General features: G+C 54.6%; 3 protein-coding genes and 1 long non-coding RNA gene across 9 annotated transcripts; 2 read left to right on the top strand and 2 right to left on the bottom strand.

Annotated features, from left to right (window-relative positions):
• Positions 1–3,083: 3,083 nt before the first annotated feature.
• Positions 3,084–12,817, bottom strand: LOC133629569 (acrosin-like). Its single transcript, XM_062020212.1, has 10 exons — positions 12,744–12,817; positions 11,179–11,373; positions 10,718–10,986; positions 10,287–10,438; positions 9,856–10,016; positions 8,669–8,768; positions 4,695–4,720; positions 4,125–4,390; positions 3,693–3,835; positions 3,084–3,588 (listed from the first exon to the last, which is right to left on the bottom strand). The coding sequence occupies exons 1-10, from the start codon at positions 12,815–12,817 to the stop codon at positions 3,223–3,225; spliced, it is 1,752 nt and encodes a 583-aa protein (XP_061876196.1). The 3' UTR covers positions 3,084–3,222.
• A 17,674-nt stretch (positions 12,818–30,491) lies between these two features.
• Positions 30,492–41,538, bottom strand: LOC104555281 (guanylate-binding protein 1-like). 6 transcript variants are annotated; one of them, XR_009821079.1, is made up of 13 exons: positions 38,376–38,489; positions 37,070–37,168; positions 35,564–35,775; positions 35,346–35,473; positions 34,849–34,958; positions 34,338–34,540; positions 33,978–34,220; positions 33,400–33,680; positions 32,581–32,793; positions 32,361–32,463; positions 32,037–32,230; positions 31,199–31,888; positions 30,492–30,664 (listed from the first exon to the last, which is right to left on the bottom strand). XR_009821079.1 is itself a non-coding variant. In XM_062020207.1 (12 exons), the coding sequence occupies exons 3-12, from the start codon at positions 35,754–35,756 to the stop codon at positions 31,739–31,741; spliced, it is 1,818 nt and encodes a 605-aa protein (XP_061876191.1). In that variant the 5' UTR covers positions 35,757–35,775; positions 37,070–37,168; positions 41,164–41,538; the 3' UTR covers positions 30,492–31,738. The 6 variants fall into 6 exon arrangements, 5 of the variants coding, with proteins under 5 accessions (XP_061876191.1, XP_061876194.1, XP_061876190.1 ...); XM_062020207.1 differs by lacking the exon at positions 38,376–38,489 and adding an exon at positions 41,164–41,538 and having other exon boundaries at positions 30,492–31,888; XM_062020210.1 differs by lacking the exon at positions 38,376–38,489 and adding an exon at positions 39,804–39,930 and having other exon boundaries at positions 30,492–31,888.
• A 615-nt stretch (positions 41,539–42,153) lies between these two features.
• Positions 42,154–50,099, top strand: LOC104552889 (guanylate-binding protein 1-like). The gene is made up of 12 exons (XM_062020211.1): positions 42,154–42,297; positions 42,649–42,747; positions 44,033–44,244; positions 44,335–44,459; positions 44,856–44,965; positions 45,274–45,476; positions 45,594–45,836; positions 46,134–46,414; positions 47,559–47,771; positions 47,883–47,985; positions 48,116–48,309; positions 48,458–50,099. The coding sequence occupies exons 3-12, from the start codon at positions 44,052–44,054 to the stop codon at positions 48,632–48,634; spliced, it is 1,842 nt and encodes a 613-aa protein (XP_061876195.1). The 5' UTR covers positions 42,154–42,297; positions 42,649–42,747; positions 44,033–44,051; the 3' UTR covers positions 48,635–50,099.
• Positions 50,100–56,965: 6,866 nt separating this feature from the next.
• LOC133629574 (uncharacterized) lies at positions 56,966–66,560 on the top strand. Its single transcript, XR_009821081.1, has 3 exons — positions 56,966–57,074; positions 61,400–61,617; positions 63,432–66,560. It is a non-coding gene; the product is annotated as an uncharacterized LOC133629574 (long non-coding RNA).
• Positions 66,561–68,638: the final 2,078 nt, after the last annotated feature.

Raw genomic sequence — 68,638 nt, 5'->3', positions numbered from 1 at the left:
GGTGTTTCAACTCCCAGTTTTAGCGTCTGGACCCTTGTTTTTAGGACTAACCCCCTGGGTTTAGGGTCTAAATCCTTGTTTTTGGGGTCTAAAGAACCAGTTTTAGGGTCTTAATCCTAGTTGTCAGTCTATATCCCCTCTTTTAGGGTCCAAATCCCCATTTTTGGGTCTAAAGCCTCAGTTTTAGGGTCTAAATCCCCCTTTTTGGTGTCTAAACCCCCTGTTTTAGGGTCTAAATCTTTGATTTTAGTACTAAACCCCTCGTTTTAGGGTCTAAATCCTTGTTTTGGGGATCGAAACACTCAGTTTTAGGGCCTAAATACTCACTTTCGATCTTAACTCCCTGTTTTAGGGTCTAAATGTCCATTTTTGGGTCTAAACCCAAAGTTTTAGGGTGTTAATCCTCATGTTTTGGGCCTAAAGTCTAGTTTTTAGGGTCTAAATCCTTGTTTTGAGGTCTATACCACCTGGTTTTGGGTCTTAATCCCCTTTTTGGTATGTAAACCCTCAGTTTTAGGGTCTAAATCCTAATTTTGGGGTCTAAACCCACACGTTTAGGGTCTAAATCCCCTTTTTTGGTGTCTAAACCCCCAGTTTTAGGGTCTAGATCCTTGATCTTAGTACTAAACCCCTGGTTTTAGGGTCTAAGTCCGTGTAGTTGAGGTCTGAACACCCAGTTTAAGGGTCTAAATCCTCGTTTTTTGCTCTAAATCCACAGTTTTAGGGTCTTAATCCTCATTGTTTTGGGCCTAAAGTCTAGTTTTCAGGGTCTAAATCCTTGTTTTGAGGTCTATACCACCTGGTTTTGGGTCCTATTCCTCGTTTTTGGGGTCGAATTCCTCAGTTTTAGGGCCTAAATCCCCTTTTTTGGTGTTTCAACTCCCAGTTTTAGGGGCCGGATCCTTGTTTTTAGGACTAACCCCCTGGTTTTAGGGTCTAAATCCTTTGTTTTGGGGTCGAAACACTCAGTTTTACCAGCTAAATCCCCTTTTTATGGTGTCTAAACTCCCAGTTTTAGGGTCTAGATCCTCCTTTTAAGGACTAACCCCCTGGTTTTAGGGTCTAAATTCTTGGTTTTGGGGTCGAAACACCCATTTTTAGGGACTAAATCCTCGGTTTTGGTCTGAACTCCCTGTTTTAGGGTCTAAATCTCCGTTTTTGGGTCTAAACTCCCAGGTTTGGTGTCTAGAACCTCGTTTTTAGGAGTAAAACCCTGGTTTTAGGGTCTAAATCCTTGGTTTTGGGGTCGAAACACTCAGTTGTAGCATCTAAATCCCCTTTTTATGGTGTCTAAACTCCCAGTTTTAGGGTCTAGATCCTCCTTTTAAGGACTAACCCCCTGGTTTTAGGGTCTAAATCCTTGGTTTTGGGGTCGAAACACCCATTTTTAGGGACTAAATCCTCGTTTTCGGTCTAAACCCCCTCTTTCAGGGTCTAAATCTCTACTTTGGAGTCTAAACCCTCCGTTTTAGCATCTAAATCCCCTTTTTTGGTGTCGAAACTCCCACTTTTAGGGTCTAGGTCCTTGTTTTTAGGATTAATCCCCTGGTTTTAGGTTCTAAATCCTCATTTCAGGGTCTAAATCCCCAGTTTTAGGGTCTAAATCCCCTTTTGTTGGTGTCTAAATTCCCAGTTTTAGGGTCTAGATCCTCGTTTTTAAGGACTAAAGCCCAGGTTTTAGTGTACAAGTCTTTGTTTTTCAGATCTAAACACCCAGTTTTAGGGTCTAAATCCTCTTTTTTGGTCTAAATCCCCTGCTTTAGGATCTAAATCCTTGTGGGTTTTTTGGCCTAAAGTCGAGTTTTTAGGGTCTAATGCCTTTTTCTGAGGTCCATACCACCTGGTTTTGGGTCTAAATCCTTGTTTCTGGTGTCTAAACTCCCAGTTTAAGGATCTAGATCCTCGGTTTTATGACTAAACCCCTCATTTTTAGGTCTAAAACCTTGTTTTTGGGGTCTAAACAACCGGTTTTAGGATCTAAATCCTTGTTTTCAGTATAAACCCCCTGTTTTAAGATCTAGATCCTAATTTTAATGGCAAAACCCATACTTTTAGAATCTAAATTCTCTGTTTTGGTCTAAACCCCGTGTTTTAAGGTCTAAATCCTCGGTTTTGGGTCTACACCCTGGGTTTTAGGGTCTAAGTCCTCATTTTTTGGGCCTAAACTGTGGGTTGACGGTCTAAATCCTTGTTTTGGGGTACTAAGCATCTAGGTTTAAGGTCTAAATCATAATTTTCGGTCTAAACCCACTGTATTAGGGTCCAAATCTCATTTTTGTGTCTAAACCCCCAGTTTTAGGGTCTAAATCCTTGTTTTTAGGGTCTAAACCCACTGTTTTAGGGTCTATATCTTCGTTTTGGGGGTGTAAAGTCTAGATTTTAGGGTCTAAATAGTCCTTTTTAGGATCTATACCCCAGTTTTAGGGTCTAAAAGCTAACTTTTAGGTCTAACCCCACACTCTTAGGGTCTAAATCAATTTTTTGGGGGTCTAAGCTCCTGGTTTAAGGGTCTTAATCCTCATTTTTTGGTTCTAAAGTCTAGTTTTTAGGGTCTAAATCCTCCTTTTAGGTCTGTAACACCTGGCTTTGGGTCTAATTCCTCGGTTTTGTGCTCTAAACCCTCAGTTTTCCCGTCTAAATCCCCTTTTCTTGGTGTCTAAACTCCCGGTTTTAGGGTCTAGATCCTGGTTTTTAAGGACTAAACCCTTGGTTTTAGGGTCTAAATTCTTGTTTGTCAGATCTACATACCCAGTTTTAGGGTCTGGATCCTCGGTTCAAGGGTGTAATCCTAAAGCACCCTCCTCCACCCTCCTCCACCCAAGGGCTTCCCCAACCACAAGCCAGGATCCCCCTCCATGACCAGGGAGGCTGAGAGCCACCATGAAACCCACAGGCAGAACATTTGCTTTCAGCCCCCTGTGCAAGGCTGGGATGAGCATGGAGGGAGCTGAGAGCAGCCGTGTGCCAGGGCTGGCTGTCCAGCCAGGGCAGGGCGGCTGAGATGGCCCCTACCTGCAGGGCAGAGGGAGGGCAGCCAGGCCGTGCTGCAGGGACACAAGGAGGCAAAGGGGGCTCTTTCATGCTTTCAACCTTTTATTTTTACAACTCTCTGCAAACAGCTTTTCAGCTTCTACTTCCTCCTACCTAACGCCTACTGCTAAGGAGCTACAACGAAGGAGAGGGGCAGAGCCCAGCCCTGCACATCCAGCACAGTCCTGCTGCTCAAGCCACTTTTCCCCTCAGGCCCCGCAGCAGCTCCCCAAGACAACTGAAGAAATCAGCCAGTGAGCTGATGGGGAGTTGGCAGGGCCCAAAGCCGTCCGCTGGTTCTGGTGCCGGGACTAGTTCGGGGTTGGGCCGCGGAAAGGGCCCCGAGTCGGTGGGAAGACGTCTCCACGCCCGGGTGAGAGCAGCAGCCCTTCCTGCTGAGTGCATCTGCTGCAGCATCCAGTAGTAGAAGTGCTGGGTGGAGGTGTAGACCCCGGGCCTGTGCGCTCTGCCACAGCCTGCCCCCCAGCTGGTCACGCCCACCAGCCAGAAGAAGTTGGCGCCCGCAGCTCTGCAGACCAGCGGGCCCCCGCTGTCACCCTGCAGCACAGGACAGAGGCTCAGGGGGGTGTTGGGAAGCCCCAGCAGCCCCAGGTGGGACAGGGCTGCGGCTGCTGCCGCGCCTGACTCGCGGCTGCTCCTACCTGGCAGGCGTCGATGCCGCCCTGCGCGTAGCCGGCACACAGGTTGTAGCTGTGCAGTTTCCCCCTGTAATACTCGTAGCTGTTACACAGCCTGCCATCGATGAGGCGCACCTTGGCCTCCTGCAGCACGTCGGATCCGTGGGCTGTCAGCACAGCAAGGAATTAGCCCTCAGCAGCTGCGGGACACTTCCCCTCCCCCGGCTGGACACAGCCCTTCCCTGGGCCTTGGCTTTGCACCTTGCCAAAGAGGCAGCGCACCCATCTTTCCCTTGGGGCTGCCTTTGGGCCGTGGCCCACAAGCATAGAATCAACCATGGCTGGGGGTGGCAAGGGCCCTCGAGAGCTCATCCAAGCCCAGCTCAACTGCTCAAGCCAGTTCTCCTGGACCAGGCTTGCCCTGGGCACAGCAGCGCTTTCCCCAGGGGAACTCACTTCGTGCGGTGGTCTGGCCCCAGCCAGCGATGTAGCAGTCTCTCAGCTGGGACACCACCACATCGGCGGGGTGAGGCACACAGGCCACCTGCACGTACTGGTTGCACTCCACGGGCCGGTCCAGCTCCAGCAGGGCAATGTCGTAGTCGGTGACGTTGAAGTAGCTCTGGTGGAGCAGCGCCCGCGTGGTGTATCGCACCTGCACCTCGGGGCCCGTCAGAGTCAGCTGGTTGGCCCCGACCACCACCCGAAACCACGGCAGTCTCCTGGAAGGCAGATGGGGAGCAGAGGGCTCAGAGGGAGCGGAGCCGTGCGCTGCAGCCCGGCCCAGCCCAGCGGTGCCCTGCCTGCTGCTGGCCGAGGGAGAGAGGCGAGCCGCGCTGCGGAGGGCACGGCTGCCCCGGCGTGCCCTGGGCTCCAGGCAGCGCCAGCCCCAGGCTGCCGGGAAGCGGCGGCACCAGCCCGGCCCGTGCCCGGCACACGCCATCCCTGGCACGCCAGCGGCAGGCCGGGCCGCAGACAGGGCCCCTGCCAGTGCCGGGGGGACGGCCCTGCCCTGCTCCTACTCACCGGTAGAAGTCGACGCAGTGTCCTGCGGTCAGGACCCACTGGGAATGGATGAGGCTCCCTCCACAGAAATGCCCGGTGCCCTCTCCCCAGGGATTCTGGATGCTGACGGTCCAGGGCCAGGCCCCCACACGGGCATTCACGCCACCCACCACGCGCCACGGCTGCTCAGCCAGGGGCCGGGTGCCGCAGCTCCCCCTGCAAAGAGCAAGTCAGGAGTGTCCTGCTCCAGGGCTGGCTGCTGCTGGGGCTGCAGGGCAGCCGTCTGCCCTCCCCAGCGGGCGCCGCACGGGCAGCGGGGCCGCTGGGGAACCCTTGGCTCCCAGCTCCTGGCACCAGCGCACCCTGCAGGGAAGGGCTGCCCCAGCTCCCTCCCACAGCCACTTACCAACAGCTGTCCCCTGCCACGCTCGCAGGCCAGCAGCACAGGGCCAGCACGACAAACACCAGCACAAGCTTCATTGCTGCGGCAACACGCGGCAGCTGCCAGAGCCGAGGGAGGGCTCGTGCCCAGCAGCGCTGCGGCCCATGCAATGCCCGCAGTGCTGGCGCTGCCCGCGGCACCTCGGCCCCGGGGCTGATGTCACAGAGCCGCTGCCTGCGGGCGCTGGGGCGGGGGCCATTCTGTGTGGGGCACCACGCAGGGGGCCAGCAGGGGAGGGAGGCACAAGCAGGGATGGGACACCCCTCCCGCAACAAACTGCAGCACAGACTGTGCTCCGGGGGCCTGGCGACAACGTGCCCGTGCTGCCTCCGGCAGCTGGCGGCAGCAGCAGCTCACACAACTCAAAGACTGTCTCTCTGACTCAACCACAGTCCAGTTCTTGCCTCTTCCCAAGTAGGACTCTCTTGCCAGCTCCCATCAGCAGCCAGCTGCCTGGAGCCCTTTTGCCGCTCCTGCACGGCTTTGCAGCTCATCTCTGCACCTGCTTCCACTCCAAGTGCCTACATGAGAAGGCAAATCTCTTTGGCGTGTGTGAAAAAACAAAGGAGCTTTCATGCTTGGTGTTTCTCCTCAGTACTTTGCATCTCTCTGCGCTTCACCTCAGGCAGCTGTGTCCCTGCAGCCCAGACAGCTCTGTGCTGCAAGAGAAGCAGAATCGGAATCATTTCTTGGACAAGCATCCCCTCTACTTACACCCCCCTGTGCTGCTTTAGCCTGATGGCCACCCAGTCATTAAATCACTCCCCCTCCTCAACTGCACAGCAGAGAGAGACAAATAGAACAAACCGCTTGTGAGTTAAGGACAGAGAGCTCACTCAGCAATGAGCGTCACGGGCAAAACAGACTCAACTTGGGCAGAAAAAGCTTTGATTATTACAAAATTAGAGCAGGGAGATGAGAAATCAAAGCGCCTGGATAACCCCTCCCCCCACCCCTCCTCTGCCCACCACTCCCCTTCCTTCCCCCCAGCAGCGCAGACCATGGGGGTTGTGGGCAGTTCATCGCAGACGGACTTTGCTGCTGCTGCTGCTCAGGGGGAGGCCTCCTCACGCTTCCCACTGCTGCACTGTGGGCTCCCTCCCACGGGAGACACTCCCTCACCAACTGCTCCAGCGTGGCTCCTTCCCACGGGCTGCAGCTCCTCACCGACTGCTCCAGCCTGGGGCCTGCCATGGGGGCAGCTCCTCACACCCTGCCCCAGCGGGGGTCACCCACCGCCACAACAGTCCCACGGGGACACACTGCTCCAGCCCGGGGCCCTCCCAGGCTCACAAGCCCTGACACAAACCTGCTCTGCACGGCCACCTCCCCCACACACTCCCAGCTCCTGCCACCAACTCGCTCCACGATCAGCTTCCAGCACAGCCACAGCCTCCTGCGGCCCACGCCAGCAGGGCACGAGCAACGGCTCCGCGCGGGGCACGCTGGGAAGCCGAGGCCCCGCCCCCTCCGCCGCACGCCGCCTCCTGCCGCCCGCCGCCCCACAACTACAGCTCCCGGCACGCACCGCGGCTCCCGCCCGCTGCTTTGGGCCACAGCGACCCGCCGGGGGTCATGGGAAATGGAGGCTGCGGGGCGCCAACGAGCCTCCACACCTCCCGCTTTTAGGGGCTGCAGCCTAGTTTTTAAGATTCAACCCCTGCTTTTAGGCTCGAAATCCTTGGCTTTGGGGTCTAAACACCCACTTTGAGGGCCTAAATCCTCGTTTTTGGTGTCTAAACCCCCATTTTTAGGGTCTAGATCCTTGATTTTAATACTAAACTCATGGTTTTAGGGTCTAAATCCTTGTATTTCGGGTCTGAACACCCAGTTTAAGGGTCTAAATCCTTGTGTTTTGGTCTAACCCCACAGTTTTAGGGGCTTAATCCTCATTTTTTTGCACCTAAAGTCTATTTTTTAGGGTCTAAAACCTTGTTTTGAGGTCTATACCACCCGGTTTTGGGTCTAAACCCACGGTTTTTTGAGTCTAACCCATCAGTTTTAGGGCCTAAATCCCCTTTTTCTGGTGTCTTCAACTCCCAGTTTTAGCGTCTGGACGCTTGTTTTTAGGACTAACCCCCTGGGTTTAGGGTCTAAATCCTTGTTTTTGGGGTCTAAAGAACCAGTTTTAGGGTCTTAATCCTAGTTGTCAGTCTATATCCCCTCTTTTAGGGTCCAAATCCCCACTTTTGGGTCTAAAGCCTCAGTTTTAGGGTCTAAATCCCCCTTTTTGGTGTCTAAACCCCCTGTTTTAGGGTCTAAATCTTTGATTTTAGTACTAAACCCCTCGTTTTAGGGTCTAAATCCTTGTTTTGGGGATCGAAACACTCAGTTTTAGGGCCTAAATACTCACTTTCGATCTTAACTCCCTGTTTTAGGGTCTAAATGTCCATTTTTGGGTCTAAACCCAAAGTTTTAGGGTGTTAATCCTCATGTTTTGGGCCTAAAGTCTAGTTTTTAGGGTCTAAATCCTTGGTTTGAGGTCTATACCACCTGGTTTTGGGTCTTAATCCCCTTTTTGGTATGTAAACCCTCAGTTTTAGGGTCTAAATCCTAATTTTGGGGTCTAAACCCACATGTTTAGGGTCTAAATCCCCTTTTTTTGTGTCTAAAACCCCAGTTTTAGGGTCTAGATCCTTGATCTTAGTACTAAACCCCTGGTTTTAGGGTCTAAGTCCTCGTAGTTGAGGTTCTGAACACCCAGTTTAAGGGTCTAAATCCTCGTTTTTTGCTCTAAACCCACAGTTTTAGGGTCTTAATCCTCATTGTTTTGGGCCTAAAGTCTAGTTTTCAGGGTCTAAATCCTTGTTTTAAGGTCTATACCACCTGGTTTTAGGGTCTAAATCCTTGGTTTTGGGGTCGAAACACCCATTTTTAGGGCCTAAATCCCCGTTTTCGTTCTGAACTCCCTGTTTTAGGGTCTAAATCTCCATTTTTGGTTCTAAACTCCCAGTTTTAGGGTCTAGATCTTCGTTTTTAAGGACTAAATCCCTGGTTTTTGTTCTAAATCCTTGTTTTTGGGGTCTCAACAACCAGTTTTAGGATCTAAATCCCCTTTTTTTTGGTGCCTAAACTCCCAGTTTTAGGGTCTAAATCCTCGTTCTTAAGGACTAAACCCCTGGTTTTATGGTCTAAGTTTTTTGGTTTTGGCATCTAAACACCCAGTTTTAGGATCTGGATCCTCGTTTTTATAACTAAACCCATGGTTTTAGTATCTAAATCCTTGGTTTTGGGGTCTAAACAACCAGTTTTAGGGTCTAAATAACCAGTTTTAGGGTCTATATCTTCATTTTTGGTCAAAACCCACTTTTTTAGGGTCTAAATTCCCTTTTTTTTGGTCTATAGCCATAGTTTTAGGGTCCAAATCCTCATTTTTTGGGGGGTAAAGTCTAGTTTTTAGGGTCTAAATCCACGTTCTATGTCTTTGCCACCTGGATTTGGGTCTAAATCCTCGATTTTGGAGTCTAAACCCTAAGTTTTAGAGTCTAAATCCCCTGTTTTGGTGTCTAAACTCGTAGTTTTAAGGTCTAGATCCTTGTTTTTAGGATTAAACCCTTGGTGTCCCCAGCGTGCCCTGCGGGGAGCCCGGCTCCTCTTTCTCCTTCCTCAGGCTCCTCTTTCTCTTCTGGGTCATCTGTGAAAGGTTTCTCGCCCTGAAAAGAGAAGATTCACAGTGATCAATGGCACAGGGTCCAGTGTGAGGCCTGTGGGCAGTGGAGTTCCACAGGGATGGGCTCTGGGGCCAGTCTGGTTCAGCATCTCCATCAGGGAGCTGGGGGAGGGCACAGAGGGACCCTCAGCGAGTTCCCTGCTGGCACCAAACTGGGAGCACTGGCTGAGTGCCCAGAGCCTGAGCTGCCAGGCAGGGAGAGCTGGGCACAGAGGGAGCTGCTGAGGGGCAGCAAGGGCAGAGTGGTGCAGCTGGGCAGGAACAAGCCCAGCAGCAGCCCAGGCTGGGGCTGAGCTGCTGGAGAGCAGCTCCAGGAGAGGGACCTGGCAGTGCTGGGGGAGAACAAACCAACCCTGAGCAGCAGCTTGTCCTGTTGCTACATACCATAGAAAAAGGGATTTCCCAACCTCCTACACCCACCCTTTAGCTATTTATAAATGTTAAACTCTCCCCTCAGTCTCCTCCAGACTGAACAGCCCCAGTTCCCGCAGCCTTTCCTCGTATGAAAGATGTTCCAGTCCCCTGATCATCTTGGTGGCCCTGTGCTGGCCACTCCCCAGACGTTCTGTGTCTCTTTTGAGCTGATCACAGGTTGCTCCTAAAATTTCTTGTGATTCCAACACACCAACTTTAATGCAGCTGTAAATGAGCCCAGCTCCACAGGGACTGAGCGATGGACTGAGGCACAACGTGCTGTGCAAACAGGCAGCTTTATTGACTACACTAAGTCTCCTTCAGCCTTTGTGTGTGCTGAGAGGAGCATGGGGAGGACAGAGCAGGGGTGGGACACAGGGGCTGCCCTTGGAGCAGCGGGCAGTGCCCCAGGGGGAAATGGTGGTGGCACAGCACAGCCTGCGCTGGGTCCTGGCCACGCTGCTGCTCAAGCCCCTCTTCCCATCAGGAACCGCAGGAGCCCCCGCAGCAAACTAAAGAACTTCAACACCTTCTGGCATGCAAAGGCACAGGACGTGGAGCTGCCTGGTTGTGTTGCACCTGGCCTTGGTGTCTGAGAGGGGGCTGAGGTGGACACAGGCTGTGACAGTGGAGGAGCTGATGTCTCGTCTTGGTGCCCTTCCATGTGCTCCAGGATCCAGTTATAAAAGTGCTGAGTGCTGGTGTAGATCCCAGGCCGTTTTTCTCTTGCACAGCCTTTCCCCCAGCTGGTCACTCCAACGACCCAGTAGTAGTCAGCGTGGCTGTCTTGGCAGGCGAGGGGACCACCACTGTCACCCTGCAGCAGAGCAGAGAGGAGGAAGGGAGTGTTGGGTGGCTGCTGTCAGCACAGGGACCCTGGATGTGTGGAAGACAGAGGTACCTGCACTGGGCTCTGGACCTAAGGGCTGCCAAGTACCCTGGATGGGTTTTCTGGGCAGTCTCGGGCCTATGGGACAAGGCAAGGGGCCCTGGGCAAGGAGATGATGATGGGGAAGGGGAGGGAAGCCCCAGCAGTGGTGGGACAGGGCTGTGGGTGCTGCAGGGGGTGACTCGTAGCTGCTCCTACCTGGCAGGTGTCGATACCACCCTGTGGGTACCCGGCACACAGGTTGTAGCTGTGCACAGCCCCTGTGTACCACTGGCTGCTGTTACAGAGCTTGGTATCAATGAGATGAACCTTGGCCTCCTGCAGCACATCAGGTAATTTGGGTCTCGTGGCTGTGAGCACAACAAGGAATTAACCCCAATAGCTCTGGGCCACTTGCCCTCCCCTGTCTGGCAAAGCCCTTCCCTGGGCCTCGGCTTTGCACCTACCCATAGACACACCAGACACGTCTTTCCCTTCAGTCTGGCTTTGGACAATGGCTCAGACCCCTGTCTGCAGCCTGATGTCCCCACAGCCTGACTGTGGCTCTCCCCTTGGCTCTCCTCACGCCCAACCCGTCTCCCCAGCGTGCCAGGCCTCAGGACACAAAAGCTTTTACAAGGGGAACTCACATCGTGCAACTGTGGATCCCCAACCAGCAACGTAGCAGGTTTTCAGCTCCAACACCTTCACATCTTGGGGTTGAGGCAAACAGGCCAGCTGGACGTGCTCATTGCACTGGATGGGCTGGTCCAGTTCCAGCACAGCAATGTCATTCTCAGCCCTGGGTCTCCGGTAGCCCTCATGACGCAGCAGCCGCTTGATGCGGCGCACTTGGGCCTCGGGGCCCAGCTGAGACAACTTTGTGGTCCCGGTCACCACCCGCCACTTGGTGATGTTCCTGGAAGGCAGATGGAGAGCAGAGGGCTCAGAGGGAGCACTTGCCTGCCTCCTGGTTGCTGAGGGAGAGAGGTGAGTCATGCTACGGAGGGCACAGCATGGCAGTGCCCCGGAGCTGGGCTCACTGCAAGGGAACGGGACGGGAGCAGCAGCAGCAGCGTTGTGGGGATGCCTCTTCCCTGCTCCTCCTCACCTGGCCTTTTGGAAGCAATGGGCTGCTGTGAGCACCCACTGTGGGTTGATGAGGGACCCTCCACAGTAATGCTTGGTGCGTTTTCCCCAGGGGCGCTGGAGGCTGACGATCCAGGGCCAGGTCCCCGGAGCCGCATTTGTGCCACCCACGATGCGCAACGACTCAGACAAAGAAGCCTTGAGCTGGAGCCTGCAGCTCTCCCTGTAAGTAGAAAGTCATGAGTGTCCTGCTCCAGGGCTCGCTGCTCAGGCTACAGGGCAGCTCACTGCCCTCCACACCGGGTGCTGCATGGACAGCGGGGCAGGGAGCCCTTAGCCCTGGCTTCTGCATTTGCCCGTGTAGTGGTTCTGGCTGGGCCAGGTTTTTGGTAGCAGGGGGGCTACAGGGGTGGCTCCTCTAAACAAAGAGCTGCCAGAAGCTTCCATGTAGCTCACAGGGTTAGGGCTGCTCAATTCTAAGCTGGACCCTCCACCTGACCCAGGCTTGGCCAATTAGTGATAGAGGTGACACCTCTGTGAATAACAGAGAAGGGGAAGAAGTTGTTGAGCAGTTCCAAAAGTGCAGCAGCAAGAGGGAGTGTGACTGTGAAAACATCCACACACACACCAAGGCCAGTGGAGGAAAAGGGGAGGAGGGTGCTTAGGCCCTGGCAGAAAGAGCCCCCAGTGCCCTGTGGTGCAGCCCATGGTGAGGCAGCTGTGCCCCTGCAGCCCATGGAGGCCCCGGGGAGCACAGACCCACTGGCAGCCCGTGGAGGAGCCCACGCCACAGCAGGGGGATGCCTGAAGGAGGCTGTGACTGCGTGGGGAGCTCACCCTGCAGCGAGTTCCTGGCAGCCCGTGGGGAGAGAGGAGCCCAGGCCAGAGCAGGTTTGTGTCAGGGCTTGTGAGCCTGGGAGGGCCCCGGGCTGGAGCAGTGTGTCCCCGTGGGACTGTTGTGGCGGTGGGTGACCCCCGCTGGGGCAGGGTGTGAGGAGCTGCCCCCATGGCAGGCCCCAGGCTGGAGCAGTCGGTGAGGAGCTGCAGCCCGTGGGAAGGAGCCACGCTGGAGCAGTTGGTGAGGGAGTGTCTCCCGTGGGAGGGAGCCCACAGTGCAGCAGTGGGAAGCGTGAGGAGGCCTCCCCCTGAGCAGCAGCAGTGGCAAAGTCCATCTGCGATGAACTGCCCACAACCCCCACGGTCTGCGCTGCTGGGGGGAAGGAAGGGGAGTGGTGGGCAGAGGAGGGGTGGGGGGAGATGCTTTAAGAGTCAATTCTATTTCTCATCTCCCTGCTCTTATTGTTTCTTTAATAAATCAAACCTTTTTCTCCCCAAGTTGAGTCTGTTTTGCCCGTGACGCTCATTGCTGAGTGAGCTCTCAACTCACAAGCTGTTTGTTACATTTCTCTCTCTCTCCTGTCCAGTTTGGCAGGGGGAGTGATTTAATGACTGGGTGGACATTGGGATAAACCACCACAGCCCTGCAGCCTGGCTCCCACACCGTGGGGTTTGGGGAGCTGTGACGTGGCCACGGGGCACTAGTGGACCTTGTAAGGGCTGCCCAAGCTCCCTCCCAGAGCCACTTACCTACAGCTTTCCCATGAGCTGCTTGCAGGCCTGCAATACAGGGCCAGCACGATGAGGATGAGCAGAAGCTTCATCACTTCTGGCAACACGTGGCAGAACCAAGGGAAGGTTTGTCACCACCAGTGCAGGGACTGATGCTGTGACTGCAGTGCTCATGCTGCCCACAGCACCTTGGCCCCTGGGGTGTGATGTCACAGAGCCGCTGGTTACGGGTGCTGGGCGTGGGGGATTCTGCATGGGGCACCACGAGGGGGGCTGAGCAAGGGAGAGGAAGAAACAGGGATGGGACACCCCACAGCAACAAACCTGTTGGCAACTGAATCCTGTGGGCAACAAGAGCCATAGGGTGACTGCATGGCATCTGCCCCACACTTGTGCTCCCACCCTCTGCAATATCCGTGTCCACTTGGTTCAGGCTGTGTGGGGCTCCCTGCAGACCAGGAGAGAACTTGGCCATGGGGGGACTGTCATGTGGCAGCAGCTCTGATTGGATTCCTGCCTCTGCAGCCACCCTGGGTGAGGAAGGGGCCTATGAACAGCATGTTTGCTCCTGTCCTTTAACCCGCTGCTAAGCTCCTCTATGTCTCTTCTTCACTTTCCTCTCCTGGCTCCTGCCCACAGGGGGCCCCTTTTTCTCTTCAAACACACCCACTTATCCTTTAACTGAATTTAATGGTTCTTGTAATCACACAATGATTTTGAACATCCTCTTTTATTTGGTTTGAAACCTTCAAAAGTGACCCTGGTCTGAAGGGCTCAGCTAGTCACACGCTACAGAACACCTCTGGAGCTGACCCCCAATAAAGAATGTTCACTCCAGAGCTACAGCAGATGGGTGTCATCTAAGCTCTGCTGCTGTCAATGTGACACACTCCTGTAAATCAAGGACCAAAGTGCTACTTGCTACATCACCGTTGCTTCCCAGGGCCGCCCACCCCTTTGAAGTGAGGCAGAAAGAGCTTTTCAAGTGAAATGCTTGGTGAGGTGAAGATCCTGAAGCTTTTCTGAGGTCACACCACACTCAAAAGCCCCTTTTCCTTGTCTTTCCCCTCTGTCAAAGCTCGCTTTTGAAACAGCACGACTTGCCAGAGAGCCAAGAGCTGGGTCACAGACAGCTCAGCTCTTCTCCTGCTCACCTAGACAGACCAGCAGGAGAAACAGCTTCCCACCTTCCCCTCTGCACTGGGCTTACCAAGAACCTCAAAACTTGGACTACACCTTCAGAAGGGTATTGGAAGTCTACAGGAGGTGTAGATTGGTGCTTTAATGGGGGCACAAAGCCTATTTGTAACATTAGCAGAGACAGTTGGAGGTGCCCAAGCCTGCTTTGAGACTTCAGAGTTTCCCAGTACCAGGACTAATGGCTCTAGAAAACTGAGTATTGAAAGGAAATGTCACTTAGCAAGGTGAAACTTTGTCAGGAGCCACTCAAAAGGGATTCCACATTATTAATAAGCAGGCTCAAGCTAATACTGAAATGACACAGCAAAATAGTCCAGGCCTAAATTTGCTCTTAGTGAGTGTGTGGATATCTTAAATGAGACGAAGACCACAGCTGCATCCAGCTCCCAAACAGAACCAATACCTTGCAAGAACAACTCCATGAGATGGGGAAATAAGTAGAAGTCAGTCAAGCAACCAGAGATGCAGCAGAGAGTTATTGGCTTAACACAGTTCCCCAAGAAATGGGTGGATGGTCCTTAAAAGCCTGGCTGGCTGCCCTGTTGGAAGGAATCATCTTTGTGCTTACAACCATCATGGTTATTGGAATTTGCATGGGTTCTATGAAAAGGGCCACTGGGAAAATATAGGGAAGCACCTATATATACCTGACACCTTCCAAAGAGGGGAATTGATCCCAAAGACTCAACCAGTGTAGGAAGGATCCAATTGATCCCAAAGACTCAACCAGTGTAGGAAGGATCCAATTGATCCCAAAGACTCAACCAGTGTAGGAAGGATCCAAAGCACAGAGGAACAGCCACGCTTTGTGTAAGCTTTGTACAGACAAGATCAGTGGGTCTGCAGGGGCACAGCTGCCTCACTTGCCTGACCAGTTCACAAGGGAATCTCTCTCCTGGTGCCAGGGCACCTCCTCTCCCTCCTTCTCCACTGGCCTTGGTGCCTCTGGAGATGTTTTCACATTCTCACAGTTCAGCAACAGCCCAGCAACTTGTTCCCCTTCTCCACCACGTTAATCACAGAGGTGTCACCTCAGTCACTAATTGGCCAGACCTGGGTCAGTTGTGGGTCCATCTTAGAATTGACTGGCATGAGCCCTGGCAGCTACAGGGGAAGCTTCTGGCAGCTCTTTGTTTAGGGGCAGCCTTTGATCCCAGAAGAGAGCGATGAGTCCTCCCAGCTCCTCTGCAATGGTGTCCTCCCTCAAGAGCCCTCCTCTCAAGCCACTTTTATACTGTTTTACACTTTCAGGTGGAGGTCTGAGTGACTCTGGCCATACAGAGCTTTCCAATGGCTGTGAAATTACAGTCAGGGGGGTCTCAGCTTGGGACCAACAGGAAGCTTTGGGGATGTTTTGGTGTTATGAGGTGATAGTGAGCAAAGGGACAACCCAGGGACATGGTTTCAATGACACAATCATTTTCCCATGGAACAATATAGCTCTGTCCAGGGATGTTTGCTCTTCAGCTCTGGAATAGAAGTTCCTTAGTGTTGTGGTTTTACCCAGCCAGCAATGGACAGTCTCTTGCTCAGTGCCCCTCATCCACCCCCAGCAAGATGGGAGGAAAAACAGGTCACCAAGGATGTTGTGGATGGAGACAAGGGCAGGGAGGGCTCACTATCAGGGTTCCAAGCAGAACAGACTCCACTGCTCGACTTAGAGAGGAAAGTAAGGAAGCTTTATTCTTATACCTACAAGAAACAGAATACAGAAGGATGATCAGAAACATACAACTTCTCTCCCTCCTCCCCCCTGAACAGCTCATGGAGGGAGGGAATGGGGGATGTGCTCAGTCTCCCAGAGATGGGCTCAGCCACTTCTCTCAGATGAGGATGACTCCTGGCATCCTTCCTCTGCTCCAACACGGGGTCCCTCCCCTGGGATACAGTCCAGAACCAACTTGTCTGGTGTGGGCTCTTCCCAGCAGCTGCGGCTTCTGCCCATACAGGGTCCCTCAGACAGGACACGGCCTCCTCTGGGCATAGTCACAGCTCCTGATGCAGAGTCTTTAATGAAGTGCAAACAAATCTCTGCTTCACCAGTCCTGTCCATGGGATGCAGAGGAGTCTCTGTGCCAGCATGTCTCCTCCTCTCACTGACCTTGGGGACCGCACGGCTGCTTCTCTCTCTTCCAACTCCTTGCACCACCACAAGGCAGAAAAGAAGAACAGCAAGAAGGAACAGGAAGAATCCTCCTCTTTTGGCTTCTTCTTCTCAAAAAGTGATCTTGGAGGCACCTCATTGGCTCAGCCACAGCAGTGGGTCTGGCTCAGAGCTGGGGAGAGTTTCCAGCGACTTCTTACAGGAGCCACCTTTACAGCCCCTTCTCCATGACCAGAAACGGCTCCACAGAAAACCATGACACTTAGTTAATCATCTTCCTCCTCTGGAAGGGCAGGCTGGCCTGAGACTTGCCTGATATTTGCATATTCCCAGACTACTGCTTGCTAACTAAGAACAGCTCAGAGGAGAAGCTCTGCAGCTCATCAGCTCTGTGAAACCAGCCTCCTGGGATTCCCTCTGTGATGTCTTCTTCTGGAGGAAAAATGCCAACTCAGCTATACTGCTGACTCATAAACCACCAACACCAGTGGCTGCTCCATCTGTGGAACCTGTTTTACACTCTTCAGGTGACATTTTTCAAGCTGCAAGGAAAGAAGGTTTGTTGAGTGTCAGCAAAGCCCAACACCTGATCTAAGAGAACTTGTTCTATCTCTAGAGGCCCCTTCCAACCCCTCCCATTCTGTGACTCTGTGATTCTTTCTTTGTCCCTAGAGCAACTGGTAGCATTTACAGATAGATAGTGCTGGTCATCTGGAGTGCAGCTGAGCCTGGAGAGTTCTGACTCGGGCCATGTCATGTGTGTCAGGACAGCGTGGCCATCAGCAGAGCTCTGAGCAGGGGCAGAGCTGCAGCTGCCCTCACTTCTAACACAGGAGGAGCAGGGTCTGAGTCTCGTCCAGCGACAACAGAATGTCTTCTCAACAAGTCTCAGTTGGAGAGAGGCCCTTTTCTCTACATGCCCTTACTCCAGCATCTGTTCAGCAAAAGGACCATCTGGGTTCTCAGCTGTGCTCGTGACAGCAAAGAGCTCTTGCTGAAGGCTGTGCTGAGCCATCTGTCCCTACTCCCCAGCTGAGCTGCTGCCTCATCCCAGCCCTACACTGTCCATTTGTGCCACTGGAGGTGATGCCCTACAAAAGGAATGTCCTTCCCAAGCAACAAGGGAACCAATTGAGAACTGGGGGTTCTTGGCTTGGGACCCCCCCAAGCAAAGGCTGAGAAAGCAGTGCAGGCTGCAGAAGAGCCTCCTCACTTCATGGCTGGAGAGACCTTTCCCACTGTGAGCCTTGCTGGGGGCTGCTTGCTGAATATTGCTCATTGCTACACACAGCTGGCAGCTCCCTAAACGCTTCCAAAGGCAGCAGCCAGACACACAGGGCTCAATCACCTCCTCCTGGCCTCTCCAGCCCTACATGCTTCCCTGACTCCTGGAGGGCTCTGTGGTGCAGGCTGGGGCACAAACTGAAGCCCCACACTTCCAGAAAGTTCCCCTTCCTCATTCTTCCTCCTGCACTTGCTGCCTCACGAACCAGGCTGAGCAGGTGTTGCATGGAGCAGCATTACAGACCCAGGGAGGTGTGGGAGAACCCCAGGGTGACATGAGTGGGCAAAGGGCTGGGAAAAGATCCCAATTTCTGAGGGAGAGCCTGAGATATGATACAGGAGCAACAGCTCTGCTGGTTGCCAGTGGAGCAACACAAGGTATCACCGTGGAGGAGACACTTTGACTGTGTCTTGCCCTAATCCTGTGTCTTTTCTAACCCTTCTGAATTCATCTGCTGTAACCAAACTTTTACTTCATTACTTCAGTGATGCCTTCTCAGGACAAAGAAAAAATGACAACTCACCTCTTTTTCTAGAGCCATAATCATCTTATCTTGCTCTCGAAGCACAATGTCCTTCACTTCCAGAAACAAATTTACCCTCTCCACGTATTCCTCTACATGCTCTTGTGCAGCTATTGCAATCTAGGAAACAGAGCAGGGGGTTGGATATCTGTCACCCCTAAATGCATCTTCAGCCATAACAGAAAGGTTCCTCAAGGCACTCAGTGGTTTAGGAGTCTCGCTGATGTGAAAGCTACTTGGACATGGGACTCTGCAGCCCATCTGAACCCTGACAGACCATCCCTTTGGCTGGAAGGCCAATGGTACTGTTCTCTTGCCCAGCCTCGTGGCTAGAAGTGGGGGGATAGCGAGATGTTCAGCAGCCCCATTCCTCCTCATAGCTTGGGAGCTGCCCTGGAACAGCCTTTCACCAGCTTTGCCAATAAGGATGGCAGGACTCTGCTGGCCTGGCCTGTCCCTGGCAGATTCTTCTTCCACCCTTGGTGTCTCAGAAATGGACTCAGATACACGAACTGGGCAGCAAGTCAATTTCATTGCTGCAGCCACTCAGTACTGGCAGAGTTTGGTCTGCAAAAGGGATGGGGGAGACTGACCTGCTGTGGGTTCTGGAGCTGATTTTGCTGCAGCAGCAGCATCCTGTGCATCCCACGCAGCCCCATCTCCAGTGCCTGCAGCTCCAAATTCACTGCCTGCAGCTTCTCGTGCTGCTGCATCTTAAGCTGATTCAGCTTCTCCTCCACACACCTCTCCATGTCCTCTTTGAAGGTCTGGAGGCTCCTGCATCCCGCTGCGTTGCGGGCTGTGGAGACCAAACCATACCATCAGGCTCTGGGTGCCTCAGGAGCAACCAGTGGCACTGGGTCTGTCTGGGCAGCACTGAGCACAGTGGTTCTCACCCACTCTGGGGCTCCCATGAGTCCCAGCTGTCAACAGGCAATCACTGTCTCTTCTCTCTGTCTCACACACTCACACACACACAGAGGCATGTGTTGAAATAGAGGCCCAGTCAAAATGTGCAGAAGCCCCTGCAAACCTGATGACATAAGACTAATAATAATAGCAATGCATAATAATCATTGTAATGATGATGGTGGTGATGATGATGCAGGGTACTCCATGGACCTCCAGGAACACTGATTGTTCCTTCCTGGTCAGCATAGTCTTGGATCCACAACTGGGGCTTTGGGGCTTTTTACTTTGCCCAGGATGTAAGAAAGATGTGAGACAATTGCTTGACACAAAGCCTCTCAGCTAGGATACAGGATGTTTTGTGCCTCCTCTCAAGGCACAGTCTGGGTCAAGTCCCCACTCCCAGGGCTGTGCCAGGCAGCAGGAACCTGCCTGGGCTCTCCAGGCACAGCCAGTGCTCGTTCTGCAGGGGGTTGACTGACCACTTTGGAAGACAATCACCTTGCTGTCACTTGTGCTACTCACCATGTTGATCCCTCAGCTTTGCCAGCTCAGCTTTCAACTGCTTTCTAACCCGAGCAGCTTCTTCATTCTGTTGAAGGAGAAAAGAGAAATAGGTACAGTCCCCAGGATGAGCACTTTCCCAGCACCAGCTCACCCAGCCCTGGGAGGAGAGAAAGAGGCACAAGTACCGCCTGGTCCCGGCTCCTAATGCGGGAAAACCACTTGGAGCAGCACTTGCCCATCCTGGCAGCACCACGACCAAGCCAAACTGACACTGGCACAGCTGATCCTCTGCCAGAGCCCCCAGTGATGCCAATGTCACAATGAGGGGCTGGGCCACAGCTCAACTGATGCAGGCACAGCTGATCCTCTGCCAGAGCCCCCAGTGATGCCAATGTCACAATGAGGGGCTGGGCCACAGCTCAACTGATGCAGGCACAGCTGATCCTCTGCCAGAGCCCCCAGTGATGCCAATGTCACAATGAGGGGCTGTGCCACAGCTCAACTGATACAGGCACAGCTGATCCTGAGTCAGAGCCCCCAGTGATGCCAACGTCACAATGAGGGGCTGGGCCAAAGCTCAACTGACACTGGCACAGCTGATCCTATGCCAGAGCCCCCAGTGATGCCAATGTCACAATGAGGGGCTGGGCCACAGCTCAACTGACACTGGCACAGCTGATCCTATGCCAGAGCCCCCAGTGATGCCAATGTCACAATGAGGGGCTGGGCCACAGCTCAACTGATGCAGGCACAGCTGATCCTCTGCCAGAGCCCCCAGTGATGCCAATGTCACAATGAGGGGCTGGGCCACAGCTCAACTGATGCAGGCACAGCTGATCCTGTGTCAGAGCCCCCAGTGATGCCAACGTCACAATGAGAGGCTGTGCCACAGCTCAACTGATGCAGGCACAGCTGATCCTGTGTCAGAGCCCTCAGTGATGCCAACGTCACAATGAGGGGCTGGGCCACAGCTCAACTGACACTGGCACAGCTGATCCTGTGTCAGAGCCCTCAGTGATGCCAACGTCACAATGAGGGGCTGGGCCACAGCTCAACTGATGCAGGCACAGCTGATCCTGTGTCAGAGCCCCCAGTGATGCCAACGTCACAATGAGGGGCTGGGCCAAAGCTCAACTGACACTGGCACACCTGATCCTGTGTCAGAGCCCCCAGTGATGCCAATGTCACAATGAGGGGCTGGGCCACAGCTTAACTGACACTGGCACAGCTGATCCTATGCCAGAGCCCCCAGTGATGCCAACGTCACAATGAGGGGCTGGGCCACAGCTCAACTGACACTGGCACAGCTGATCCTCTGCCAGAGCCCCCAGTGATGCCAACGTCACAATGAGGGGCTGGACCACAGCTCAACTGATGCAGGCACAGCTGATCCTGTGTCAGAGCCCCCAGTGATGCCAACGTCACAATGAGGGGCTGGGCCAAAGCTCAACTGACACTGGCACAGCTGATCCTGTGTCAGAGCCCCCAGTGATGCCAATGTCACAATGAGGGGCTGTGCCACAGCTCAACTGACACTGGCACGGCTGATCCTATGCCAGAGCCCCCAGTGATGCCAATGTCACAATGAGGGGCTGGGCCACAGCTCAACTGATGCAGGCACAGCTGATCCTCTGCCAGAGCCCCCAGTGATGCCAACGTCACAATGAGGGGCTGGGCCACAGCTCAACTGATGCAGGCACAGCTGATCCTGTGTCAGAGCCCTCAGTGATGCCAATGTGACAATGAGGGGCTGGGCCACAGCTCAACTGATGCAGGCACAGCTGATCCTGTGTCAGAGCCCCCAGTGATGCCAACGTCACAATGAGGGGCTGGGCCACAGCTCAACTGACACTGGCACACCTGATCCTGTGTCAGAGCCCCCAGTGATGCCAATGTCACAATGAGGGGCTGGGCCACAGCTCAACTGATGCAGGCACAGCTGATCCTGTGTCAGAGCCCCCAGTGATGCCAACGTCACAATGAGAGGCTGTGCCACAGCTCAACTGATGCAGGCACAGCTGATCCTGTGTCAGAGCCCTCAGTGATGCCAACGTCACAATGAGGGGCTGGGCCACAGCTCAACTGACACTGGCACAGCTGATCCTGTGTCAGAGCCCCCAGTGATGCCAACGTCACAATGAGGGGCTGGGCCACAGCTCAACTGACACTGGCACGGCTGATCCTATGCCAGAGCCCCCAGTGATGCCAATGTCACAATGAGGGGCTGGGCCACAGCTCAACTGACACTGGCACAGCTGATCCTCTGCCAGAGCCCCCAGTGATGCCAATGTCACAATGAGGGGCTGGGCCACAGCTCAACTGATGCAGGCACAGCTGATCCTCTGCCAGAGCCCCCAGTGATGCCAATGTCACAATGAGGGGCTGGGCCACAGCTCAACTGATGCAGGCACAGCTGATCCTCTGCCAGAGCCCCCAGTGATGCCAATGTCACAATGAGGGGCTGTGCCACAGCTCAACTGATACAGGCACAGCTGATCCTGAGTCAGAGCCCCCAGTGATGCCAACGTCACAATGAGGGGCTGGGCCAAAGCTCAACTGACACTGGCACAGCTGATCCTATGCCAGAGCCCCCAGTGATGCCAATGTCACAATGAGGGGCTGGGCCACAGCTCAACTGATGCAGGCACAGCTGATCCTGTGTCAGAGCCCCCAGTGATGCCAACGTCACAATGAGAGGCTGTGCCACAGCTCAACTGATGCAGGCACAGCTGATCCTGTGTCAGAGCCCTCAGTGATGCCAACGTCACAATGAGGGGCTGGGCCACAGCTCAACTGACACTGGCACAGCTGATCCTGTGTCAGAGCCCTCAGTGATGCCAACGTCACAATGAGGGGCTGGGCCACAGCTCAACTGATGCAGGCACAGCTGATCCTGTGTCAGAGCCCCCAGTGATGCCAACGTCACAATGAGGGGCTGGGCCAAAGCTCAACTGACACTGGCACACCTGATCCTGTGTCAGAGCCCCCAGTGATGCCAATGTCACAATGAGGGGCTGGGCCACAGCTTAACTGACACTGGCACAGCTGATCCTATGCCAGAGCCCCCAGTGATGCCAACGTCACAATGAGGGGCTGGGCCACAGCTCAACTGACACTGGCACAGCTGATCCTCTGCCAGAGCCCCCAGTGATGCCAACGTCACAATGAGGGGCTGGACCACAGCTCAACTGATGCAGGCACAGCTGATCCTGTGTCAGAGCCCCCAGTGATGCCAACGTCACAATGAGGGGCTGGGCCAAAGCTCAACTGACACTGGCACAGCTGATCCTGTGTCAGAGCCCCCAGTGATGCCAATGTCACAATGAGGGGCTGTGCCACAGCTCAACTGACACTGGCACGGCTGATCCTATGCCAGAGCCCCCAGTGATGCCAATGTCACAATGAGGGGCTGGGCCACAGCTCAACTGATGCAGGCACAGCTGATCCTCTGCCAGAGCCCCCAGTGATGCCAACGTCACAATGAGGGGCTGGGCCACAGCTCAACTGATGCAGGCACAGCTGATCCTGTGTCAGAGCCCTCAGTGATGCCAATGTGACAATGAGGGGCTGGGCCACAGCTCAACTGATGCAGGCACAGCTGATCCTGTGTCAGAGCCCCCAGTGATGCCAACGTCACAATGAGGGGCTGGGCCACAGCTCAACTGACACTGGCACACCTGATCCTGTGTCAGAGCCCCCAGTGATGCCAATGTCACAATGAGGGGCTGGGCCACAGCTCAACTGATGCAGGCACAGCTGATCCTGTGTCAGAGCCCCCAGTGATGCCAACGTCACAATGAGAGGCTGTGCCACAGCTCAACTGATGCAGGCACAGCTGATCCTGTGTCAGAGCCCTCAGTGATGCCAACGTCACAATGAGGGGCTGGGCCACAGCTCAACTGACACTGGCACAGCTGATCCTGTGTCAGAGCCCTCAGTGATGCCAACGTCACAATGAGGGGCTGGGCCACAGCTCAACTGATGCAGGCACAGCTGATCCTGTGTCAGAGCCCCCAGTGATGCCAATGTGACAATGAGGGGCTGGGCCACAGCTCAACTGATGCAGGCACAGCTGATCCTCTGCCAGAGCCCCCAGTGATGCCAACGTCACAATGAGGGGCTGTGCCAGCCCATTGGCTCCCTGATGGATCAATCAGATTCCCTGATTCTTTAATGTGTCCCTGGTACCGTGGTCACGATGGGGCTGGGGGCACTGAACAGAGGCCACCACAGCCTTGGGCTCCTGTGGTTCTGCTGTGCCAGGCCATCAAAGCCACACAGGCCAACACACTCAGTACAATAAACTTTCCTTATTTCCTCTCTAAGTCGAGGAGTGGAGTCTGTTTTGCCTGGCAGTGAGCCCTCCCTGCCCTTGTCTTGATCCACAGCAGAACCTCAAGGGCTGGAAGGGACCTCAAAGCTCATCCAGTGCAACCAGAGCAGCAGCACCTAGAGCAGGGCACACAGGGACTCACCCAGCTGGGGTTGGGATGGCCCCAGAGAAGGAGCCTCCACAGCCCATCTGGGCAGCCCCTGCCAGTGCTCCCTCACCTCAGCAGGAACAAACTCTGCCCTGAGTGTCTCTGGAAGCTCTGATGTTGTAGCTAGTCCCTGTTGCCCCCTGTCCTATTGTACCAATCGCTCACTGGTCCCTCTGTAGCCCTGTAGCCATCTCTCCCCGACCTCATCATCCTCTTGTGCCAACTCCAGTCCCAGTGTCCCCTCTATGTTGCATGAAAAGGGACAGAGAGACTTGGCAAAAAATATCCCCCCTTGTATTCTATCTCTCCTCACTGAGGTGGGAGGTTGGGTGCTGCTGAGTTTAAATTCTGAGCAAGAGAGATTCCTCTTCTTCCCTAGAGACATTTATAAGTTTCCCACAGAAGTACTTAGTTTATGTCTCACCCAGGGCATCCCAAAGAGGGGAAAGAGAGGCTCAGTCTGTCAGCTGATCCTGGGAGTCAGAGACAGTCTTCGAGGGAGCTTCCCTGACTTGTTCACAATGGTGTCTTCCCCAACACCCCTTTCTTTTAACCACTTGTATACCATTTCATAAAATCATAAAATCATAGGATGGTGGGGTTGGAAGGGACCTTTAGAGATCATCCAGGCCAACCCCCTGCAGAGGCAGGTTCACCTAGATCAGGTCACACAGGAACATGTCCAGGCAGGTCTTGAAGAGCTCCAAGGAAGGAGCCTCCACACCCTCCCTGGGCAGCCTGGGCCAGGACTTTCCCCTCCTGTGCCACTGGAACCAGAGTCACACAGTGCTGGGGGTTGGAAGGAACCTCTAAGGATCATCTGAGTCCAAATCCCCTGCTCAAGAGGGTTCCCCTTGATCAGAAATGAGCCCAAGTGGGTTTGGGAACCTCCTGAGGAGCCTCCACACCCTCCCTGGGCAGCCTGGGCAGGGCTCCCTCCCCTCACACTGGAAGAGATTTTCTTATATTGAAGTGCAACTTTTTGTGTTCCAGCTTCACCCCATCACCCCTTGTCCTGTTACTGCTTACTATAGAAAAAAGGGATGTCCCAACCTCCTGACACCCACCCTTTGGATATTTATAAATGTTAATAAGAGCCTCCCTCAGTCTCCTCCAGACTAAACAGCCCCAGGTCCTGCAGCCTTTCCTCATATGAAAGATGCTCCATTCCCCTGATCATCTTGGTGGCCCTGCACTGGCCTCTCTCCAGCACTTCCCTGTCCCTCTTGAGCTGAGGAGCTCAGAACTGGACACAGGACTCCAGATGAGGCCTCACCAGGGCAGAGTAGAGGGGGAGAAGAACCTCCCTTGACCTGCTGCCCACACTCTCCTTGATGCATCCCAGGATGCCTTTTTCACCTTCAAGGTGGAGTCTGAGTGACTTTAGTCACATAAAAACACAATAATCTCCAAAGCTTATTAGGATTGGTGTAACATTCTCTTGCCTTGCATTTAAAGCTGTGAGTTACAAAGAATTCAGGGCACAGGCTCACGGAGTGGTGGCACCTCAGAGGCTGGTGGCCTTCAGGACAGAGGTGTGTTTTGGTATTATAATGACATTATAATGAGCAAAGTGCACCCAAAGGGCAGGTTTGACAGATCTTTGGCTCAGGGTACTAAAGTGCTGCTTATCAGCTCTAGAGGAGCGTCTCCTTCCCATGTATTGTGGCAGAGTCTGACCACAGAGCCTCCCCTCTGCTCCACACTCCATGGAGTATTTGCAGGGAATTACTGTGCTGTGGATTCCTCACTGACCAGCAGCAGCTGTATCCACCCTGTGAGCCTTCTTCATTTTATCCCTTTCCTTAACTGAGAGAGCCACAGTCAGGCTGTGGGGACATTAGGCTGCAGATAGGGGTCTGAGCCATTGTCCAAAGCCAGACTGAAGGGAAAGACGTGTCTGGTGTCTCTTGGGGTAGGTGCAAAGCCGAGGCCCAGGGAAGAGCTTTGCCAGACAGGGGAGGGCAAGTGGCCCAGAGCTGTTGGGGTTAATTCCTTGTTGTGCTCACAGCCACGAGACCCAAATTACCTGATGTGCTGCAGGAGGCCAAGGTTCATCTCATCGATACCAAGCTCTGTAACAGCAGCCAGTGGTACACAGGGGCTGTGCACAGCTACAACCTGTGTGCCGGGTACCCACAGGGTGGTATCGACACCTGCCAGGTAGGAGCAGCTACGAGTCACCCCCTGCAGCACCCACAGCCCTGTCCCACCACTGCTGGGGCTTCCCTCCCCTTCCCCATCAGCATCTCCTTGCCCAGGGCCCCTTGCCTTGTCCCACACGCCCATCCCGTGTAATTGGCAGCCCTTAGGTCCAGAGCCCAGTGCAGGAACCTCTGTCTTCCACACATCCAGGGTCCCTGTGCTGACAGCAGCCACCCAACACTCCCTTCCTCCTCTCTGCTCTGCTGCAGGGTGACAGTGGTGGTCCCCTCGCCTGCCAAGACAGCCATTCTGACTACTACTGGGTCGTTGGAGTGACCAGCTGGGGGAAAGGCTGTGCAAGAGAAAAACGGCCTGGGATCTACACCAGCACTCAGCACTTTTATAACTGGATCCTGGAGCACATGGAAGGGCACCAAGACGAGACATCAGCTCCTCCACTGTCACAGCCTGTGTCCACCTCAGCCCCCTCTCAGACACCAAGGCCAGGTGCAACACAACCAGGCAGCTCCACGTCCTGTGCCTTTGCATGCCAGAAGGTGTTGAAGTTCTTTAGTTTGCTGCGGGGGCTCCTGCGGTTCCTGATGGGAAGAGGGGCTTGAGCAGCAGCGTGGCCAGGACCCAGCGCAGGCTGCGCTGTGCCACCACCATTTCCCCCTGGGGCACTGCCCGCTGCTCCAAGGGCAGCCCCTGTGTCCCACCCCTGCTCTGTCCTCCCCATGCTCCTCTCAGCACACACAAAGGCTGAAGGAGACTTAGTGTAGTCAATAAAGCTGCCTGTTTGCACAGCACGTTGTGCCTCAGTCCATCGCTCAGTCCCTGTGGAGCTGGGCTCATTTACAGCTGCATTAAAGTTGGTGTGTTGGAATCACAAGAAATTTTAGGAGCAACCTGTGATCAGCTCAAAAGAGACACAGAACGTCTGGGGAGTGGCCAGCACAGGGCCACCAAGATGATCAGGGGACTGGAACATCTTCCATACGAGGAAAGGCTGCGGGAACTGGGGCTGTTCAGTCTGGAGGAGACTGAGGGGAGAGTTTAACATTTATAAATAGCTAAAGGGTGGGTGTAGGAGGTTGGGAAATCCCTTTTTCTATGGTATGTAGCAACAGGACAAGCTGCTGCTCAGGGTTGGTTTGTTCTCCCCCAGCACTGCCAGGTCCCTCTCCTGGAGCTGCTCTCCAGCAGCTCAGCCCCAGCCTGGGCTGCTGCTGGGCTTGTTCCTGCCCAGCTGCACCACTCTGCCCTTGCTGCCCCTCAGCAGCTTCCTCTGTGCCCAGCTCTCCCTGCCTGGCAGCTCAGGCTCTGGGCACTCAGCCAGTGCTCCCAGTTTGGTGCCAGCAGGGAACTCGCTGAGGGTCCCTCTGTGCCCTCCCCCAGCTCCCTGATGGAGATGCTGACCCAGACTGGCCCCAGAGCCCATCCCTGTGGAACTCCACTGCCCACAGGCCTCACACTGGACCCTGTGCCACGGATCACTGTGAATCTTCTCTTTCCAGGGCGAGAATCCTTTCACAGATTTCCACAAGGTTCAGTCTCCTCGAGGCACACGTCGAGTCTCCCCATCCTTTCTCATCACCCACCAAGCAGACCCAGGCTCCTGGGCACAGACCATCCCACCAGCGGGTTTGCCCTTTCCCATGGGAGGTGCAGCCCATCCTGCCTTCCCCAGCCTCTGCCCTGGGTGCACTCCAGGGACCTCTTCACCTCCCACAGAGTGCAGGGGTTTTGTTTGGGCAGCACCAGGACGGTCAGTTGAACCTCTGCTGTTAACCACCCAAGTGGCTTCTGCTACATTTTTATCCCACTGCTCCCATGCCCCATTGCCCAGTGCTCTGCACAGAGAATCACACAATGGTGGGGGTTAGAAGGGACCTTTAGAGATCATCCAGTCCAACCCCCCTGCAGAAGCAGGTCCCACCTAGATCAGATCACACAAGAACATGTCCAGGAGGGTCTTGATGACCACCCATCACCCCTTGTCCTGTTGCTAGCTACCATCAAAAAAAGTGCTGCCCCAACCTCCTGACACCCACCATTGAGACAGTTGTCAATATTCATAAGATATCCCCTCAGATTCCTCTTCTCCAGACTAAACAGCCCCAGGTCCCACAGCCCTTCCTCATATGAAAGATGCTCCAGTCCCCTGATCATCTTGGTGGCCCTGCACTGGCCTCTCTCCAGCAGTTCCCTGTCCCTCTTGAGCTGAGGACCCTAGAACTGAACACAAGACTCCAGATGAGGCCTCACCAGGGCAGAGAAGAGGGGGAGCAGAACCTCCCTTGACCTGCTGCCCACACTCTTCTTGATGCCCCCAGCATTCCATTGGTTTCTTGCCCACGAGGGCACGTTGCTGGCTCATGGTCAGTTTATTATCCATCAGCACTCCCAGGTCTGTCTCTGCAGAGCTGCTCTCCAGCAGGTCACCCCCAGCCTGTCCTGGTGCAGGGGGTTGTTCCTTCCCAGCTGCAGGACTCTGCCCTTGTCCTTGTTGAACCTCAGCAGGTTCCTCTGTGCCCAACTCTCCAGCTGGTTGAGATCCCACTGACTGGCAGCTCAGGCTCTGGGGAATCAGCCAGTGCTCCCAGTTTGGTGCCAGCAGGGAACTTGCTGAGGGTCCCTCTGTCCCCTCACCCAGGGGGTTGATGAAGATGCTGAACCAGACTGGCCCCAGAGCCCATCCCTGTGGAACTCCACTGCCCACAGACCTCACACTCTATTCTGTGCCATTCATCACCCCCCTCTGTGCTCTGTCATCCAAACCAAACTCAGACCCCAGGTTTAAAGGGATTTGTTTTTTCAGTGGCAAAGGCTGTTCCAGAGAGTCCATGCTGGGAAGGCTGCTAATTTCTTTTGTTTCTTCCCTGCTTCACTGCTTGCCCTCTGTCTGCTCTAGTCCAAGAAGATCTAAGGGCTGCATGGAGAATGCCCAGAGCCGTTTCAGTTCTCCATAATTCATTCTCTCTGGTAAATGAGCAGGAGGTCCCTGGATGGGTGTGTTTAAAAGTTCTCACTCAGTGTTAAGGTGCTCCCTTTGTCTCTCTCCTCAGGCCTTTATGAGGATGTGGGGTGCATGATTTACTACATCACACAGGAGCTCTGCCCAAGTTGGGACAGGTCACCTCGAAGGCTTGAAGATCTGGTAGCACTTCATTTTGAGTCAGATCCCTTCTGCTCACCTGGCAGCTCACCAAGGATCTTTTTAATGTTGCTGGGACCCCTCTCATCAGAGGTTTTGACAGACTAAGATCTAGTTCAGCAGAGACTGGAATGTCTGACATTTCAGAGAGAAAGATGTTACCCATAGCAATGACAGGGGGTGATTCTCTTTCTCTCAGCTCCAGAGGGTAACCCTGAGGACTGTCCCTGCTCAAGAGAGAGATTTCCACACAGCAAAGAAGAGTATGTGGGAATTCTCTGTCCCACACAAATGGGACTGGGTTTTTGTAAGATATATTGACTGACTGTCAATCATCTGTTGCTGAATTTACAGCTCAGCAGAGCTAGCAGGAACGTCTGGAGACAGTCAAGTCAGGCTTCTCAGCAAAGGCAGTATGACCTTCATCTTGTCTCTTTTCACTGGGCACAGAGCCCCTCTACAATGGCCTTATCCCTCCCTCACACTTTGCTCACCCACAGGCCCTCCCCAGCCAATGTCTGAGCAGCAATGGGCAGATTTACTCACAACCTCCAGGCTACTTCATGCTGCTGCAGCAAAAGTGTCCCTTGGATATCAGCTTAAAGCCATCTCAGCCCTGTTTCCCACAGCCCTGGTGAGGAGAGCTCTGGAAGAGGTGGGTTTGATCCCCCACAGACATGTTCTGACCATGGAAAGTTGCTCCCAGAACTGCCTGATGTTATTATGGTCTTTCTGGGCCTCAGGCCACTCTGACTTTAGATGCTCCCCATGTCTTCAGATGAAGTGACAGACAAGGTGCTCTGAGAGGGAAGAGGAGGGCATCTTCTTCTGCAGGAGATGGAAAGTAACACCTCAAATCACTTTGGGTCCCGTCTCCCATCCCAGTTTGGAAGCTCTTACTGCATAAAGGAATCCCTGGGAAAAAAATCAGCCATTTGCTTGATAAAAACATGGTATTTCTTCAGTGCAGTCTCTCCCCTGTCACGGAAAAGGGGGCAGTGCAGCTAGGCCAGGCTTTATTAAGCCCAGTGGCCTCTGCAGCACAGGTGAGCTCTAATTCCAGCCTTAAGGCTTACCTTAAGGCTGAAGAGGAGACTTGTCCTCCTACCTTACTTCCAATATAATGAAGAACCCCAAAACATCCAGATGTATAGGTTTTGGCTTAAGAAAAACTTTCTTGAGAGGTACAGCTTGAGTTTTCCAGTTCCATTGAACCTCATCTGCACCCACACAACCTGCAGCTACAGCATCTTGTGCCTGTTTCAGCTTCTAAGCTTCAGATTTGCCCCTTTCACAGCAACTCCCAAGTGTAGGAGTGGCAAATGGGTTCTAAATAGGCTCCAAGGTTATGTAAGAGCTCCATTTGAATATTTCACCCACCCCAAATCCCAAGGAACTCTGGTTTTTAATGTTTCTGAGCAGAGGCACACAACAATCATGAAACATGCACAAAGGTCAGTGTTGTCACCAGCCCTGTTGAGGCTGAATGCATTTATGTCATGGTTTAGGCCCATCTAGAAACAAAAGGACCCCAATCCACCATAAGAACCGTAAGAGGCTGTGGAATCCCCTAAGAAGAGGGAGGGCTGCATTGCCACTTCCAGCCCCTGGCAAACCAGACAGGACTACTGCAGTGGGGAAGAAAAACAAAACACCATTTAATCCACTACCAACCAAAACCATGAAAACCAAAAAAAGGTAACAAATACAAAACAACAGAGTGGCACAATGATGAAGAGCACAACCAGCCCTTTGAGACCACCTTACCCCCATCCTTCCCCTCTCCCCAGGCTCACAGCCCTGACCCCCGTGTCTTTCTCCATGAACAGCTCCGGGAGGGAAAGGAATGGGGGTTGCAGTCAGTCCTTTCCCCATGGCTCCTGCCATTTGTCTCTCCCCAAGGCAGGTGACTCCTGGCCATGCCCCTGCTCCGCCTCGGGGTCCCTCACACACCCAGCAGCCCCTCTCAGGCCGCTCCATGTGCATTCATCCCTCTCAGCCTCCTGTGTGTGTCACTGGGACCTGCAGGCTCCAGCACGGCCTGTTCCATGGCCTCTCCTCACACACTCTCTGCCTGTTGGGGTCACTCACTCAGAGCTGCTGGTGGCTCTCAGCCCTGCCATTGCCCTCCATGGGTTGCAGGGGCACAGCTGCCTTCTCACCACGGCTTGCAGAGGGGTCTCTGGTCCAGCGCTCCTCCTTCCTTCCTCCTCCTCTGACTGTGGGGTCCTTAAGGTCACCTCCTTCTTGTGCCACTCCTCCACCTCCTCTTCTGGCTCAGATTGTCTTTCTTCAGTGCTGATGCAGAGGAGCCAGACTGGCCTGGCTGGGCTGCAGGTGAGTCAGAGCCAGGGGATGTTTGGAGAACTGCTTCCAGGGACCAGCACTGCAGCCCCCTCCCCCTGTTACCAAGCCAAAAGCGGCTCCACACAAGCTCATCGTAATAAGCAACAGGAAAAGAGCTCAAATTCTTCAGCAACATCCTCCCAATTTACCTAAAGAGGATTACCTTTAACTTTCAGACTACCTGGCACCACAAATGCTTTGGCTTGAGCTCTGCGTCTGGCATTAAAGCACGAGACAGCGGGGTACAAGTGAGCGTGGAGTCACCTCCCTGCTCTGCATCTTGCAGCAAGGACTTTCTCAGTTGAACAGGGTGGGATGTGGGGACACAACACACTCTGGCACTTCTCCATTCGTAGTCACCAGTAAAAAATGTCTGTTACCACCTCTTTGATCCATCTAATGAACCTCTTCCAGATGCTGATCTTTTCCTCCTCCAGTTTAATTTGCACTGTGTGCATGTGCTCTGCTTTCTCATAGAAGCCTTCCCTGCGCAGCGCATCCTCCTCCTGTGAAGACAAAGCTGTCAGCAAGGGCCTGGTGTGTGCAGGGACAGGGACACAGAGCCAAGAAGCAAGGGGAAGAACCCAGCTGGGACCCATTTCCCATTCCTGCCTGCTAGCCACATCTTGGCACCTGCACTCTCCCACTTGGTACCTCTGATTTAAGTTTGATCATCTTATCATGCTCCTGCAGATGTGTCTCACAGCTGAGCTTCAGCTTCTTTCTCAGCCAGTTTGCATTCTCTTCCAAACTACGTGCGTTGTTCTTCAGCTGCTGCTTCCTTTCAGTCTCCTCCATCCTCTGGACCCTCCTTTTCATCTCAGCTAAAGTATTCTGCATTTCAGTACCTGGTGAGAGAGAAGCAGAGGTTTTGCAAAGGCAGGAGCTAAGCACAGGAGCCCCTGGGGAGGACTGTTGTCCTCCTCCATCATGCTTGGCTCTCCACAAGCAGTGACATTACTCCAGCCCCCAAATTACTTCTCATCTTCTTCTCCTCCTCTGTCAGGGAGGGGTCTGTAGTGAGGATGTTTTCAATCAGAATCTTTCTTCTTTGCAAGAACTCCAGCAAGACAGCCTGAGCCTGTGGGATCACAGAGGAGTCAAAGGGAGAAACAGAGGCTGGAGACAAATAGTTTCTTGGGAGAAGGTGATGGGACATGAAGCCTCTCCCTTGAAGTGGAGCAGCTCCTGTTCCTACCTTCACCCCCTTGCCAGGCAGTGCCTGATATCTCGTCATAAACCGCTGGTGGTCTTTACATAAACGATCATAACCTCCTGGACCTCTGTAGACACCAGCTCTGATCTGTCTCTCTGTGTCTTGGGAGAGGTCCCTGAGAGCTGCCTCACACTTTTCACGGGATGCTTGCTCGTTGTCCTTTAAGAACTTCTCTTTTATTTCCTGTACCTGACGCTGTGGGAAAGATGCAGATGGAAGGCATCAGCCCTGAGCTGTGGCTGCTGCTCTCACCATGGGCCAAGATCAAGCCTGGGGAAAATGGGATTTGGGATCCCCAGTGTGTATGATAATCATCTGGGAGGTGGCAGATGGGGAGGCCATTCTGCACCCATGGATCTCTGTGGACCAAGGTGCACGGGAGCAGAGAGCACACCAGGGCCCACAGACTTCATAAGGACAAGGATGAGTCATGAGGGCAGGGGGAGGCTGGAAGGCTGCAGGGTTCAGAGACACATCCTTGGGGTGATGGTGGGAACCAGGGATGGGATGGGATGGGATGGGAAGGATTTAGGATGGGATGGGATGGGATGGGAGGGGTTTGGGATGGGATGGGATGGGATGGGATGGGATGGGAGGGGTTTGGGATGGGATGCGATGGGAGGGATTTGGGATGGGAGGGATTTGGGATGGGATGGGATGGGAGGGATTTGGGATGGGATAGGATGGGATGGGATGGGAGGGATTTGGGATGGGATGGGATGGGAGGGATTTGGGATGGGATGGGAGGGGAGGGATTTGGGATGGGATGGGATGGGAGGGATTTGGGATGGGGCCACCTACTAAGAGCTGTGTCTGGAAAGTCTTAATGTCATCCTCGAACGCCCGTGCCATGAACAGCTCCAGCATCTCCCGCTCGCACTGGCTGTGCAGCTCCAGCAGCTCCTCAAGAGTCTCTGTGGGCAGCTTCACCCTCTGTGCCATCAGACCCTGGTACAAGGTCGCAGCCTCTGTCACCGCGGCCGTGTTCTGCACCGTTGCCAGGGCCAGCACCGCGCTCTCCACGCACGGCACGGCCCCACTCCGGATGGCCTCCACGTAGGTCACTGACAGCTTCCCCAGCACTGCCAAGGAGGAACAAGGATGAGAGAGCTGCAGCCTGAACAAAACACAGGCTCCCTGCAGGCCCTGGGTCCTGCTGTGTCCCCGCTGCCTCCCTCATGCACTCTTCCTGAACTTCCCTTCCTAACTCTGTCCCACCCCACCTGCACCATTTGGGAGCTTCAAATGCAGAGGCAGGGACAGCAGCCAGCAGAAAATCTCTCCCTTTCCCCACCTGCATCATTTCCTTCTGCATCTGATGCTTCCCCACACAGTCCCCAGAGCTGCTGGCCACCGTCCCTCTGGACAGCAGTACTCACGGATCCCGGTTATGATGTGCCCACCGGGCACACTCTTGGGTGGAGACGTTTTCCAGATGTGGATGCAGAAATTCTCCACCTGCTTCTGGAATTCAGGGTCAATTTCATCATCCTGAAGCTCTTCCAAGTGTTCCATGTCCCTCCAATTGGCTGGTGGGCAAAATGTAAAGCACTTGCGACCTGGAAAGAACTGCCGGATGCATTCCCGGGGCTGGTTGTAGCTTTGGATCTCTGGGCTGGTACCTGTGGGGCAAAAGGACACAGAACAAGTCCAGGAGCCTGGGGCTGTTGTTGACTGAGCCTGAAATGCTGCTGAGCCTGGGGCTGGATGTGTCCAGCAGCACAGCACCATTCCCTTACCAGCCTTCAACTTCAGGGCGTTCTCCAAGTATTCGTCCTCAGAGATGGGCTGCCCGTTCCTCCTCAGCTGCAGAGTGAAATCCCTCACAGCCCAGACAAACGTTGGGAAGAAGAGGACAAACTTATCTGAGTCCTTCAGTTCATCTTCACTGCTCTGGGGTGCTGCTTTCAGCTTGACAAGCTCAGTCAGCTTCAGGACATAGCTAGGGAGCTGGCTAAGGAAACAGGCACCTCGGCTCTGAACGCAGGGGCATCGCCATGCTCCAACCACTCAGCACAGCATGGGGAAGCGAGGAGACCCTCAGGGATGGGGAACAGCCTCGACCCACCAGAGGGAGATGAGGGAAAGACATTGAGGGCTCAGAGGCCCACAAGGTGGGACTTGGAAAGACTCAAAGCACATCCCTGGGCACCACCAGACAGTTCAGCAGCTGTTTGGGGAACTGGGAATTGTCAACCCACCACACAGGAAGGGAGAGCATCCCCAGCACTGCTGTCCCAGCAAGGATACTGGAGCTTGTTCATGGCTTCCTGGTCAATGGTGCCTTTGCTGTTGTAGACCAGGGTGCTGGAGAGCAGCACGGCCAGCACAAAGATCCACGTGTCATTCTGGGTGTCTCCCTGGAACAACAACCCATGGCTCTTACCAACCAGACCCCCTACAGATGAGTGTAGCCCCAAATCCCCAGCCCCAGTGCCCCTGACCAACAGGCCATGGCAAGAGCAGCTCTTCAAATCCCCACCCCTAAGCCATCCCCATGTCTTTCTGTAGCTGTGCTGCTTCTTTTAACTCTCAGGTCCCACAAACTCTATCAAAGGGCTCCCTGAGCTCCTCATCCCCGTTCTGCTGCTCTTGCCCCAGAAACGCAGAGGAACTTGGCAGCTCCTGTACCCCGATCTCATCCCCTGTGGCCTCTGAGTTTTCCCATCACACAGTAGGTGGGTGAGCCCTACACAGCTTCCACCAAGTGCTCTGATGCCCAAAGGGAATTTCCACTTCTTCCTCACCTTATCCACATCTGCCAGCCCTTCAGTGTCCAGCAGCACCAGCGTGTGTCCAGGCTGGCAGGGGTGAGGTAGGCACCACATCCAGATACCTTTGGTCTGGGACTGCACAGTGGAGCCCAGGGAGAAACCTGTGGGGAGCACATGAGGGTCTCACCACTGTTAATGCAGGCTAGGAAAACTCCAGCCCTATTGGCCACTTGGGCTGGGACCCCCCTCACCTCTCCTCTCACGAGCCAGTCTGTTCATCAGGTAGGACTTGCCAGTGCGGTACAGCCCTGCGATGGCCACCACCACCACGGGCTGGGTGATCTCTGACAGCACCTGCAGGGCTTCCTGACGGACCACCAGCCCCTTCTCCTGGCTGTTCTCAATCAGGCACATGGGCTCTGACACAGGGCTTTCAGCTGCCATGGCTCAGGGCAAAGGTGGCCTGTGAGGAGAGGGGGAGATGGGCTGGTGAACAAGGACACCCCAAGCTCCAATCAGGGACAGTCTTCATCAGCCCACGTCACTTTGCCAAACAAGTCACACTCTGCACCAAATTCCTTCCCATTTGCCTCCCAACAGAAACAGCTCCTTTCCCAAAGCCCAGGGGGGATGGTGGGAGGCCTCTGCAGCTCTGAATATTGCTTTGAAATCGAGTGGGTGACCAGGTGAAAATGGTGGTGGGACACAGCAACAGGCTCAGGCCTGGCCCTTGGGCTTGAGCAACAGCTGGAGAGTCACCAGCAATGAGGAGAGGTTTGGGGTGGAAGCTGGAAGGGGCTGCCAGGGAGGCTGTGGAGGCTCCTTCTTGGGAGGTTTCCAAACCTACCTGGACACGTTCCTGTGCCCCCATAGAGGGGAAGCTGCTTTAGCAGGGAGCTGGGCTGGATGAGCTCTAAAGTTCCCTTCCAAGCCCCAAACTTAGGTGATTTTGGTAATGGCAGCTTAGGAGAGCCTTCCTCCTCTCTTTGTTAATTAGTCATGCCTGGCCTAATCAAACCCCTCTCACTCAGCTCTGTGCCTCTCCCAGGGACATGCTCAGTGCCCATCTCCTCTTTCCTCCTCCTGCCAGCAGTTTGGCTGAGGCTCCTTGGAGTTTAACTCCTTCTGACATCTGAGCCCCAGCAGCTCCTCGCTGGTGGGAGGAGAATTGGAAGTGGGGAAAAGTGAGACAAGTCATCAACTGAGACAAAACCAGAGTAACAATGGAAATGATGAGATATCAATTGACTTGGAAGCTGAGCTGCTGCTGGGGTTTAACCACAACAAGCCCCAGCCATCACCAGCCCCTCCCAGCTCCCAGTAAACCCAACAGATGTGGGGGCACCACAATAGCTCATCCCACCCTGGAGACAGAAGCTGCCCCACTGCAGCCTCCCAGACACCCAGGACTCCTTCCAGCAACAGCTCCACGAACGTTGCCCCTGTCTGGGCTCTGAGTCCTCTCTGAGGACCTCACAAGCTCTGTCCTACCCTGGGAACAGAGGGTGTAAGCACTGAGGGACAAGAAGTTGCCTCTCATGTCACAGGCGCTCCCAGCACTGTAGGTCAGGCATGGAGCCAGAGCTTAGGTGACACATGCAAAAATGGGGGAGTTGAATGCAGCCTCCTGATCACCCCATTGCCCCCATCCCAGAGCCCCAGCAGACCTCTGGGCCTCTTTCTCCCCCCACACACTGGGGTCCCTGCCACTCGCTGGGACCAGAAGGGATCAGGAAGGATTAGGGGAAGGGACTCACCTAGTCAGCAGTGTCACCTGCCTTGGGCTGCTCCAGCTCAGCTGCAGCCTGGCTCCTGCTCTGCCTGTTATGCTGCACCCTCAGCAGCTCCTTCTCCTCCTATTCCGGGAAATCAGAGTGAGGCAGAAGTGAAAGCAAAAGCTGGGGAGTGGGAGGGAGGAGGAAACCCACAGATAGAGAGAGAGGCTGCCTGTGGTTTGGCCCCATTCAGCAGCCATGCACCAACAGCTGGGTGGTTTAATAAGTAAAGGAACAAGAACTGAAGCTGATCCAGGCAGGCATCTTCTGTCCTTTACCTCATTTGTTACTGTTGGCTATATACCGATCATTGGGCTTGGAAGAAGCAGCTCTTGGGAATTGACCAGCTTTTGTGGGCATCCTGAGCTTCTGGGCTCCTAGCCCATGAGATTCCTCCAAGCTGGTCTTTGAGAAGCCCAAAGTTACCTCTCCTGAAGTCCAGGGCTGCAGCCCTGCCTTGTGTCCTGCTTCCCTGGAGGATCCTGCACTCCACCATCTCATGGTCACTGCAGCCCAGGCTGCCCTCCCCTTGTCATCTCCAGTGAGACTTTCTTTAGCTGTCAGCACAAGCTGCAGCAGCACAACCCTCCTTGTTGGCTCCTTCACCACCTGTATCACTATCAACACACTGCAAGAACCTCCTGAACCTCTTGTGCTTGGCTGAGGGACTTTACCAGCAGACATCAGGGTGGTTTTAGTCCCCCATGAGAGGCAGGGTCTGCAATCAGCTGTCTACAGAAGGTCTCCTTGTCTTCCTCAGCCGGTGGCCTGTTGTGAACTCCCACAACAGTGTTACCCACAACACCTTGTCCCTCCATTCTCACTCATATCCTTCCAAGATGTGCCTCATCCCTACCTGTGCAGAGCTCAATACAGTCCAGTTGGTCTCTGAGAGCACAGAGCTGTCCATCACAGCGCTGCAGCCACGTGAGCTGTCCCACCATGCCTGTGTAATTGCAGGGAGATCATGGCCCTACATCTGCACCCACACCTCCAGCTCCCCCTGCTCCTTCCCCGTGCATCAGTGTACTGGCATCACAGAGGCTCACTCAAGCCTGCAGGTTTCCCTGGATGAATCCCTGTTCTGCTAACAGACTGGGTCAGCACAAAGGACACAGGCACCATGCCAAAAGGAAACAGGATGATTTTGTGTCTGAAGTCCTAAGAAAACAAGCAAAATCATGCAGCAAATTTAGCAAGGCAGCTGGAGAATAAGTAAGGCAAAGCACCTAATCACTCCTACATAAAGTCAGCAATAGCAATTAAGAAGAAATACATCACCAGTCACCTTAATTATCACCATCCAGACCCTCATTTGCTGGGGAGCCACTCCTGCAGTGAGGGTTTAGAGAACACATCCTGGCAGTTGGGAGCTCCTGCACAGTGTGTCCACTCATGACAGGCAGTAGCGACTCACTCATGGAGGGTGGCTACTCCACCAACTCCTCCTTCAGCTTTACCCTGAATATACCTTTTCCACCTCATGATACTTGATCCTTGAGCCTGTCTGTCTCGGTGGGTTTTCAGAGACCTCGTGCCCCACTGTTTGACAGGAGTTTCAGGGCAAAGAGGCACTTCATGTCCTGTGTAAATGGTTCTACTTCTACTAAAGCCCAATCCCATGCTAAGAACTCTTTCTCAAAAGGTGTAAACTTGTTCCCTGCCTCCAACAACTTTCTACCCCAAAAGACCAAGGGAATCTTCCAGAAATCCAAAGCCCCCTGAACAGCTTCTTTTGCCAATTCAAAGGCAGTTTGCTCTTCATTGCCCCATTGAAACTCCTATTTTTCCCTTGTTTCTTTGCCTAACAGGGTTAGGGTTTGTCCTAGATGGAGAAGATGCTGTTGCCCAGAAACCTGCAGACTCCAAAACCTTCTCTTGAGCTGTGGGTAACATTTCCCAATGCCACCAAATCCCTAAAATTGTCACAGCTGGGGACAGCCCTTGAGTAATTTCCCATCCTTTGCTGTACTCCTTCAGTCAGAGCGATGGCATCTGGCACCTCAGCTGCCAGCAGCTGAGTGGGTTTGTTTCACTCTCTGGAGTCCACAGTCATTACCCACATCCCATCCCTTTTCTTTACCAGCCACTCTGGATTATTCCAGGCTGTGGTTGTAGGTTTCCAAACTCCTCTCCCCAACAAGTCTTTAATGGTCTGGGATATCTCCTCATGCCCTCCTGTATTGTTTTGGTTGCAGCAGGAATCTGCACAGGAGGCATTTTCACTTTTCCTACTAAAACTATCTGCACACCAACATAATCTTTAATTCCAAATGGTTACTGACCATCAGGAAGGTTTAAGGTTAATCCTTTTAGAATATCTATCCCTATGAGGTATTCAGGAAGAGGGACAATGCTGACTGAATACAGGCGTTGGGTGAGGTTTCCTGTTTTCCTTTCTATTTGTGTTTGTACAGCTTCAATTTGCTTCCCTCCCAAACCAATAATAATTACAAGTTGCCCCTAAAATTTCTGGGGTTCATATAAATCAATGAAGCCTCTGCTCCAGTGTCAATTAAGGCTTTTACTGTCTGAGAGGAATGGTTTTCCCAGCTATCTGAAGCTGTACATGGGGTCATTGCTCCTTCTGCACCCAGTGCCTGGGAGCTTGGCAGTTACACAGTTCTTGTTCACTATGCTGAACTCTTTCCCTAGCCTCTTTCCAAGGATACAAGTCAGATACACTCCCCAATCCTCCTTTTCCCCTGGAACTCACAGGGTCCCTCCGTGGGCAGATGTGAAATGCTGCTGGGGCTCTGGAGCAGGTGTCATGGGCTGAGTTGTTCCCGAGTCCTTTGCTTCAGAATTCTGCACTTTTTTGCTCAATTTGCTGAACCCTCTCTGTTTGCAAAGCCTCCCCTAATTCATGGGCTGTTCATTGTAACACAAGACACACCTAAACATTTCCTTTCAGGAAATCCTGCTCTTACCAGCTTTTGAGCCATCTGCAGCCTCTCACTTTCCTGCCCTCCCTGGTAGCACCTTCTGCATTTCAACAGCAACAGACACGTTCCATCTTCCTATAAAACAGTCCCTGCTTTCCTCCTCTTCTGGGTCTAAACCAGCTGAAACTGAGAGGGAGATTTATCGTGACTTTTTAACAACTCATTGCACATTGTACAAGTACAGTATCAGCTCCCAGGGGAGTTCACCCCATGCCAGCAAGTGGGTGTTTGGAGCCAGGAGGGCCTGAAGCCCACACACACACTTGCTGCCAATTCATTCTTAATATGCAGGAGACTTGTTCCCCCCACACATTAACAAAGCTTGTTCCAATCTTCCCCTGGAGCTGCTGGGATGTTCCTCCTGCCTCTGGCTACATTTTTGTACCTTAGTTGAATTGGCTTGGGCTTCTTTTTAAACTAATCACACACATCAGATTTTTAACCCTTGTTTGACAAGTTATGTTTATCTCTTTGATCATTTTAAACCAAATTAAAGTCATTTTGAGGTCAGACTGAGGTGGGTTTTTGCCTATAGACTGAATCTCTGTCATTCCAGAACAACTTTCAATGACGTGTTTGCATCAACTCTAGATTGTATCCTGAACAACATGAAAGAAGTAATGACACACGTGGATTTCCTCACATGTGGCACCAGGTTCACAACCTTTTACACACACTCACAGACTGGTTGTAACCCTTTCCCACAGACACACTGTAAAAGCAGTGAAGAGAGCAGATAGGAGATGGTGCAGAGACCAGCTCTGCAGGTGCCTTTAGTTAATCTGCTCACAATTACTGCAGCTAGAATTCTTCCTTCTCCTCTTATACAATGCAGCTCAAACTGCAGCCTCTTCAGCTACAGGCACAATTGCTTTCCTTTTCCAATAGACCTTTTCCAATTTTTAGAGGTATTTTAATCAGTCCAGGGGCTCAGTCTGGACACAGTCAGGACACAGAGGACAAAGGCAACAAGTCCAAAACCTTTTACTGATGTCTAAAGCCCTAAGAAAATGGGCAAAATAATGCAGCAAACTTAGCAAAGCAGCAGAGAGAGCAAGCAAAGCAATGCAGCTAACTATTGCTACATAAAGCCAGCAGTAGCAATGAAAACAAAAAGACATCACTGTTCACCTCAATGATCACCATCCAGCTCCACAGATGCTGGGCAGCCCCTGTTGCAGCATGGAACTGGAGAAAATGTCCCAACAATTGGGAGAAATCCCCCAAAACCACACAAGTGGGTCCAGATTTGTGGTTTTGAGTCAACAAGTTACATAACTTCTGATGCAGAACATCTGGTTTCAGTCTCTGTTGGGATGCCACTGGAAGCCTGGCCAGGGCTCAGAGAGGAACACAGGGAATGTCTTTATCTCTTTGGCTTTGACCACACAGGACCAGACACCAGGTTTGACAGCCTTGAGAGCTGCTTTTCAGCAAGCAAATGGATAGATTCTCACAGCATCTATCTTCACTAATAATCATATTCTGCCTAAGCTACATCTTTCACTACTGACCATAAACACTTCACTAATGATCTGGGTTGTGGGTGAGAATGAAGGGGCAGGATGATGATATGGGTGACACGGTTGTGGGAGTTAACTACAGGCCAGTGGCTGAGGAAGACAAGGAGGACTTCTGTGGGCTGCAGCCACCCTGATATCTTACTGGCAAAGTCCCTCAGCCAAGCACAAGCAGTCCAGGAGGTTCCTGCAACGTGTTGATAACAACTTGATTCAGGTGGCTGAGCAGCCAACAAGGAGGGTTGTGCTGCTGCAGCTTGTGCTGACAGCTCTGTGCTCTCAGAGACCAACTGGACTGTATTGAGCTCTGCACAGGTGGGGATGAAGCACATCTTGGAAGGATATGAGTGAGAATGGAGGGACAAGGTGTTGTGGGTGACACTGTGGTGGGAGTTCACAACAGGCCACCGGCTGAGGAAGACAAGGAGACCTTCTGTAGACAGCTGATTGCAGACCCTGCCTCTCATGGGGGACTAAAACCACCCTGATGTCTGCTGGTAAAGTCCCTCAGGCAAGCACAAGAGGTTCAGGAGGTTCCTGCAGTGTGTTGATAGTGATACAGGTGGTGAAGGAGCCAACAAGGAGGGTTGTGCTGCTGCAGCTTGTGCTGACAGCTAAAGAAAGTCTCACTGGAGATGACAAGGGGAGGGCAGCCTGGGCTGCAGTGACCATGAGATGGTGGAGTGCAGGATCCTCCAGGGAAGCAGGACACAAGGCAGGGCTGCAGCCCTGGACTTCAGGAGAGGTAACTTTGGGCTTCTCAAAGACCAGCTTGGAGGAATCTCATGGGCTAGGAGCCCAGAAGCTCAGGATGCCCACAAAAGCTGGTCAGTTCCCAAGAGCCGCTTCTTCCAAGCCCAATGATGGGTATATAGCCAACAGTAACAAATGAGGTAAAGGACAGAAGATGCCTGCCTGGATCAGCTTCAGTTCTTGTTCCTTTACTTATTAAACCACCCAGCTGTTGGTGCATGGCTGCTGAATGGGGCCAAACCACAGGCAGCCTCTCTCTCTCTCTCTCTCTGTGGGTTTCCTCCTCCCTCCCAGTCCCCAGCTTTTGCTTTCACTTCTGCCTCACTCTGATTTCCCGGAATAGGAGGAGAAGGAGCTGCTGAGGGTGCAGCATAACAGGCAGAGCAGGAGCCAGGCTGCAGCTGAGCTGGAGCAGCCCAAGGCAGGTGACACTGCTGACTAGGTGAGTCCCTTCCCCTAATCCTTCCTGATCCTTTCTGGTCCCAGCGAGTGGCAGGGACCCCAGTGTGTGGGGGGAGAAAGAGGCCCAGAGGTCTGCTGGGGCTCTGGGATGGGCACAATGGGGTGATCAGGAGGCTGCATTCAACTCCCCCATTATTGCATGTGTCACCTAAGCTCTGGCTCCATGCCTGACCTACAGTGCTGGGAGCATGAGAGGCAACTTCTTGTCCCTCAGTGCTTACACCCTCTGTTCCCAGGGTAGGACAGAGCTTGTGAGGTCCTCAGAGAGGACTCAGAGCCCAGACAGGGGCAACGTTCGTGGAGCTGTTGCTGGAAGGAGTCCTGGGTGTCTGGGAGGCTGCAGTGGGGCAGCTTCTGTCTCCAGGGTGGGATGAGCTATTGTGGTGCCCCCACATCTGTTGGGTTTACTGGGAGCTGGGAGGGGCTGGTGATGGCTGGGGCTTGTTGTGGTTAAACCCCAGCAGCAGCTCAGCTTCCAAGTCAATTGATATCTCATCATTTCCATTGTTACTCTGGTTTTGTCTCAGTTGATGACTTGTCTCACTTTTCCCCACTTCCAATTCTCCTCCCACCAGCGAGGAGCTGGTGGGGCTCAGATGTCAGAAGGAGTTAAACTCCAAGGAGCCTCAGCCAAACTGCTGGCAGGAGGAGGAAAGAGGAGATGGGCACTGAGCATGTCCCTGGGAGAGGCACAGAGCTGAGTGAGAGGGGTTTGATTAGGCCAGGCATGACTAATTAACAAAGAGAGGAGGAAGGCTCTCCTGAGCTGCCATTTACCAAAATCACCTAAGTTTGGGGCTTGGAAGGGAACTTTAGAGCTCATCCAGCCCAGCTCCCTGCTAAAGCAGCTTCCCCTCTATGGGGGCACAGGAACGTGTCCAGGTAGGTTTGGAAACCTCCCAAGAAGGAGCCTCCACAGCCTCCCTGGCAGCCCCTTCCAGCTTCCACCCCAAACCTCTCCTCATTGCTGGTGACTCTCCAGCTGTTGCTCAAGCCCAAGGGCCAGGCCTGAGCCTGTTGCTGTGTCCCACCACCATTTTCACCTGGTCACCCACTCGATTTCAGAGCAATATTCAGAGCTGCAGAGGCCTCCCACCATCCCCCTGGGCTTTGGGAAAGGAGCTGTTTCTGTTGGGAGGCAAATGGGAAGGAATTTGGTGCAGAGTGTGACTTGTTTGGCAAAGTGACGTGGGCTGATGAAGACTGTCCCTGATTGGAGCTTGGGGTGTCCTTGTTCACCAGCCCATCTCCCCCTCTCCTCACAGGCCACCTTTGCCCTGAGCCATGGCAGCTGAAACCCCCGTGTCAGAGCCCATGTGCCTGATTGAGAACAGCCAGGAGAAGGGGCTGGTGGTCCGTCAGGAAGCCCTGCAGGTGCTGTCAGAGATCACCCAGCCCGTGGTGGTGGTGGCCATCGCAGGGCTGTACCGCACTGGCAAGTCCTACCTGATGAACAGACTGGCTCGTGAGAGGAGAGGTGAGGGGGGTCCCAGCCCAAGTGGCCAATGGGGCAGAGGTTTCCCTAGCCTGCATTAACAGTGGTGAGACCTTCATGTGCTCCCCACAGGTTTCTCCTTGAGCTCAACTGTGCAGCCCCAGACCAAAGGTATCTGGATGTGGTGCCTACCTCACCCCTGCCAGCCTGGACACACGCTGGTGCTGCTGGACACTGAAGGGCTGGGTGATGTAGAGGTCTGAAACAATCAGAAGCTCCTTATGTGTTTTTAAACACTTTATGGAAGTTCTTCAGGGCCCACAATCTATTATGGCCCTCATTCGTTTAGCTGGAATGAACCGTAGGCCACAGGGAAGGAGCTAAGATAAAAGCTCCAAATTCCTCTGCTTTTCTGGGGCAAGAGCAGCAGAACAGGGATGAGGAGCTCAGGGAGCCCTTTGATAGAGTTTGTGGGACCTGAGAGTTAAAAGAAGCAGCACAGCTACAGAAAGACATGGGGATTGCTTAGGGGTGGCGATTTGAAGAGCTGCTCTTGCCATGGCCTGTTGGTCAGGGGCACTGGGGCTGGGGATTTGGGGCTACACTCATCTGTAGGGGGTCTGGTTGGTAAGAGCCATGGGCTGTTGTTCCAGGGAGACATCCAGAATGACACGTGGATCTTTGTGCTGGCCGTGCTGCTCTCCAGCACCCTGATCTACAACAGCATAGGCACCATTGACCAGGAAGCCATGAACAAGCTCCAGTATCCTTGCTGGGACAGCAGTGCTGGGGATGCTCTCCCTTCCTGTGTGGTGGGTTGACAATTCCCAGTTCCCCAAACAGCTGCTGAACTGTCTGGTGGTGCCCAGGGATGTGCTTTGAGTCTTTCCAAGTCCCACCTTGTGGGCCTCTGAGCCCTCAATGTCTTTCCCTCATCTCCCTCTGGTGGATCGAGGCTGTTCCCCATCCCTGAGGGTCTCCTCGCTTCCCCATGCTGTGCTGAGTGGTTGGAGCATGGCGATGCCCCTGCGTTCAGAGCCGAGGTGCCTGTTTCCTTAGCCAGCTCCCTAGCTATGTCCTGAAGCTGACTGAGCTTGTCAAGCTGAAAGCAGCACCCCAGAAGAGCAAAAATGAACTGAAGGATTCAGATAAGTTTGTCCTCTTCTTCCCAACATTTGTCTGGGCTGTGAGGGATTTCACTCTGCAGCTGAGGAGGAACGGGCAGCCCATCTCTGAGGACGAATACTTGGAGAACGCCCTGAAGTTGAAGGCTGGTAAGGGAATGGTGCTGTGCTGCTGGACACATCCAGCCCCAGGCTCAGCAGCATTTCAGGCTCAGTCAACAACAGCCCCAGGCTCCTGGACTTGTTCTGTGTCCTTTTGCCCCACAGGTACCAGCCCAGAGATCCAAAGCTACAACCAGCCCCGGGAATGCATCCGGCAGTTCTTTCCAGGGCGCAAGTGCTTTACATTTTGCCCACCAGCCAATTGGAGGGACCTGGATCGCTTGGAAGAGCTTCAGGATGATGAAATTGACCCTGAATTCCAGAAGCAGGTGGAGAAATTCCGCAGCCACATCTGGAAAACGTCTCCACCCAAGAGTGTGCCCGGTGGGCACATCATAACCGGGATCCGTGAGTACTGCTGTCCAGAGGGACGGTGGCCAGCAGCTCTGGGGACTGTGTGGGGAAGCATCAGATGCAGAAGGAAATGATGCAGGTGGGGAAAGGGAGAGATTTTCTGCTGGCTGCTGTCCCTGCCTCTGCATTTGAAGCTCCCAAATGGTGCAGGTGGGGTAGGACAGAGTTAGGAAGGGAAGTTCAGGAAGAGTGCGTGAGGGAGGCAGCGGGGACACAGCAGGACCCAGGGCCTGCAGGGAGCCTGTGTTTTGTTCAGGCTGCAGCTCTCTCATCCTTGTTCCTCCTTGGCAGTGCTGGGGAAGCTGGCAGTGACCTACGTGGAGGCCATCCGGAGTGGGGCCGTGCCGTGCGTGGAGAGCGCGGTGCTGGCCCTGGCAACGGTGCAGAACACGGCCGCGGTGACAGAGGCTGCGACCTTGTACCAGGCTCTGATGGCACAGAGGGTGAAGCTGCCCACAGAGACTCTTGAGGAGCTGCTGGAGCTGCACAGCCAGTGCGAGCGGGAGATGCTGGAGCTGTTCATGGCACGGGCGTTCGAGGATGACATTAAGACTTTCCAGACACAGCTCTTAGTAGGTGGCCCCATCCCAAATCCCTCCCATCCCATCCCATCCCAAATCCCTCCCATCCCATCCCAAATACCTCCTATCCCATCCCATCCCAAATCCATCCCATCCCATCCCATCCCAAATCCCTCCCATCCCATCCCATCCCAAATCCATCCCATCCCAAATACCTCCCATCCCATCCCATCCCAAATCCATCCATCCCATCCCAAATCCCTCCCATCCCATCCCATCCCAAATACCTCCCATCCCAAATACCTCCCATCCCATCCCATCCCAAATCCATCCATCCCATCCCATCCCAAATCCCTCCCATCGCATCCCATCCCATCCCATCCTGTCCCATCCCGTCCCATCCCATCCCATCCCATCCCAAATCCATCCCATCCCATCCCATCCCATCCCAAATCCATCCCATCGCATCCCATCCCATCCCATCCCATCCCATCCCATCCCATCCCAAATCCCTCCCATCCCATCCCAAATCCATCCCATCCCAAATCCCTCCCATCCCATCCCATCCCATCCCATCCCAAATCCCTCCCATCCCATCCCATCCCATCCCGTCCCATCCCGTCCCATCCCATCCCATCCCAAATCCCTCCCATCCCATCCCAAATCCATCCCATCCCAAATCCCTCCCATCCCATCCCATCCCATCTCATCCCAAATCCCTCCCATCCCATCCCATCCCAAATCCATCCCATCCCAAATCCCTCCCATCCCATCCCATCCCAAATCCATCCCATCCCATCCCATCCCATCCCAAATCCATCCCATCCCAAATCCCTCCCATCCCATCCCAAATCCAAATCCCTCCCATCCCATCCCATCCCATCCCTGGTTCCCACCATCACCCCAAGGATGTGTCTCTGCCCTGAACCCTGCAGCCTTCCAGCCTCCCCCTGCCCTCATGACTCATCCTTGTCCTTATGAAGTCTGTGGTCCCTGGTGTGCTCTCTGCTCCCATGCACCTTGGTCCACAGAGATCCATGGGTGCAGAATGGCCTCCCCATCTGCCACCTCCCAGATGATTATCCCACACACTGGGGATCCCAAATCCCATTTTCCCCAGGCTTGATCTTGGCCCATGGTGAGAGCAGCAGCCACAGCTCAGGGCTGATGCCTTCCCTCTGCATCTTTCCCACAGCGTCAGGTACAGGAAATCAAAGGAAAGTTCTTAAAGGACAACGAGCAAGCATCCCGTGAAAAGTGTGAGGCAGCTCTCAGGGACCTCTCCCAAGACACAGAGAGACAGATCAGAGCTGGTGTCTACAGAGCTCCAGGAGGTTACCAGCTCTTCAAAAAAGACCAGCAGGCTCTGGTCAAGAGATATCAGGCACTGCCTGGCAAAGGAGTGAAGGTAGGAACAGGAGCTGCTCCCCTTCAAGGGAGAAGCTTGATGTCCCACTCCCCTCATCCAAAATCCCCTTCCCCTTGTTTCTCCCCTTGACTCCTCTCTGTGGTCCCACAGGCTGATGCTGTCCTGCTGGAATTCCTGCAAAGCAGAGAGACCCTGGCTGAAAAAATCCTCACTACAGACCTTTCCCTGGCAGAGGAGGAGAGGAAGATGAGAAGTAACTTGGGGGCTGGAGAAATGTCACTGCCTGTGGAGAGCCAAGCATGATGGAGGGGGACAACAGTCCTCCCCAGGGGCTCCTGTGCTCAGCTCCTGTCCTTGCAACACCTCTGCTTCTCTCTCACCAGGTTCTCAAGAGCAGAATGCGTTAGCTGAGCAGAAAAAGCATGTCCAGACAAAGCAGGAGACAGAAAACCAGCAGAAGTCACAGAGCAACGCACGGAGTTTGGAAGAGAATGCGAACTGGCTGAGAAAGAAGCTGGAGCTCAGCTGTGAGACACATCTGCAGGAGCATGATAATATGATCAGACTAAAATCAGAGGTAACAAGTGGGAGAGTGCAGGTGTCAAGATGTGGCTAGCAGGCAGGAATGGGAAATGGGTCCCAGCTGGGTCCTTCCCCTTGCTTCTTGGCTCTGTGTCCCTGTCCCTGTGCATACCAGGCCCTTGCTGACAGCTTTGTCTTCACAGGAGGAGGATGCGCTGCGCAGAGAAGGCTTCTATGAGAAAGCTGAGCACATGCACACAGTGCAAATTAAACTGGAGGAGGAGAAAACAGGCATCCAGTATAAGTTCAAAAAATGGATCAGTATATTGGTGCCAGCTGTCGTAGCCGTGGGCAAGGCTGTACTTGCGCTTTTGAAATGATCAGCTTTATAAACCCCCGTAGTCAACGAGCAAAGGAGCTGTGTGGCGTGGAGACACACACGTTCAAATCAAGCAGCTGAAGAAGAAAACCAGATTTATCCTCACCAAAATGATCAAATATTCTAAGACCAATGGGCTATAGCTTCCACATGTTGACTCCTGTCATCGTGTCCAACTCCAACTTTCAACTCCATTTTGGGTGTGTGTGTGTTTTTTCCCCATGAGTGCAGAAGTGCCAGAGTGTGTTGTGTCCCCACATCCCACCCTGTTCAACTGAGAAAGTCCTTGCTGCAAGATGCAGAGCAGGGAGGTGACTCCACGCTCACTTGTACCCCGCTGTCTCATGCTTTCATGCCAGACGCAGAGCTCAAGCCAAAGCATTTGTGGTGCCAGGTAGTCTGAAAGTTAAAGGTAATCCTCTTTAGGTAAATTGGGAGGATGTTGCTGAAGAATTTGAGCTCTTTTCCTGTTGCTTATTACGATGAGCTTGTGTGGAGCCGCTTTTGGCTTGGTAACAGGGGGAGGGGGCTGCAGTGCTGGTCCCTGGAAGCAGTTCTCCAAACATCCCCTGGCTCTGACTCACCTGCAGCCCAGCCAGGCCAGTCTGGCTCCTCTGCATCAGCACTGAAGAAAGACAATCTGAGCCAGAAGAGGAGGTGGAGGAGTGGCACAAGAAGGAGGTGACCTCAAGGACCCCACAGTCAGAGGAGGAGGAAGGAAGGAGGAGCACTGGACCAGAGACCCCTCTGCAAGCCGTGGTGAGAAGGCAGCTGTGCCCCTGCAACCCATGGAGGGCAATGGCAGGGCTGAGAGCCACCAGCAGCTCTGAGTGAGTGACCCCAATAGGCAGAGAGTGTGTGAGGAGAGGCCATGGAACAGGCCGTGCTGGAGCCTGCAGGTCCCAGTGACACACACAGGAGGCTGAGAGGGATGAATGCACATGGAGCGGCCTGAGAGGGGCTGCTAGGTGTGTGAGGGACCCCGAGGCGGAGCAGGGGCATGGCCAGGAGTCACCTGCCTTGGGGAGAGACAAATGGCAGGAGCCATGGGGAAAGGACTGACTGCAACCCCCATTCCTTTCCCTCCCGGAGCTGTTCATGGAGAAAGACACAGGGGTCAGGGCTGTGAGCCTGGGGAGAGGGGAAGGATGGGGGTAAGGTGGTCTCAAAGGGCTGGTTGTGCTCTTCATCATTGTGCCACTCTGTTGTTTTGTATTTGTTACCTTTTTTTGGTTTTCATGGTTTTGGTTTGTAGTGGATTAAATGGTGTTTTGTTTTTCTTCCCCACTGCAGTAGTCCTGTCTGGTTTGCCAGGGGCTGGAAGTGGCAATGCAGCCCTCCCTCTTCTTAGGGGATTCCACAGCCTCTTACGGTTCTTATGGTGGATTGGGATCCTTTTGTTTCTAGATGGGCCTAAACCATGACATAAATGCATTCAGCCTCAACAGGGCTGGTGACAACACTGACCTTTGTGCATGTTTCATGATTGTTGTGTGCCTCTGCTCAGAAACATTAAAAACCAGAGTTCCTTGGGATTTGGGGTGGGTGAAATATTCAAATGGAGTTCTTACATAACCTTGGAGCCTATTTAGAACCCATTTGCCACTCCTACACCTGGGAGTTGCTGTGAAAGGGGCAAATCTGAAGCTTAGAAGCTGAAACAGGCACAAGATGCTGTAGCTGCAGGTTGTGTTGGTGCAGATGAGGTTCAATGGAACTGGAAAACTCAAGCTGTACCTCTCAAGAAAGTTTTTCTTAAGCCAAAACCTATACATCTGGATGTTTTGGGGTTCTTCATTATATTGGAAGTAAGGTAGGAGGACAAGTCTCCTCTTCAGCCTTAAGGTAAGCCTTAAGGCTGGAATTAGAGCTCACCTGTGCTGCAGAGGCCACTGGGCTTAATAAAGCCTGGCCTAGCTGCACTGCCCCCTTTTCCGTGACAGGGGAGAGACTGCACTGAAGAAATACCATGTTTTTATCAAGCAAATGGCTGATTTTTTCCCCCAGGGATTCCTTTATGCAGTAAGAGCTTCCAAACTGGGATGGGAGACGGGACCCAAAGTGATTGTGAGGTGTTAATTTCTGTCTCCTGCAGAAGAAGATGCCCTCCTCTTCCCTCTCAGAGCACCTTGTCTGTCACTTCATCTGAAGACATGGGGAGCATCTAAAGTCAGAGTGGCCTGAGGCCCAGAAAGACCATAATAACATCAGGCAGTTCTGGGAGCAACTTTCCATGGTCAGAACATGTCTGTGGGGGATCAAACCCACCTCTTCCAGAGCTCTCCTCACCAGGGCTGTGGGAAACAGGGCTGAGATGGCTTTAAGCTGATATCCAAGGGACACTTTTGCTGCAGCAGCATGAAGTAGCCTGGAGGTTGTGAGTAAATCTGCCCATTGCTGCTCAGACATTGGCTGGGGAGGGCCTGTGGGTGAGCAAAGTGTGAGGGAGGGATAAGGCCATTGTAGCAGGGCTCTGTGCCCAGTGAAAAGAGACAAGATGAAGGTCATACTGCCTTTGCTGAGAAGCCTGACTTGACTGTCTCCAGATGTTCCTGCTAGCTCTGCTGAGCTGTAAATTCAGCAACAGATGATTGACAGTCAAGATGCTGTAGCTCCAGGTTGCTTTGCCATGATACAACAGAAAAAAATGCTGCCCCAACCTCCTGACACCCACCAGTGAGATACTTGTGACTGTTAATGAGCTCCCCCTGAGCTCAGGCTCCTCCAGACTAAACAGCCCCAGGTCCTGCAGCCTTTCCTCATAAGGAAGATGCTCCAGTCCCCTGATCATCTCGGGGGCCTTGTGCTTGTATCTTGGGGAACTCACTTCAAACTGAAGGACCTGGGGCCCAGGGTGCAGAATGGCAACACTTGTCCCATCCCATCCCATCCCATCCCATCCCATCCCATCCCACCCCATCCCATCCCATCCCATCCCATCCCACCCCATCCCACCCCATCCCATCCCATCCCACCCCATCCCATCCCATCCCATCCCATCCCACCCCATCCCACCCCATGCCATCCCATCCCATCCCATGCCATCCCATCCCATCCCATGCCATCCCATCCCCTCCCATCCCATCCCATCCCATCCCATCCCATCCCATCCCATCCCATCCCCCTGGGAGACATGTCAGGACAACCAGAGAGCAAGGAATACTCCTCTGCTGCATGCCAAGCTGAGAGGCAGAAGGCTGCCCACCCCAAGGCAGTGCCTGGCTGTGGAGGATTGCTGATGAAAGGCAGAAGGTGCTACCAGGGGGTGCAGGAAAGCAAGAGGCTCCAGACTGCTCAAAAGGGAGTAAGAACAGGATTTCCTGAAAGGAAATGTTTACAGTTCAGCTAAGAGACAGTGTGTCTGGTGATATGTGAGGGCCCCAGGCTGGAGCAGTCTGTCCCTGTGGGACTGTTCTCCTGTGGGTGACCCCCACTGCAGCAGTCGGTGAGGAGCTGCAGCCCGTGGGAGGGAGCCACGCTGGAGCAGTTGGTGAGGGAGTGTCTCCCGTGGGAGGGAGCCCACAGTGCAGCAGTGGGAAGCGTGAGGAGGCCTCCCCCTGAGCAGCAGCAGTGGCAAAGTCCATCTGCGATGAACTGCCCACAACCCCCATGGTCTGCGCTGCTGGGGGGAAGGAAGGGGAGTGGTGGGCAGAGGAGGGGTGGGGGGAGGGGTTTTTAGGACAGTTTTATTTCTCATCTCCCTGCTCTTATTGTTTCTTAATTAAATCAAACTTTTTTTCTCCCTAATTGGAGTCTGTTTTCATAGAATCACAGCATGGTGGGCTTGGAAGGGACCTTTAGAGCTCATCCAGCCCAACCCCCTGCAGAAGCAGCTCCCACCTAGACCAGGTCACACAGGAACGTGGCCAGGGGGGGTTGAAGAGCTCCAAGGAAGAAGCCTCCACACCCTCCCTGGGCAGCCTGGGCCAGGACTTTCCCCTCCTGTGCCACTGGAACCAGAGTCACACAGTGCTGGGGGCTGGAAGGAACCTCGAAGGATCATCTGAGTCCAAATCCCCTGCTCAAGAGGGTTCCCCTTGATCAGAAATGAGCCCAAGTGGGTTTGGGAACCTCCTGAGGAGCCTCCACAGCCTCCCTGGGCAGCCTGGGCCAGGGCTCCCTCACCTCAGCAGGGAAAGAGTTTCTCCTTGTGTTGAAATGGAACTGTTTGTGTTGCAGCTTCATCCCATCCCCCCTTGTCCTGGCACCAGATGCAACAGAAACAGGGGATGTCCCAACCTCCTGACACCCACCAGTGAGATACTTGTGACTGTTCATGAGCTCCCCCTGAGCTCAGGCTCCTCCAGGCTGAGCAGCCCCAGGTCTTTCCTCATAAGGAAGATGCTCCAGTCCCCTGATCATCTTGGTGTCCCTGCCCTGGCCTCTCTGCAGCACTTCCCTGTCCCTCTGGAGCTGAGGAGCCCAGAACTGGATACAGGACTCCAGATGAGGCCTCACCAGGGCAGAGTAGAGAGGGAGAAGAACCTCCCTTGACCTGCTGCCCACACTCTTCTTGATGCCCCCAGGCTGCCATTGTCCTTCTTGGCCACGAGGGCACGTTGCTGGCTCATATTCAGCTTATTGTCCATCAGGACTCCCAGGTTTCTCTCTGCAGAGCTGCTCTCCAGCAGGTCACCCCCAGCCTGTCCTGGTGCAGGGGGTTGTTCCTTCCCAGCTGCAGGACTCTGCACTTGTCCTTGTTGAACCTCAGCAGGTTCCTCTGTGCCCAACTCTCCAGCCGGTTGAGATCCCACTGACTGGCAGCACAGCCTCTGGGGAATCAGCCAGTGCTCCCAGTTTGGTGCCAGCAGGGAACTTGCTGAGGGTCCCTCTGTCCCCTCATCCAGGTGGTTGATGAAGATGTTGAACCAAACTGGCCCCAAAACCCATCCCTGTGGAACTCCACTGCCCACAGGCCTCCAACTCCATTCTGTACCATTGATCCCCACCCTCTGTGCTCTGTCATTCAGCCAGCTCTCCATCCACCTCACTGTCCTCTCATCCAAGCCACACTGCTTGAACTTTCTGTTTTGTCCACGACAGTTGCCCATGACACTTCTGTTTTGCCCATGACACTAATTGCTGAGTGATCTCCCTGCCCTTATCTTGACTCACAAAGCTTTGTTATATTTCTCTCTCCCTTGTCCAGTTGAGGAGGGGTAGTGATAGAGTGACTTGGTGGGCACCAGGCACCCAGCCATGTCTAAACCAGTACACATGGCTCTACCATATGTCCCATGGCTGTACCATGCATCCCACTTCTGTACCATGTGCCATGGCTGTGCCATTTGTCCCATAGCAGTATTGAGTCTCCTGTGGCTGTACCTGGTGTCCCATGGTTATACCAAGTGTCCCATCGCTCTGCTGCATATCCTATGGCTATACCATGTCCTGTGGCTGTACCTGCTTTACCCATGGCTACACTGAGTGTCCTGTGCCTGTACAAGTATCCCATGGCTATATCAAGTGTCCCTTGTCTGTACCTTGTGTCTCATGGCTATACCACATGTGCTGTACCTGTACCAGATGTCCCATGGCTATACCAAGTGTCCTGTGGATGTTCCTGGTGTCCCACAGCTATACCAGGTGTCCTATGGCTATACCAAGTGTCCCGTGCCTGTATGGGTATCCCATGTCTTTATCAGGTGTCCCTTGTCTGTACCTCATGTCCCATGGCTATACAGCATGTGCTGTACCTGTACCAGCTGTCCCATGGCTATACCAAGTGTTCTGTGGCTGTACTGGCTGTCCCACAGGTTTAGCAAGTATCCTGGACATGTATTGGGTGTTTTTTGCATGTACCAGGTGTGCCATGCCTATACTGAGTGTTCCATGGCTCTACGAGGTGACCCATGGCTCTACCCAGTGTTCTGTGCCTGCACATGCTGTGTGACAGCTATACTGAGTGTCCCATGGCTATATGTGTCCTATGCCCATACTGGGTGTCCTGTGCTTATATCCAGTGTCCCATGGCTGTATCAGTTTTCCCACGGCTATCCCAAGTGTCCTGTGCTGTATCCAGTGTCCTACATCTATACTGGGTGTCCCGTGGCTGTACATGGTGTCACATGCCTATACCAAACATGCTGTGCCTCTTCTGGGTGTCCCATGGCTATACTGAGTGTTCTGTGGCTGTACCAGGTGCCTCTTGACCATACCATGTTTCAAGTGGCTGTACCTGGTATCCCATATCTTTGCCAAGTGTGCCATCACTTTACCTGCTGTCCCATGGCTTTACTGAGTGTCCTGTGGCTGTACCTGGTGTCCCATGGCTATACCAGGTATCATGTTCCTGTACCAAGTGTCTTGTGGCTGTACCAGTTGTCCTATGGCTATAATGAGTGTCCCATGTTGTCATCTGGCTATACCAGGTGTCATGTGCCTGTACCAAGTGTCTCGTGCCTATACCACGTGTGCCATGGCTGTACCGAGTAGCCTGTGGATGTACCAGGTGTCCCATGCTTATGCCAACTTTCTCATGGCTGTACCTGGTGTCCCATGTCTGTACCAGTTGTACCATGGCTATACTGAGTGTCCTGTGGCTGTACTTGTTATCCCATCTCTTGTCCAGGTGTCATATGCCTGTACCAGTTGTACCATGGCTATACTGAGTGTCCCATGGCTGTATCTGCTGTACCATGGCTACACTGAGTTTCTCATGGCTGTACCAGGTGTCTCATGGCTCTACCAAGTGTCCCATGGCTGTACTGGTTGTCCCATGCCTTTAGTGTATATCCCACACCTGTATCAGGTGTCCTGTGCATGTACCACGTGCTATGGCTGTACCGAGTGTCTCGTGCCTGTATGGGATGTCATATGGCTATACCAAGTGTCCAGTGCCTGTACCTGTGTCTCTCTCATGGCTATACTGAGTATCCCCTGGCTGTACCTGGTGTCCTGTGGCTCTACCAATTGTTCCATGGCTGTACCGTGTGACCCATGGCTATATTCAGTGTCCTGGGGCTGTTACCTGGTATCCCATGGCTATATTGGGTGTCCCATGGCTATCCATGGTTTCTCATGGTTATACCTAGACTCCTGTGCCTTTACCTGGTGTTTCATGGCTATACTGGCTGTCCTGTGCCTGCACTGGGTGTCCCATGGCTATACCAAGTGTCCTGTGGATGTACCTGGTGTCCCATGGTTATACCAGGTGTCCTATGGTTATACCAAGGCTCCTGTGCCTGTACCTGATGTCTCATGACTCTACTGGGTGTTCCATGGCTGTGTCCAGTGATTCAACAATTGTCCCTGGTGTCCCATGGCTATACTGAGTGTTCTGTGCCTGTACCAGGTATCCTACAGATATATCAATTGTCCTGTGGCTGTACCTGGTGTCTCGTGGCTATACCAAGAGTCCTGTGCCTGTACCAAGTGTCTCACAGCTACAACAATTGTTCCATGGCAGTTCCAGTTGACTCATGGCTATACCAAGTTTCCCGTGGCTGTTCCAGGTGTCCCATACTTACACCGACTGTTCCATGGCTGTACCTGCTTCTCCATCCCTGGCTTCTCCATCCCTGGCTTCTCCATCCCTGCCTTCCCCATCCCTGCCTTCCCCATCCCTGCCTTCTCCATCCCTGCCTTCTCCATCCCTGCCTTCCCCATCCCTGCCTTCCCCATCCCTGCCTTCCCCATCCCTGGCTTCTCCATCCCTGCCTTCTCCATCCCTGCCTTCTCCATCCCTGCCTTCTCCATCCCTGCCTTCTCCATCCCTGCCTTCCCCATCCCTGCCTTCCCCATCCCTGCCTTCCCCATCCCTGGCTTCTCCATCCCTGCCTTCCCCATCCCTGCCTTCCCCATCCCTGCCTTCCCCATCCCTGACTTCTCCATCCCTGCCTTCCCCATCCCTGCCTTCTCCATCGTTGCTCGTCCCCTTTATAGTTTGCTCAAAGAAAGCAAAACCATGGGAATGGACCGACCAGGGCAGCAATGCACTGCAGCTGTTCATAAAGGAGTTGAGGTTATTGTTACAACTTGGTCCTGTAACTCGACTGACCCTATCTGTGTAGAATGGGGGTTCAGTGAACCGTTACTCATGGTGGAAGGGACCAGCAAGACCAGACCAACCGCTAGACACTCCTTTAATGACGCTGAAGGGAGATATTCACCTCTTGAGAAGGGTTTGCTGAACCTCGTGCGAGCGGAACAGCGAAGGGAGCAGAGTGTGGGCACCCGAGGTCGTGTCCGCCCCCTGGCTGCGGTCTGTGAAGGAACAGCCCCCCCTGCAGGCACTGCCCACGAAGCCGGGGCTGGGAAGCTGGTGCTGGCCTGGAAGGGGTTAATGACAGAATGCCCATCTCTGAAGGCAGCGCCAAAGTCTCGAAGCTGCAAAAGGCTACAGGTAGAAAGCAAAGGGAGGTTATTTGCTGCCGAACCTCTCTGTCCGGTGCGGGGGAGATGTCGGGACCAGAGAGCGATCGCTAAGAGGGACATCGGAGGTGGGGTCGGCACGGGCGGGGCACCGGGAGTGAGAACCGATCGGTACCGGGGAGCACCGGGACTGGGGTCGGTAGGGGGGAGATGATGGGACGGGGCGGTGATCGATACGGGGGGCACCGGGAGTGAGAACCGATCGGTACCGGGGAGCACCGAGACTGGGGTCGGTACGGGGGAGGTGATGGGACGGGGCAGTGATGGGGACGGGGGGGACACCGGGAGTGAGAATCGATCGGTACCGGGGAGCACCGGGACTGGGGTCGGTACGGGGGAGGTGATGGGACGGGGCAGAGATCGATACGGGGGGACACCGGGAGTGAGAACCGATCGGTACCGGGGAGCACCGAGACTGGGGTCGGTACGGGGGAGGTGATGGGACGGGGCAGAGATCGGGATGGGGGGCACCGGGAGTGAGAATCGATCGGTACCGGGGAGCACCGAGACTGGGGTCGGTACGGGGGAGGTGATGGGACGGGGCAGTGATCGATACGGGGGGCACCGGGAGTGAGAACGGATCGGTACCGGGGAGCACCGAGACTGGGGTCGGTAGGGGGGGAGGTGATGGGACGGGGCGGTGATGGGGACAGGGGACAACTGGGAGCACCGAGACTGCGGTCGGTACGGGGGAGATGATGGGATGGGGCAGAGATCGGTACGGGGGGCACCGGGAGTGAGAATCGATCGGTACGAGGGGGAAACGAGGAGAGGGGATCGATCGATACGGGGACACATCGGGACTGGGGTTAGTGCGAGGGGTGCCGCACTCGGGGAGCGATCGATACGGGAGTGAGAACCGATCGGTACCGGGGAGCACCGAGACTGGGGTCGGTACGGGGGGAGATGATGGGACGGGGCAGAGATCGATACGGGGGGCACCGGGAGTGAGAATCGATCGGTACCGGGGAGCACCGAGACTGGGGTCGGTACGGGGGGAGATGATGGGATGGGGCAGAGATCGATACGGGGGGTACCGGGAGTGAGAATCGATCGGTACCGGGAAGCACCGAGACCGGGGTCGGTACGGGGGAGGTGATGGGACGGGGCAGTGATGGGGACGGGGGGCACCGGGAGTGAGAATCGATCGGTACGAGGGGGAAACGAGGAGAGGGGATCGATCGATACGGGGACACATCGGGACTGGGGTTAGTGCGAGGGGTGCCGGACTCGGGGAGCGATCGGTGCGGGAGTGAGAACCGATCGGTACCGGGAAGCACCGAGACCGGGGTCGGTACGGGGGGAGATGATGGGATGGGGCAGTGATGGGGACGGGCGGAGCACCGGGAGTGAGAACCGATCGGTACCGGGAAGCACCGAGACCGGGGTCGGTACGGGGGGAGGTGATGGGACGGAGCAGTGATGGGGACGGGGGGCACCGGCAGCGGGGAGAGATCGGTGCTGGGGTCAGCACGAGAGGACACAGGGACCAGGGAGCGATGGACACGGGGACACCGGCAGCAGGGGCCGGGCGATGCGGGGGACATCGGGAGCGGGGTCTGAACTGGGGGACACCGGGAGCAGGGGATGCCAGGAGCTGGGACCATTACGGGGGGACACCCCAGGACCGGGGGGACGGGCGCGCAGCTGGGGTGGGGAGCGGGACCTGGGGATCGATCCGTACGAGCAGACACCGCAATGGGGATCGGTTGGGGCGGGGGGACCCCGGGAGCTGGGGGGGCGCTGGGACCCGGGAGCGATCGGTACGGGGGGGACACCGGGACTGGGGTCGGCAAGGGGGGGCACCAGGGATGAGGGAACGGTACTGGGGGAGCCGGGTAAAGGAGCAGGGACTGGGGGTACTGGGGTTGGCACACAGGGGGGAACTGGCACCTGCATGCAGGGACTGGGGGTGGGCACAGGGGATACTGGGACTGGGGGTCAGCACAGGGGATACTGGGACTGGGGGTGGGCACAGGGGATACTGGGACTGGGGGTCAGCACAGGGGATACTGGGACTGGGGGTGGGCACAGGGGATACTGGGACTGGGGGTCAGCACAGGGGTTACTGGGACTGGGGGTCAGCACAGGGGATACTGGGACTGGGGGTGGGCACAGGGGATACTGGGACTGGGGGTGGGCACAGGGGTTACTGGGAGTGGGGGTGGGCACAGGGGATACTGGGACTGGGGGTGGGCACAGGGGATACTGGGACTGGGGGTCGGCACAGGGGATACTGGGACTGGGGGTGGGCACAGGGGTTACTGGGACTGGGGATGGGCACAGGGGATACTGGGACTGGGGGTCAGCACAGGGGATACTGGGACTGGGGGTGGGCACAGGGGTTACTGGGACTGGGGGTGGGCACAGGGGTTACTGGGAGTGGGGGTGGGCACAGGGGATACTGGGACTGGGGGTGGGCACAGGGGATACTGGGACTGGGGGTCGGCACAGGGGATACTGGGACTGGGGGTGGGCACAGGGGATACTGGGACTGGGGGTCGGCACAGGGGATACTGGGACTGGGGGTGGGCACAGGGGATACTGGGACTGGGGGTGGGCACAGGGGTTACTGGGACTGGGGATGGGCACAGGGGATACTGGGACTGGGGGTCAGCACAGGGGATACTGGGACTGGGGGTCAGCACAGGGGTTACTGGGACTGGGGGTCAGCACAGGGGATACTGGGACTGGGGGTGGGCACAGGGGATACTGGGACTGGGGGATACTGGGACTGGGGGCGGGCACAGGGGATACTGGGACTGGGGGTCGGCACAGGGGATACTGGGACTGGGGGATACTGGGACTGTGGGGGAGGCCCCCAGTACTGGGGGGTTGGGGTTGGGAGAGGCTGGTACCAGGGAGGAGGGGGCTGTGCTGGGGGCTGGCAGAGGATGGCTGGGTGCCCCTGGGTTGGTACTGGGCGACTGGAAGGCCAGTGGGACCCATCGGTACCTGGGTGCCCCCAGGGATCTGTCCCCATCACCAGTGTCCCCGGGTGTGCCTGGCACTGGGGGGTGGGAGTGACGCTTGGCAGCTCAGTGCCAGGGTGAGATGGAACCAGCAGCACTGATTTGGGGCCGTGACGCCAGTCAGGGGCAGGGGCTGGTGGCAATGACTTGGTGCCAGGGAGTGAGGATGGGGAGGACTTTGTGCCAACACCTGGCAGATGCCACCAGTGCTACAGTGACATGGGGCAGCCAGGCTGGGACTGGCACTGTCAGTGCCAAAGTGATGCTGTGGTGCTCTGCCAGGGATGGTGCCAGCAGCGCTGATTGAGGCCAGAACAAAGAGCATCCCAAACTGATGCCAGGAGCAGGCAGACACCAGCAGCACCAGTTTGGAGTGAAAGGACCTGTGGGGGCTGCAGAGGAGCCAGGAGGGTGCCCAGGGGGACAAGGAGGCCGGGGGCAGCGTGGCTGGTGGCAGCAGGAGCAGGGCAGGGACTGTCCCCTGTGTCCCCAGGGCTGGGGCAGGGTTGGGCCCCTCACTCACTGCCACAGGGACACTGAGGGGCTGCAGCGGGGCCAGAGCCGGGCACAGAGCTGGGGAAGGGGCTGGAGCACAAGGGGCTGGGGAGGGGCTGAGGGAATGGGGGTGTTGAGGCTGGAGAAGAGGCTGAGGGGAGACAGGAGCCCTCTGCAGCTCGCTGCCAGGAGGGTGCAGTGAGGGGGGTCGGTCTCTGCTGCCGAGTGCCGAGGGACAGGCCAAGAGGAAGCGGCCTGGAGTTGTCCCAGGGGAGGGTGAGGCTGGAGCTGAGGCAGAACTGTTTCCCTGAGAGGGGTGTGAGCCCTGTGCCAGGCTGCCCAGGGAGCTGGGGCAGTGCCCAGCCCTGGAGGGATCCCAGAGACGTGGGGTGAGGTGCTGAGGGGTCAGTGGTGGCCGTGGCAGGGTGAGGGCTCAGAGCTGGGCTCCAGCAGCTCCAGGGGCTTTTCCCACCAGAACCCTTCTGAGGGGAAAAAGTGGGGTTTGGGTGAGGTTCTGAGGGGAAAAGTGTGGATTTGGTGGAGTTCTGAGGGAAAAAGTGGGGTTTGGGTGGATCTTTGAGGGGAAAAGTGTGGATTTGGTGGAGTTCTGAGGAAAAAAGTGGGGATTGTGGTTGTTTTAAGGAAGAAAAGTGGGGTTTTGATGGAGTTCTGAGGGGAAAAATGGGGATTTGGTGGATTTTTGAGGAAAAAGATGGATTTTTGAGGAGAAAAGGTGTGTTTTGGTGGACTTCTGATGGAAAAAAATACAGGTTAGAGGTTCTTCCCATCCCTGGAGGGATCCCAGAGGCGTGGGGTGAGGTGCTGAGGGGTCAGTGGTGGCCATGGCAGGGTGAGGGCTCAGAGCTGGGCTCCAGCAGCTCCAGGAGCTTTTCCAACTGTAATCATTCTCTGATTCTTTGGTTCAGACCCACACAGGTGAAGATCCTCACTGCAGTGACTACAGACACTGGTTCTGGCAGCAGACTCACCTGGCCCAGCACCATTTGGCACATATGGGCCAGCAGTCGTTCCCCTGCTCCCACCCTGGCTGCCACTACAGCTGCAGCTCCAACCTCCTCCTCCACCAGCGACTCCACATGCCTGGCCAAGCACCCATGGGGGCTGCAATGGGAGATACACAGTGGTATAGAAATACAGATCACACAGTGCTGGGGGTGGGCAGGGCCCTGCAGAGCTGCTCCAGCCCCAGCCCCTGCTAGAGCAGCTTCCCCTGGCTCAGGGGCACAGGAACGTGTCCAGGTGGGGTTGGGAACCTCCTGAGGAGCCTCCACACCCTCCCTGGGCAGCCTGGGCCAGGGCTCCCTCGGCTCAGCACCAAAGGACTTGCTCCCTGGGTTTCAGGGGCACTGTTTGTGTCCCAGCTTTTGGCCATCCCCCCTTGTCCTGCTACTGGCCACCACACCCCAACCACTGGCCCCATCCTCTCCACAGCCACCCTGAGGGATTGCTGAGCATTGCTGAGGTGCCCCTGAGCTCAGGCTTCTCCTCTCCAGGCTGAGCAGCCCCAGGGCTGCAGCCTTTCCTCCTCACACACATGTTCCAGCCCCTCAGCATCTTGGTGGCCCTGCCCTGGCCTCTCCAGCACTTCCCTGTCCCCCCTGAGCTCAACCTTCGCTTCTCCAGCCCCAGGTCCTGCAGCCTTTCCTCCTCACAGAGCTGTCTGTCCCCTCAGCATCTTGGTAGCCCTGTGCTGGCCTCTGGTAGCCCTTAGTAGCAGTTCTGTGTCCCTCTGGAGCTGGGCAGCCCAGCACTGGCCACAGGGCTCCAGCTGAGGCCTCCCCAGCTCTGGCAGAGCAGAGCAGAGGGGCAGCACAAGCTCCCTGGCCCTGCTGCCCACACTCTCTTGCTGCCCCCAGGCTGCCGTTGGCTTCTTGCCCACGAGCCCACGCTGCTGCTCAGGGTTGGTTTGTTCTCCCCCAGCACTGCCAGGTCCCTCTCCTGGAGCTGCTCTCCAGCAGCTCAGCCCCAGCCTGGGCTGCTGCTGGGCTTGTTCCTGCCCAGCTGCACCACTCTGCCCTTGCTGCCCCTCAGCAGCTCCCTCTGTGCCCAGCTCTCCCTGCCTGGCAGCTCAGGCTCTGGGCACTCAGCCAGTGCTCCCAGTTTGGTGCCAGCAGGGAACTCGCTGAGGGTCCCTCTGTGCCCTCCCCCAGCTCCCTGATGGAGATGTTGAAGCAGACTGGCCCCAGAGCCCATCCCTGTGCAACTCCACTGCCCACAGGCCTCACACTGGACCCTGTGCCATTGATCACCCCTCTCTGTGCTCTGTCCTTCAGCCAGTTCTCCATCCCCTCCCCATCCCCTCACCCAGCCCCCACTGCCTGAGCTGTCTGATGAGGATGGGAAACATCCTCAGGACCCCTCAAGCTCCATGTACACCCCCCTTAGAGCACATCACTCCCCTCTAACCCCCCTCAGGACCCCTCAAGCTCCATGTACACCCCCCTTAGAGCACATCACTCCCTTCTAACCCCCCTCAGGACCCCTCAAGCTCCATGTACACCCCTCTTAGAGCACATCACTCCCCTCCTAACCCCCCTCAAGCTCCATGTACACCCCCTTAGAGCACATCACTCCCCCCCTAACCCCCCTCAGGACCCCTCAAGCTCCATCTACACCCCCCTTAGAGCACAAGGTGGCTTTTTTCCCTCATGGTTTGCCCCCAAGCCAGCATTAAAACAGCTTAAAAGCACCCAGGAGCTGCTGGAAGCGCAGCCAGAACCACACCATGAGCTGCCTCAGGCTCCACAGCCTTTTGCAGACAGCTTTTGTTTCACTATTAACCAACCAAAGGGGTTTTTTTATTCCCAGTTCCAAAAGCAATCTCCTTCTATAACACAAAGGATGAAGGATGGTGGCATCTGGGCTCTGCTTGGTAGGAACTGAACCCTCCTCACTGCATGGGAGTGATTGTTCAGCTGCTGCTTGTTCCATCCACAGCACTTGAACCAAAGAAGAGAAAATACATGGAAGAAAGAGAAAACTGTTCCTGTGGGAGAGGCAGGAAAAGCACCAGCACAGTTGTGGAAGAAGGGAGTGATGGTAGAGGAAAGCCCTCAGGCCACCAGCCCTTCTCCAGAGGGTAAAAAGAGGCTGAGGGCCTCTTGCTTCTCCCTCAAAGCCCCTGGTTTTATGTCTCAGCCACGTGTGTTGCTCCTCCAGGGACGTTTTCCTTCCTGCTTTGAAACCATTTCACCCACTTAAACCCCTGAGACTGCAGAGCTTTGAGTCCTGGAGGGAGAAATCCCCTCCTCCAGGGGGGTGGTTGTATCTGAGGGTCTTGGTTCACTGTTGGAAGGGACAGGGCAGGGGTGGAAGCTTTGTGAGGGAGTTTGAAAGGGGAAGGTCGAGATCTAAGAGCAGAGAGAGGTGATTCCATCCCTCTCAGAGGCCAGAATGCCACAAGTAGAGGTGGGACAAGGGGTCTTTACAAACACAGGGAGAAATTCCAGGGGATACAAAGCTCAATGAAGAGAAACTGCAACATCTTTAGCCAGAAGGGCTGAACTAAGGCCTGAGCTGCTTCTGCAGGGGGTGGAGAATGGAAGTCTCTGCCCTCTCAACCTGGAAGTTATCACAGCAGCCAGGTCCCAGGCCTGAAAGAAACAGAGTTCCTGACTCTAGGAGGATTTCAGACCTTTAACAACCAGCAGCACATGGCTGGGGACACCCAGAGACTCCTCCAGTGATCTCCACACCTCATGGAAGGGAGTGTGTGGGAAAGCCCCAGAGTGCTCTGGGTGAGACCTTATTGCAAGGCCTTGATTTAATATCCCTGGTCTTGTTCTCACCTCACCTGACCTCATCTCACCTGACCTCATCTCACCTGACCTCACCTCATCTCATCTCATCTCACCTGACCTCATCTCATCTCACCTGACCTCACCTCATCTCATCTCATCTCATCTCACCTCATCTGACCTCACCTCATCTCATCCTCACCTCACCTCATCTGACCTCATCTCACCTGACCTCATCTCATCTCATCTGACCTCACCTCATCTCATCTCATCTCATCTCATCTCACCTGACCTCACCTCATCTCATCTCATCTCACCTGACCTCATCTCATCTCACCTGACCTCATCTCATCTCACCTGACCTCATCTCATCTCATCTCACCTGACCTCACCTCATCTCATCTCATCTCATCTCACCTGACCTCACCTCATCTCATCTCACCTCATCTGACCTCACCTCATCTCATCCTCACCTCACCTCATCTGACCTCATCTCACCTGACCTCATCTCACCTCATCTCATCTCATCCTCACCTCACCTCATTTCACCTGACCTCATCTCATCTCGACCTCATCTCACCTGACCTCACCTCATCTCATCTCATCTGACCTCATCTCATCTCATCTCATCTCATCTCATCCTCATCTCATCTCACCTGACCTCACCTCATCTCATCTGACCTCATCTCATCTCATCTCATCCTCACCTCATCTCATCTGACCTCATCTCATCCTCACCTCACCTCATCTCATCTCACCTGACCTCATCTCATCTCAGCTCATCTCACCTCATCTCATCTCATCTGACCTCATCTCATCTCATCTCACCTCATCTCATCTCACCTGACCTCATCTCATCTCATCTCATCTCACCTGACCTCATCTCATCTCATCTCATCTCATCTCATCTCACCTCATCTCACCTGAGCTCATCTCATCTCATCTCATCTCATCTCATCTCATCTCATCTCATCTCATCTCATCTCATCTCACCTCATCTCATCTGACCTCATCTCATCTCATCTCATCCTCACCTCACCTGACTTCATCTCATCTCACCTCATCTCATCTCATCTCACCTCATCTCACCTGAGCTCATCTCATCTCACCTGACTTCATCTCATCTCATCTCACCTCATCTCATCTCACCTCATCTCATCTCACCTCATCTCATCCTCACCTCACCTCATCCTCACCTCACCTCATCTCATCCTCACCTCACCTCACCTCATCTCACCTCATCTCATCTCACCTCATCTCATCTCACCTCATCTCATCTCATCTCACCTCATCTCATCTCACCTCATCTCACCTCATCTCATCCTCACCTCACCTCACCTCATCTCATCTCACCTCACCTGACCTCATCTCATCTCATCCTCATCTCATCTCACCTGACCTCATCTCATCTCATCCTCATCTCATCCTCACCTCATCTCATCTGACCTCATCTCATCCTCACCTCACCTCATCTCACCTCACCTGACCTCATCTCATCTCATCCTCATCTCATCCTCATCTCATCTCACCTCACCTCATCTCACCTCATCTCATCTCATCTCACCTCACCTCATCTCATCTCACCTGACCTCATCTCATCTCATCTCATCTCATCTCATCTCATCCTCATCTCATCTCACCTGACCTCATCTCATCTCATCCTCACCTCATCTCATCTCACCTGACCTCATCTCATCTCACCTCATCTCATCTCACCTCATCTCACCTGACCTCATCTCATCTCACCTCATCTCATCTCATCTCACCTCATCTCACCTCATCTCACCTCACCTCATCTCACCTCATCTCACCTCATCTCATCTCATCCTCACCTCAAGCAATTAAAACAAACAAAGGTGAAGCTGTTGACATCTTCCCAGTCAGAGCAAAGGGTTAAACCAGGGTCACCTCCTGCCTTGCTGCCACATTTCCCCAGGTGAACAGGTCCTGCCATCCATCCCTCGTGGCTGCTGCCTGACAGACACCCCCAGAGAGCTCCAGCACCTCAGAACTCCTCGCTGCAAGATGCTCCTCAGGGCCCTCAGAAGGAACCAGAGCTATGAGGCTGAGGAAATCCTGCCAGGAGATGGGGCTGTGCCCACTCCAAACCCCCCTGGAACTCATCTTGAACCCTGCCCTTTCTTGCCCCACATCACTCCTGTGATCTCCTCCTCAGGTTCTCCTCCTTTAGGTGCTACAAAACCCACTCCTTCAAGGAGGGAAGCAGCAGTCTGCTCTGGGCATGGAGTGGGGGGTGAATGCTGCCCTGGGCAGGGCTTGGAGTGTGTTGGGAGTGATTGGAATGAACAATTAACTAAGATAATGAAAAGCCCACGAGTAGAAACTGAGATCTTGGCTGAACAATCAGAAACCACGAGTGAAATGCATCACAGGGGGAAAACAACGACCTCCATCCTTCTTTGGGCTGAGCTGAGGGGATTGTGGTACCCACAGGGTGTTCAGGGGGGACACAACAACCCCCATCCCTTTGTGCTGAGCTGAGGGGATTGTGGTACCCACAGGTGTCCAGGGGGGACACAACAACCCCCATCCCTCTGTGCTGAGGGGATTGTGGTACCCACAGGTGTCCAGGGGGGACACAACAACCCCCATCCCTTTGTGCTGAGGGGATTGTGGTACCCACAGGGTGTTCAGGGGGGACACAACAACCCCCATCCCTTTGTGCTGAGGGGACTGTGGTACCCACAGGGTGTCCAGGGGGGACACAACAACCCCCATCCCTCTGTGCTGAGGGGATTGTGGTACCCACAGGGTGTTCAGGGGGGACACAACAACCCCCATCCCTTTGTGCTGAGCTGAGGGGACTGTGGTACCCACAGGGTGTCCAGGGGGGACACAACAACCCCCATCCCTTTGTGCTGAGCTGAGGCCCCTGAGGCCCATCCTCTTTGGCTTGGAGCAGTCTGAGGGGGGCTGTAGCTGCCACAAGTTGCTGTCAGGTGGCTGCAGTTTGGAGCCTCCATCCTCAAGGAGCACAGAGGCCTTTACCTCTGCTCTTTACCACGTTGTCACTTCAGTTGGGGGGGTTTGTGCCTCAGAACATGGGCCCAGAGCTGTGGTTGGTGTGTGAGGACTCACCCAGTCCCCAGCAGTCCTGAGGAGGTGGATGAGCCCCTGGAGGCAGCACTGAGGGTGCCCTGACCTCGCTCCTTGGGCAGACCTTGGTTTGAAAGGGGAGGAAGGCAGAGCTCAGAGTCCAAGGGATGGGCTCTTGTTCACTAAACCTCTCACCAGAAGGTAGGAAGCTCAGCAGAGCAGTGCTGGGGACCATCCAAACCACCCAATTTGCCTGTTCATCAACCCAAAAGGTGGCTGTTGAAGGGACCAATCCCACCTCTGCAGGGGGAAGCTGCCTTCCAAGAGCTGGGATGTTCCTTCCAGCCCCAAAGTGGAGCACACTGAGGTCACCCCCCTCAGGCTGTGGCCCCAAGGACACAACAAGAGGATGTTTCCTTCCCCTTGGTGATAAGTGAGGCTGAAAGAAGAGGTTCCCTGGCTGGATTTGAACAGATGCTGGTGGCTCAGTGAACATCCACCTGCCTCTGCAGCAAAAACATGGGAGGATTTCACCTGCCAGGCCCATTTCTAACCCTGCACCTCACTCTTGCTTCATTCCAGCCCTCAAAATCCTCTTCTCAAGTGCCACCAGCCTCCTCCAAAGCCCCCTGGGCTCATTCCCTCACCTGGCTGACAGCCCTTGGTGCTGATTACACTGCTCTGGGCTCAGAGCAACATCTGGGGGTAAGGCTGATGTGCTGAAACACCTCAAAACAGGCACCTGGACTGATGAAACTCCCTCAGTGATTCCTGGGGATCCAGCCAGACCCTCACCAGACAAATTCCTTCCAGCCCTGAGGAGCTACTCAGAGACTTGGGCTCTTCACCCTGTTTGAATCTTCCAGGACTCATTCCATCTGCAGGAGAGAGAGTCCCTGGCAGGATGAACAGCTCAGGACCTGAGGATGGTGTTTTCATGGGTAAGAAACTCTCCTCTGACCTGGAGTGGGTGAGACACTCCCCTCACAGAGCTCTGGATGCCCTCAGCTCACAGGATTTCACCCACTGTCACCACCTCAGGAGCAGCCTCAGCACGTTAATCCTTCACCTTCCTGCTTCCATCTCCCTTTCTGAAAGGGAAAAACCTCTCTTGGCAAACACTTTCCAGCAAGGTGGAGGTTTGGAGGGGGCAAAACTCTCCTGCAAGCACCAAAGTGGAGGGCTGGAGGGGGCAAAACTCTCCTGCAAACACCAAGGTGGAGGGATGGAGGGGGTAAAACTCTCCTGGAAACACCAAGGTGGAGGGTTGGAGGGGGCAAAACTCTCCTGGAAGCACCAAGGTGGAGGTTTGGAGGGGGCAAAACTCTCCTACAAACACCAAGGTGGAGG

Source organism: Colius striatus, unplaced genomic scaffold, assembly GCF_028858725.1.
Source record: "Colius striatus isolate bColStr4 unplaced genomic scaffold, bColStr4.1.hap1 scaffold_76, whole genome shotgun sequence".
Taxonomy (NCBI): Eukaryota; Metazoa; Chordata; class Aves; order Coliiformes; family Coliidae; genus Colius; species Colius striatus.
This window is presented reverse-complemented; position numbering and strand designations above follow the sequence as displayed.

Coding starts and splice junctions, on each gene's coding strand:
- LOC104555281 (XM_062020207.1), bottom strand. CDS start 35,756: ATGGCAGCTGAAAGCCCTGTGTCAGAGCCCATGTGCCTGATTGAGAAC. Junction 32,464..32,580: donor TGCCTGGCAAGGGGGTGAAG/GTAGGAACAGGA, acceptor GTGATCCCACAG/GCTCAGGCTGTCTTGCTGGA. Junction 32,231..32,360: donor GGAGGAGAAGAAGATGAGAA/GTAATTTGGGGG, acceptor CTCTCTCACCAG/GTACTGAAATGCAGAATACT.
- LOC104552889 (XM_062020211.1), top strand. CDS start 44,052: ATGGCAGCTGAAACCCCCGTGTCAGAGCCCATGTGCCTGATTGAGAAC. Junction 44,245..44,334: donor ACTGGCTCGTGAGAGGAGAG/GTGAGGGGGGTC, acceptor TGCTCCCCACAG/GTTTCTCCTTGAGCTCAACT. Junction 44,460..44,855: donor AAGGGCTGGGTGATGTAGAG/GTCTGAAACAAT, acceptor CTGTTGTTCCAG/GGAGACATCCAGAATGACAC.
- LOC133629569 (XM_062020212.1), bottom strand. CDS start 12,817: ATGAAGCTTCTGCTCATCCTCATCGTGCTGGCCCTGTATTGCAGGCCT. Junction 10,987..11,178: donor CATTGCTTCCAAAAGGCCAG/GTGAGGAGGAGC, acceptor TCTGCCTTCCAG/GAACATCACCAAGTGGCGGG. Junction 8,769..9,855: donor ATCCTGGAGCACATGGAAGG/GCACCAAGACGA, acceptor TTCTCTTTTCAG/GGCGAGAAACCTTTCACAGA.